We start from the raw sequence: 72,089 nt of genomic DNA, 5'->3' as shown, positions 1-72,089 counted from the left end.
GTACACCTAAAGCAGGTGCTTAAGAAATGCTTGCTTATGACTTCACCACCGAGTTTCCTAATCCAGTGATGATTTATCTATTTATTGAATCAATGTTTGTATTAGTTATTTTGATGTGGCTGAACGTGGTACTCCAGAGCAAGGCACTGAAGGTGCAGCAATACCATGGTCTTTGCTCTCAGAGAACTCATGGTCTAGTTGGGGGATTCTAAGCCATATAAGAGTATAAGGATGTCACATCATATATGAAAATTGATCAATGACCTAAATATAAGAACTTTTTTTTAAACCATAAAACCCTTAGAAGAAAATACAGGGGGTAATGCTATGGGACCTAGTGTTTAACAATGTATTCTTATGTTTTTACCAATGAATATAACACCAAAAGCACATGAAGCAAAAGACAAGATAGATAAATTGGACCTCATCAAAATAAAAAAAAAAAAACATTTTTTAACAAAGGACTTTAACAACAAAGTAAAGAGACAAACTACAGATTGGAAGAAAACATTTAGGAACCATTATCTGATAATATCCCAAATATATGAAGAACTCCTACAATGCAATAATAAAAAGAGAAATAACCCAATTAACAGATGGGCAAAGGACTTGAATAGACATTTTTCCAAAGAACAAATACAAATGGCCAAAAAGTACATGAAAAGACGCTCGATATCATTAGTCATTTGAGAAATGCAAATCAAAACAACAATGAGATATCACTTCACCCCCACTTAGATGGTTATGAAAAAAATAGAAAACAGCAGGAGTTGACAAGGATGTGGAGAAATTGGATCCCTAATCCATTATTGATGAGATTTTAAAATGGCATAGCCGCTGTGGCAAACAACTTGGTGGTTCTTCAAAAGGTTACATATAGAACTACCATATGATCCTAGTATATATTGAAAACAGGTGTCCAATCAAAAACTTGTACATTAATTTTCAGAGCAGCACTATTCACAAAAGCCAAAAGGTGGTAACAACCCAATTGTCCATCAGCAGGTGAATGGATAAACAAATCATGATATACCCATACAATGGAATATTATTCAGCAACCAAAAGGAATGAAGTTCTGATACATGCTACCATGTAGATGATCCTCAAAACGTTATAACAAGTGAAAAGAGCCAAACACAAAAGCCACATATTGTATGATTTTACTTATATGAAATATCCAGAATAGGTAAATCCATATAGATAGAAAGTAGATTAGTGTTTGCCTATGGCTGGGTGAAAGAGGATTTAGAGGGTGACAGCTAAAGCAGCAGTCAAGAAATCAAAAGACGTATTGCATTGGACAAATCTGCTGCAAAAGACCTCTTTAAAGTGCTGAAAAGCAAAGATGCCACTTTAAGGACTAAGGTGAGCCTTACCCAAGCCATGGTGTTTTCAATCGCCTCATATGCATGTGAAAGCTGGAAGAAGAATAAGGAAGACAGAAGAATTGATGCCTTTGAATTGTGGTGTCGGGGAAGAATATTTAATATACAATGGGCTGCAAAAGAACAAACAAATCTGTCTTGGAGGAAGTACAGCCAGAACGCTTCTTAGAAGCAAGGATGGCGAGACTACATCTCACATACTTTGGACATATTATCAGGAGGGATCAGTCCATGCTTGGTAGAGTAGAGGGTCAGGGAAAAAAGGAAGACCCTCAATGAGATGGACCGACACAGTGGCTGCAACAATGGGCTTAAGCATAACAATGGTTATGAGGGTGGCACAGGACCAGGCAGTGTTTCGTTCTGTTGTACATAAGGTCGCTATGAATCAGAACCTACTCAATGGCACCTAACAACAACAACTAGCTAAAGGGTATGGGGTTTCTTTTTGGGCTGAAGAAAACATTTTAAAATATATCATACTGATAGCTGCACAACTGTGAATATACTAAAAACCATTGAATTGTACACTTTAAAAGGATGAATTTTGTGGTACATGTATTATATTTCAAGAAAGCTCCTACTAAAATATTCTTATTTAACTCTTCTTATGAACCAGGAACTTTGCTAAATTATTTATATGCATTGTCTCACTGAAGTGTAACTACTACCTCTTGAAGAAGAGCTGTTCCATTCCATTTTACTGGTAAAGAAGTTGAGGTTTGGAACTGGCCCCAGAACACACAGCTAATCAGCAGTGAAGCAAAGATTGAAACCCAGTTAGTCTGGCAGCAGAGCCCTCTCTCTTGTCCTCTGTGTTGTACTGAATCAACACTTCTAGTTGGAGAGACAACGTGATGGCACAGTCTGAGGGCTGGGTCCAAACACAGATGGATAGCTCTACAAGAATGCATTTGAGAAGGGATGGAAGAGGCCATGGAATCCGAGGTCACACATCTGTGCTTGCCTTCTACTTCTGCCTCCACCCAAGGCCAATCACTGTCAATCACTGATTCTATTTGTCTAGAGAACCACTGATTCTATTTGTCTAGAGACACTCTAGAGAAGTGTCTAAGACAGACACTTTTCCTAAAGGGCAAAGTCCTTACCTAGATGGAGGAGATGCATGGACTCATGTAACAACTTGAGGAACCCCCACCCTGATGGCTACTGGGCTTAAGGCACACTTAATGGCTGTCTCTGACCCCAAAGTGCCTATTTTTAATGGGCCTCTGTTCTTAAGCCATCACTGAGGTGGTACATCCAAGAACTTGCTACTCTTAAGTATTCAAATGATATTTACATATGCCTAGAGAAAACCAAGGAGTCCCTAGATGGCACAAATGGTTAAGCACTCAATTACCAACCAAAAGAGGTGGTTAGAACCAACCTAGAGTTGCCTCAGAAGAAAGGTCTGGTGATCTGCTTCAGAAAAATCACAGCCTAAAAAACCCTATGGATCACAGTTCTACTCTGCAACACATGGGGTCTCCCGGAGTCAGAATTGACTCCACAGCAACTGGTTAAAGGAAACCATGGCTTGGATTCAGAATCCTAAAGGTTTTATGCACTCCTAAGAGACCAGACATCTTCCAAGTTGGTGGCAAGCTGGGGTATGAGTTTACTGCCAGCCCTAGGCTACGGCTCCAGAACAAACAGGCACCAGAGTCCTTTCTGTCCACTAGAAGCTGCTCATGAGAGCCATTTTCAGAGGCCAGCCTTTGACCTCTCCTCCTACTTCTGAAAAAGATTATTGGTTTCTTTTGAGCACTTGGCAAATAATCACTAGTGGTGCTCTTACAGGATTTCCATTTTACCTAATATTGACATCCGCTCAGGAGGATAAAAGATGCCTGAAATGTTTCCCTTTCTTAGTCCTTAACAGAAATTGCTGATGTGGTAAAATCAACTCTGGCCTTGAGTCAGCCTTCAGGGTGAGTCCAGGCTCAATCACATTCCAGGTGTCTGTGGGAAGTTCCTTACCTGCCTGAGCTGCAGCTTCCTTTGGTACTCAGCAGACATGATGCCATACACGGTTGCTAGGAAGCACAAATGACACGTGTGAATGTGCTTTATACTGGAAGGACACTCACTAAAATTTTAGTGAGAGTAATTTCTGCATGGCACAATTATAGGTAATTTTTATTTTCTTCAGTATGCCCTCAGATATGCTGCTCATATTTCTATAGGAAACTAAGGTAAAAGAAAAAAAAAAATAAAGTGTTCTTGTGAATTAAATGTAAATAGCAGAAGTTATTCTTATTTGATGAATTGGGTTCTAGTTTTTGAGGGGGGCTGATTGTGGTCTGGTACACCACAGACAGCAGGCATGGCTAAGACATACTAGTCATATGACCATGAATGAATTACTTAACCTCAATGATCCTCAGTTTTCTCCTCTGTAAAACAGTGCTAATAAATCCTGCCTAAAAATGTCTTGTGATTATGAAATGCATGTGAAAGCATCTAGCACAAGGCCAATTCATAGTAGGTGCTCAATACATCAGTTCCCTATATCCAAAAGGAAGGAAGGGAGGAAAGGAGGAAGGAAGTCATGAAGGGAGAAAGGGAGAGAGAGGAAGAAAGAAACAAAGGAAGGAATGAAAGAAAGGAAGAAAGAAAAGAAAAGAGGGAGGGGAGTTTAGCTTCCATAAACCCACTCCATCTAACTTTATTGTAAGTACTTTTCAATTAATAGAGAGGGCTCTAATTGAGAAAGTGCAAAGCGTTCTAAATCTCTCAGATAAACACATGCATCATCTATTTCATGTTTCTAGGAGAAGTAAAATCAATATTTGAATTAATGTAAGAAGTTAAATGGCTGCAGAAATAGTTTTTCAATTAACAAGTTTCAATGAGAAAGTACTTGGTAAATGATGATACAGACAGCAACATAGCATTTGCCTTTAAAACATTCTTCACCAAAGTTCAGGAAGAAAAATCAATCAATCCATTGCCTGATAGGTACACTGGCAGATTAGCAAAGCTAATAGAATGACTATGCAAAGACATTTGACTGTGTGGATCATCACAAATTACGAATAACATTGTGAAGAACGGGAATTCCGGAACGCTTGATTTTGCTCATGTGGAACCTGTACATAGACCAAGAGGCAGTTGCTCAAACAGAACAAGGAGTTGCTGCATGGTTTAAAATCAGGAAAGGTGTTCATCAAGGTAGTATTCTTTCACCATACTTATTCAGTCTGTATGCTGAGCAAATAATCTGAGAAGCTGTACTATACGAAGCAAATTGCAGCACCAGAATTAGAGGAATATTCATTAACAACCTGTGTTATGCAGATGACACAACCTTGCTTGCTGAAAGTGAAGAGGACTTGAAGCACTTACTGATGAAGACCAAAGACCATAGCCTTCAGTATGGATTACATCTCAATATAAAGAAAACAAAAATCCTCACAAATGGGCCAATAAGCAACATCATGATAAACAGAGAAAAGAATTAAGGTTGTCAAGGATTTCATTTTACTTGGATCCACAATCAACACCCATGGAAGCAGCAGTCAAGAAATCAAAAGACAGGCAGGGCCAAGATGGCAGAGTAGTCAGATGCTTCCGGGGATCCCTCTTACAACAAAGACCTGAAAAAAACAACTGAAACGATTATATTTATGACAAGCTAGGAGCCCTGAACATCAAAGGCAAAGTAAAAAAATGGACTGAGTGGCAGAGGGAGGGAGAGACGGTTCAGAAGCAGAGAGGAGTTGCTGGACCTGAATCACCAGGAACCCTCATGCACCATTCCCAGGAGTGACTGTGGCGGGTTGGCAGTAGCATTCTGGCCGCAGTTTCCTCAGGGAGAGACAGCCAGCTGTACAGCCTACTCACACTTCCAGAACAAGAGAAGAATGGAGCTCTCGGCAAGAGCTAAGTACTTGCATATATTTTACTGCACCCCCAGGACCCAAGCCAGCTTAAGTGGTTATAGATTTCCCTGGGGCTGAGGTATGCCCTGCCAAGGGCTCTGAGCCATTCTCCTGGCCTTGGAGAAGTAATAAATTTGCAACTGGGGGAAAAGACAATTTTCTAGCTCCACTAACCTGGGGAGCTCAGGAAAGAAGCATCTCCTGTCCAGGCATAAATGGTCCATGGACTTTGAATATCTTTCCTCCCTGTGGGCCTATTTCAGAAGAATAGGCCCTTGTTGGCAGACTACAACAGTTTCAGCTGTGCGGTAGGGACGTGGGTGGATGATGTTTGACACCATTTTCCTATTAAACAGGGTCCTCACCTACCCACATCATGGGCCTAAGGACTGGTGGCTCCACTCACGTCACCCAGCCACCCGCAACAGGGTTTGAAGGATAACTGGCACCTCCCAGTCCTTACAACCAAAACCACTGGGTGCCCATGGTCTGTCTGCAGAACCCACTCACCTGTGAGCTCTAGGGAACAGGGACGTGCTTTCCTCACAGACACTCAGGGGATGGTTGTCAGCACCCTGCCTTGTTCAGAGTGTGACCCCTGTTGCAAAAAGACATCTGTACCTACAACAACCACCCCTGCCCCTCTAAGACTATAGGATGGAGCCTGTACCACCCACTTGTTGACCAACTACCATGCAAGAAAAGTGAATGCACTCCTAGGCTCATGTACCTGATACCAGCTCTAGCCATCTGGTGACAGGATGTTAGAGCTTCAAAGGCAAAAATAATCAAGCTAGTTCACTCAAGCAACCCATTTGGGCATATCAAAACAAACAAAGCAAGAACCTAGGATACAGTAAGCGAACATAAAATAAACTAATACAATAACTTATACATGGCTCAGAAACAACAATCGATAAAAAATCACATAAAAAAGCAGACCATGATCACTTCAACAAGCTCTCAAAACAAAGAATCAAGGGATCTTCTGGATAAAGGTGCCTTCCCGGAACTACCAGATGCAGAATACAAAAGATTAAAGTACAGAACTCTTTAAGACATCAGGAACGAGATCAGGACGGAGATCCGGCAATAGGAAAAACAAGCCAAGAAACACAAAGATAAAGCAGTTGAAGAAACTAAAAAGGCCATTCAAGAACATAATGAAAAATTTAATAAGCTGCAAGAGTCCATAGAGAGACAGTAATCACAAATTCAGAAGATTAAAAATAAAATTACAGAATTAGAAAACTCAATAGAAAGTCAGAGGAGCAGAATTGAGCAAGTAGATGGCAGAATTGCTGAACTTGAAGATAAAGCACTTGACACCAATATATTCAAAGAAAAATCGATAAAAGAATTTAAAGAAATGAAGAAACCTTAAGAATCACATGGCACTCTATCAAAAGAAATAACCTACAAGTAATTGGAGTACCAGGACAGGGAGGGATAACAGAAAATACAGAGAGAATTGTTGAAGATTTGTTGGCAGAAAACTTCCCTGATATCATGAAAGATGAGAAGATATATATCCAAGATGTTCATTGAACTCCATATGAGGTAGATTCTAAAAGAAAGTCACCAAGACATATTATAATCAAACTTCCCAAAAACCAAAGATAAAGAGAAAATTTTAAAAGCGGCTATGAATAAAAGAAAAGCCACCTACAAAGGAGAGTCAATATGAATAAGCTTGGACTACTTGGCAGAAACCACGCAGGCAAGAAGGCAATGGGATGACTGATATAAAGCATTGAAGGAAAAAAATTGCCAGCCAAGAATCATACAACGAGCAAAACTGTCTCTCAAATGTGAAGGCAAAATTAGGACATTTCCAGATAAACAGAAGTTTAGGGAATTCATAAAAACCAAACCAAAACTACAAGAAACATTAAAGGGAGTTCTCTGGTTAGCAAATCAATAATATCAGATATCAACCCAAGAATAGAACACTGGACAGAGCAATCAGATATCAACCCAGATAGGGAAATCACAAAAATAAATCAAGATAAAAAACGCTCAAAACAGGGAAACAGCAAAGTCATTATGTAAAAGAAGACAACATTAAAATAATAAAGAGGGACTAAGAAATGTAGTCATAGATCTTTCATATGGAGAGGAAGACAAGGCGATACAAAGAAATAAAAGTTAAGTTTAAACTTAGAAAAATAGAGGTAAATAATAAGGTAACCACAAAGGAAACTAACAATTCTACTCATCAAAATAAAAAATATATATATAGGGAGAGAAACTCAGCAAAAAGAAAATTAGCAACAACGAATAAGAAGAAAAGACAATATATAAAGATAAACTACTCAGCAAAAAAAATTAAGTGGAAAAAAGAAACTCAACAACACACAAAAAAGACATCAAAATGACAGCACTGAACTCATACCAAAAAAAACCAAACCCAGTGCCTTCGAGTCGATTCTGACTCATAGCGACCCTATAGGACAGAGTAGAACTGCCCGATAGAGTTTCCATGAGTGCCTGGTGAATTGAACTGCCGACCCTTTGGTTAGCAGCTGTAACACTTAACCACTATGCTACCAGGGCCTATCCATAATTACACCAAATGCAAATGGACTAAATGTGCCAATAAAGACACAGAGAGTGGGAGAATGGATAAAAAACATGATCCATCTATATGCTGCCTAAAAGAGACACACCTTAGACTTAGAGACACAAACGAAAACTCAAAGGATGGAAAAAAATATATCAAGCAAACAACAATCAAAAAAGAGCAGAAGTGGCAGTATTAATTTCTGACAAAATACACTTTAAAGTTAAATCCACCACAAAGGACAAGGAAGGACACAGTATAATGATTAAAGGGACAATCTTCCAGGAGGATATAACCATATTAAATATTTATGCACCCAATGACAGGGCTGTAAGATACATAAAACAAACTCTAATGGCAGTGAAAAGTGAGATAGACAGCTCCACAATAATAGGAGACTTCAACACACCACTTTTGGTGAAGGACAAAATATCCAGAGAGAAACTCAATAAAGACACCCAAAAAACCAACCAAACCCAGTGCCGTCGAGTTGATTCCGGCTCATAGCAACCCTATAGGACAGAGTAGAACTGCCCCATAGAGCTTCCGAGGAGCACCTTGAGGATTCAAACTGCCGAACCTTTGGTTAGTAGCTGTAGCACTTAGCCACTACGCCACCAGGGTTTCCAATAAAGACACAGAAGATCTAAATGCCACAATCAACCAACTTGACCTCATAAACATACAGAACACTCCACCCAACAGCAGCCAAGCATACTTTCTTTTCCAGCACACATGGAACATTCTCCAGAACAGACCACATATTAGGCCATAAAGCAAGCATTAACGGAATCCAGTGCATCGAAATATTATTATGCATCTTTTCTGACCATAAAGCGGTAAAAGTAGAAATCAATAACAGAAAAAGCAAGGAAAAAAAAATCAAACACATGGAAACTGCACAGCACCTTCCTCAAAAACTATTGGGTTATAGAAGAAATTTAAAAGGAATAAAGAAATTCACAGAATCAAATGAGAATGAAAACACTTTCTATCAGAACCTTTGGGACACAGCAAAAGCAGTGCTCAGGGGTCAATTTATATCAATAAATGCACACATACAAAAAGAAGAAAGGGCCAAAATCAAAGAATTATCCCTACAACTTGAAAAAATAGAGAGCAACAAAGGAAACCCTCAGGCAAAGGTGGGTCAAGATGACAGAATAGCCAGGTGCTCCCTGCGATCCCTCTTACAACAAAGACCCGGAAAAAAAAAGTGAATCAAGTATATTTATGACAAGCTAGGAGCCCTAAACATCAAAGGCAAAGTTAGAAAACGGACTGAGCAGCAGGGGGAGGGGTGATGGTTCGAAAACAGAGAGGAGTTCCTGGACCTGAATCACCGGGATCCCTCGGGCACCATTCCCAGGAGCAGCTGTGGTGGGTTTGTGGTAGCATTTGGCCGCAGTTTCCTCAGGGAGAAGCAGCCAGCTGCACAGTCTACTCACACCTCCAGAACCAGAGAAGAATGGTGCTCTCAGCAAAAGCTAAGTACTTGTGTATATTTTACCAAGCCTCCAGCCCCCAAGCCGGCTTCGATGGCTGTTGATTTCCCTGGGCCAGAGATAGGCCATGTTGAGTGCCCGGAGCCATCCTCTCAGCCTTGGAGTAGTAATAAATGCACAACTGGAGGAAAACATAATTTGCCAGCTCCAATAACCAGGGGAGCTGAGGACAGAAGTGGCCCCTGTCCAGGCATAAATGGTCTCTGGACTTTGACTACCTTTCCCCTCTGCACGGAACTGTGTGGGCCTATTTCAGGAGAATAGGCCCTTGTTGGTAGACTGCAACCATTTCAGCTGTGCGGTGAAGAGGTGGGTGTTTGATATTTGACACCGCTTTGCCTATTAAATAGGGCCCTCACCTACCCACATCAAGGGCCTAAGGACTGGTAGCTCCACTCACATCACCCAGCCACACACGACAGGGGTTCAAGGATAACTGGCACCTCCCAATCCTTACAAACAAAAGCACTGGGTGCCCATGGTGTCTGTAGAACCCACCCACATGTGCACTCTAGGGAACAGGGACGTGCTTTCGTCACAGACATTTGGGGGACAGTTCTCAGCACCCTACCTTGTTCAGAGCATGACCCCCTGCTGCAACCAAATACTGGTACCTACACCAATCACCCCTGCCTCTCTAAGACTGTAGGACAGAGCCTGTACCATGCACTTAATGATCAGCTACCTGGACACCTGAGCTGAATTCATGCAAGAACACTGAATGGACTCCTAGACTGATATACCTGATAACAGTTCTAGCCATCTGGTGACAGGATGTCAGAGCTTCTAAGGCAAAAAATAATCAAGCTATCTCACTCAAGCATCCCATTTGGACATAGTAAAACAAAACAAAGCAGGAAGCTAGGATACAGTAAGCAAACAAAATAAACTAATCCAATAACTTATAAATGGCTTGGAGACAACAGTCAATATCAAGTCACATAAAGAAACAGATCATGATTGCCTCAACAAGCTCTCAAAACAAAAAATCAATGGATCTCCTGGATGAAGGTCCCCTCCTGGAATTACAGGACACAGAATTCAAAAGATTAATATACAGAACTTTTCAAGACATCAGGAACAAAATTAGGAAGGAGATCAGGCAATACGCAGAACAAGCCAAGGAACACACAGATAAAGTAGTTGAAGAAATTAAAAAGGTTGTTATTCAAGAACATAATGAAAAATTTAATAAGCTGCAAGAGTCCATAGAGAGACAGCAATCAGAAATTCAGACGATTAACAATAAAATAACAGAATTAGACAACTCAATAGAAAGTCAGAGGAGCAGAATTAAGCAAGTGGAAGGCAGAATTGCTGAGCTTGAAGATAAAGCACTTGGCACCAGTATATCTGCAGAAAAATCAGACAAAAGAATTTTTTAAAAATGAAGGAACCTTAAGAATAATGTGGGACTCTATCAAGAAAAATAACCCACGAGTGATAGGAGTACCAGAACAGGGAGGGATAACAGAAAATACAGAGAGAATTGTTGAAGATTTGTTGGCAGAAGACTTCCCTGATATTGTGAAAGATGAGAAGATGTCTATCCAAGATGCTCATCCAACTCCACATAAGGTAGATTCTAAAAGAAAGTCACCAAGACATATTATAACCAAACTTGCCAAAACCAAAGACAGAGAATTTTAAGAACAGCTAGGGATAAAGGAAAAGTCACCTACAAAGGAGAGCCAATAAGAATAAACTCGGACTACTTTTTTTGTTTTTACTCATCAGAAGCCATGCAGGCAAGAAGGCAATGGGAAAACTTTTATAAAGCATTGAAGGAAAAAAATTCCAACCAAGAGTCATATATCCAGCAAAACTGTCTCTCAAATATGAAGGTGAAATTAGGACATTTCCAGATAAACAGAAGTTTAGGGAATTTGTAAAAACCAAACCAAAACTACAAGAAATACTAAAGGGAGTTCTTTGGTTAGAAGAACTATAATATCAGGTATCAACCTAAGACTAGAACACTGGACAGAGCAATCAGATGTCAACCCAGACAGGGAAATCAAAAAAAATAAATCAAGATTAAAAAAACACTCAAAATAGGGAAAGAGCAATGTTATTATATAAAAGAAAACAATAAAGAGGGATAGTCATAGATTTTTCCTATGGAGAGGAAGACAAGGCGATATAAAGAAATAAAAGTTAGGTTTAAACTTAGAAATATAGGGGTAAATATTAAGGTAACCACAAAGGAGACTAACTATCCTACTCATCAAAGTAAAATACAAGAAAAAAATGGAGACTCAGCAGAAACAAAATCAACAACAACGAATAAGAGGAAAAAAAAAAAGACAATACATAAAGATAAACTACTCAGCATGAAAAATTAAGTGGGAAAAAGAAATTGTCAACAGCACACAAAATGACATTGAAATGACAGCACTAAACGAACTTATCTGTAATTACACTGAATATAAATGGACTAAATGGATCAATAAAGAGAGAGTTGCAGAATGGATAAAAAAAAAAAACACAATCCTTCTGTATGCTGCCTACGGGAGACACACCTTAGACTTAGAGACACAAACAAACTAAAAAGATGGAAGCAACTAAGGTACCCATCAAGGAATGAATGGATAAACAAATTGTGGTATATTCGCACAATGGAATACTACACAACGATAAAGAACAATGGTGAATCCATGAAACATCTCATAACATGGAGGAAATCTGGAAGGCATTACGCTGAGTGAAATTAGTCAGTTGCAAAAGGACTAATATTGCATGAGACCACTATTATAAGAACTCAAGAAATAGTTTAAACATAGAAGAAAATATTCTTTGCTGGTGACTAGGGTGGGGAGGGAGGGAGAGAGAGGGGTATTCACTAATTAGGTAGTAGATAAGAACTATTTTAGGTGAAGGGAAAGACAACACACAATACAGGAGAGGTCAGCACAACTGGACTAAACCAAAAGCAAAGACGTTTCCTGAATACAATCAAGAGCTTCAAAGGCCAGAGAAGCAGGGATGGGGGTTTGGGGACCATGGTTTCAGGGGATATCTAGGTCAATTGGCATAAGAAAACATTCTCCATCCCACTTTGGAGAGTGGCATCTGGGGTCTTAAGCACTAGCAAGGGTCCATCTAAGATGCATCGATTGGTCTCAACCCACCTGGAGCAGAGGAGAATGAAGAACACCAAAGACACAAGGTAATTATGAGCCCAAAAGACAGAAAGGGCCACATAAAGTAGAGACTACATCAGCCTGAGGCCAGAAGAACTAGATGGTGTCCGACTACAGCCGATGACTGCCCTGACAGGGAACACAACAGAGAACCCTTGAGGGAGCAGGAGAGCAGTGGGATGCAGATTTCAAATTCTTGTAAAAAGACCAGGTTTAATGGTCTGACTGAGACTAGAAGGACCCTGGAGGTCACGGTCCCCAAACCTTCTGTTAGCCCAAGACAGGAACCATTCCCAAAGCCAACTCTTCAGACAGGGATTGGGCTGGAGTATGGGATAGAAAATGACACTGGTGAAGGGTGAGCTTCTTGCATCAAGTAAACACATGAGACTGTGTTGGTATCTCCTGTCTGGAGAGGAGATGAGAGGGCAGAGGGAGTCAGAAGCTGGCCGAATGGGCACAGAGAGAGTGGAGGGAAAGAGCATGCTGCCTCATTAGGTGGAGAGCAAGTAGGAGTATATAGCAAGGTGTATACAAATTTTTGTATGAGAGACTGACTTGATTTGTAAACTTTCACTTAAAGCACAATAAAAATTAAAAAGAAAAAAAAGAAATCAAATGACACATTGCATTGGGCAAATCTGCTGTAAAAAAAAAAAGATCTCCTTAAATTGTTGAAAAGCAAAGATGTCACTTTGAGAACTAAGGTGTGCCTGAGCCAAGCCATGGTGTTTTCAATTGGCTCATATGCATGTGAAAGCTGGACGATGAATAAGGAAGACCTGAGAAGAACTGACACCTTTGAATTGTGGTGTTGGTGAAGAGTATTGAATATACCAGGGACTGCCAGAAGAACAAACAAATCTGTCTTGGGAGAAGCACAGCCAGAATGTTCTTTAGAACCGAGGATGGTGAGACTTCATCTCATGTACTTTGGACATGTTATCAGGAGGGCCCAGTCCCTGGAGAAAGACATTATGCTCGGTAAAGTAGATGGTCAATGAAAAAGTGGAAGACCCTCAGTAAGGTGGGTTGACACAGTGGCTGCAACAATGGGCTCAAAAATAGCAACAACTGTGAGGATGGCGCAGGACCAGGCAGTGTTTTGTTCAACCATACCTAATAACAACAACTGACCCAGGGTAAACCCAAGTGCCATTACTAACCTAATGGCCAAGCCACCTAAGGAAATGCAATTGAAAAAAACAACAACAGTAACAAACAAATTATCAGTTTAAGCACTGAGGGAAGTGGGATTAGTCTCTGTGGCTGGTTAGCTCATAAAATCCTAGACTGTCATCACAGAAACAACCCAAGAGTCTTCCACCATCTCAGAGATGGGGCAAATGAGACCCAGAGAAAAGGAAATGGCAAGCTGAAAGTCCTTGATCAAGGGATGAGGGTTGAGACTTGAGCTCAGAACTCCAAACTCACAGTCTACTCTTAACTCCTACTATTTGCAGCTTAATGTCCAGTCAACACATAAGGATAGAGAGAATGTGTGCCTGCAATTATTCTCAAGGTCGTTAGAAGGAAGATGACTTCACTACTGCTCCCCTCCCCACACCCCCTCCATTTATCCCTTGGAAGTTTCTTGCTGCTATGAGTCCCACCCAGGACTTTGTGCCCCATGGCTGAACCCTGGCTCCAAGCATGCTCCCCAACACTCATTCATTCAACACATATTTCCCGATTCCCTATTCTCCTTAAGTGCATGCTTTGAAGGGTGTTTCAACCCACAAGTCCAAGGGCAAAGCAAGGGCAGAAATGGGAGCGCAAAGAACAAGGTCAATAGCCAGGAAGATCAGAGCCTGGATAAAATTTGGCAGGTTGAGAAAATGGTTCCAAACTAAATCCGGAAGGGTGATTGTGGTCTGAAACTGCCCTCATATACAGTGCTTAGTTTGAGTCCTGGAGCAGATGGTGGAGCTCAAAGAAGGCAGCCGGGTCAGCCATAACGCCTTGTTCACGAGATGCTGTAGACTTGTGGAGTGCACAGGTGTGTGGAGATAACGGTAATGGGGAAAAATTTAGCGCAGCTTGTTTATAGTTTCATTCTCATTTCAGTGATCCTACACAAAACACTTCTTAGAATTATATTTGTGATTATTTCACCCTGATAATGGGGAAAATAAGTCATACCAAATGTGTCTTGTTTTAAAATATCTTGGTGGGAGAGGTCTGGCCACCAAAGCTTGGCTTCTTCATAATATTAACTCAGTCTCCCCATGCAATATAAAGTGGCTGAGCCAACAATAAGTAAATGCCCACTTCTCTGAGCAGATCTTTGGCATAAACAGGCCAATAAGAAAGAGGTCTCTATCTCTTGCTTTACTATCTCAGGTGAGATGGACCAGTGAGGAGTACAAGGGATGTGAACCCTGTTAGAGGTCTGAATCACAATCATAAAGTGAGGGGTAGCTTCCCCCCAAAAAGGAGGGTGCTAAGAAGGCTGAATAATTGATATCCTCTACACCCTTACTACTCCAAGTGTGGTCCTGAGACCAGCAACTTCAGCATCACTTGGGAGATTGTTAGAAATTCAAAATTCTTCTCAGACCTACTGAAAAAGAATTTTCACCTTATTAAGATTCCCTGTTTATTCTATCGTACATTAAAGTCTGAGAAGCCCTGGTCTACAGCATTAATATAGTAATAGTAACACCAACTAATATTGACCCAGAGCTTATTAGTGCCAGGCACATTGCTAAGTTTTACATGCTTTGAAATGGGCTCACCTAAATGTCAGAGAGCTAGAAGCAGAGAAAGTGCTCAGGGAACCCTGGCAGCTGATTTTGTGTTTAAACCAAGTGTGACAATATGTTATGCCATTCTGTCCTGAGGATCAGAAAAGTCCAGATGTCTCTAAGACTTCTATTTAAATGAGCAAGTTTAGGTGTAGGCTATTTGAGTCAGTTCTTTGAGAATGGTGACATAAACTCCAAATATAAAAGAACTGTGATTCAACATAATGTTGAAAGTTCTGTCCAATGCGATAAGACAAGAAAAGAAAAGGAATACAGATCAGAAAGGAAGAAATAAAACTTAAAGCTGTCCCAATTTGCAGATGGCATGATAGTCTATGTAGATAATCCCAAGCAACCTAGGGGGAAAAAAAAAACTCCTAGAACTAATAAGTGAGTTCAGCAAGGTTGCAGGATACAAGATCAACACACAAAAATAAAAATACTATGGAGCAGAACAAAATAAAGCTTCTGAAATCTAACTGGACTCCACCTTAAATGGGACTCTAGAGTTCTTGGAAAGGAATACTCGCTCCTTCCCTTCCCTGTGTGCTTACTGCACTTCCTCTAAGATTTCATATGCTTTAGGAAATAAATCACGAACTTCATCTAATCTTACATTGAACATAGGTAGGAGTGTGGTCTTTTCCCACACTCCACAGCCCTCCTAAGAATGCTGCAATCTTGTTTGATTCTTACAACACCTTGAGATATAGGTAGTGTTATCATCCCAAGTTTTCAGCTAAGTAAGCTGAGATTCATGAAAACCAAGTGGGCTCTGCAAGGTTACACAGCTACTAGGAGTCATAGTCAGGATTCTAACCCACCTCTACTCCAGAGACTGTGCTCTTAACCACCTGGCAAAGTTTTAGTCAACCTCTGTTTTTCACAAAGACATTAAAAAAAAAAAGTTTTAATTAAACTATATTTCCCAGTTCCCTGGGGTTTTTGAAACTTTAATGGAAAAGAGAGCTACAACAAGATCTGTCTCATAAAGGCTACTCTTTAAAAATAAAAATGGTGAAATATCAGAGCCCCTCCACACCCCCTGCCAAAAAAAAAAAAAAAGGGCAATATACCACTATGTCTCGCCCAGAAAATTGAATCTTGGAATTTTAGAGCTGGAAGACCCTCTGGGGTCATTCACTCCAACTATTTCAATTTACAAACAGGGAACAGGCCCAGAAAAGGGCAGATCAGCCTATAGCTAATAACCTCCCACTCCCAGTACAGTGCTTTTTCTGTACATAATTCCCATATACACGCCAGAAGGTAAGTCACCACTAGATTTGCAATCTGTGTGCTCAAGCATCAATTCCTGGAATAGTGTGTCATAATAGCCTAAAAGCTCTTCCATATGTTCAGCTGAAATTCTGCTTTCCTCTAACTTTCCCCCATCAGTCCTGGTTTGACTCTCTGGAGACATATTCAGACATTCTTCAGACATTCCAATTTTAAAGCCAGGAAAATATCTGAGTTTGGGATATAAATTCAGCTGTCTTATGTTTCCCATGTGATCATTTCTTTGTAACTTCTGCAACTTTAATTTATGCTGCATATGGCAGTTTATGCTGTCTGCTTTTCTATGGTCCACCTGATGCTTTCTTGGCCTCAAGTGATCAGTATAATGCAATCTGACCCAGTTGGCCTTTGAGCAAGACAATCAGCCATTCCCAGGAGGTACAATATACTCGCAGTGCCCCCAAACAACACTTTTCCAAAATTACAAAGTGAACAAAGCTCTAGATCCCTGAAATGCAGTATTTACTTGCAAAAGAGAGGGATGTTTGTAAGGACTGGCCCTGCTTTTTCACTTTCCATTGCCTTCTGGACTTGATCTGAAGACCAAAGCCACATGAGGCATGTCTTAGTTATCTAGTGCTGCTTTAACAGAAACACCACTAGTGGTATGGCTTTAACAAACAAATGTATTCTCTCACAGTTTAGGAGGCTAGAAGTCCGAATTTAGGGTGCCAGCTCTAGGGGAAGGCTTGCTCTCTATGTCAGTGCTGTCGACTCTGGAGGAAAGTCCTTGTCTCCTTTCAACATCTGTGGACCCGGTGTTCCTTGGAGATCTCCATGTGTCTTGGCGTCAGTCTTCCCCTGGATCTAGGAGGTTCTCAAGGCAGGGACCCTGGGTCCGAAGGATAAATTTCGCTCCGGACTCTTCTTTCTTGGTGGTAGGAGATCCCTCTCTATGTATCCGCTTCTCTGTCCTTTTATCTCTTGTAAGATTTTTTTTTTTTTAAGATAAAAGATGGTGCAGGCCACACCCCAGGGAAACTCCCCTTACATCCAATCAGGGCTGTGACCTGAGTAAGGGTGTTGCATCCCACTCTAATGGTCTTTAACATAACCTAATCCTGTTTCATTAATATAACGGACAGCTCACTCCCAAATGTGACCATAACCACAGGCATAGAGGCTAGGATTTTCAACACATCACAAAATGAAGGATAATCAAATCACAAAATGGAGGACGACACAAGACTGGAAATCATGGCCTAGTCAAGTTAGCACATATTTTTTGGGGACACAATTCAATCCATGAAAAGGTACCTTCACAAGTTGAAGTTCTGCCTCAATGGGTGCATGTATGGAACTTTAGCAGTCTACAATCATGCTAGAAATTTGCCTCGTTGCCATTCAAAGCAACCTTACTACCTCAGTTGGACAGATAATTCAGAATCACGGAGTAGAAAGGAACAAGGAAGGTATCATCCAATGGAACCTCCCATCAAATGTAGGATTTTTACCTACAGTATCTCCAGTAAGCCCTCTTACCCACCCTCTCTTCAGCTTCACGGCCTCTCTTCTCTCCACATACAAGGACTTGACTGTGTAATGGAATCAAGAGAAGGCTATAGGGAGGTGAGATCTTTTACCTTCTCAAACTGCTGCTAATTCTTCCCCTTCCTTTCTAACCAAACTTCCCAAAAGAGCAGTCCATCATTTCTTAAATTCTAGAAGCCTGGTTTCTTCCACTGCCTTTTGACTGAAATTGTTCTCTCGAAGACTACCGATGAATTCCTGAATGTGAAAGCCAAAGTTATTCTCCTATTTCTATTCCTACTCCTATTCACCTTCCCAGACACTTCTGCAGCTTCCCACACTGCTGGCAATACCTTCTTTCATGAATCTCTTCCTTTGGTTTCTGGAACACTCCATTCTTATGCTTTTCCTTCCACCTCCTGGCCACTTTCATATATTCTCATTGTTTCCTTTTCCTCTGCAGCTGTAAATGTGGCTATTCTGTAACATTCTCTTCTCAGTATCTCCCTTTCTCCTTGGCTTCAAGAATCACTTCCATGTAGTCTCTAGTCCAGATCTTTTTCGACTGCTTACCAAAGATCAGCAGTTTGAATCCACCAGCTGCTCCTTGGAAACCCTATGGGGCAGTTCTACTCCGTCTTATAGGGTCGCTATGAGTCATAATCAACTCAGTGCAATGGGTTTGTTTTCGGTTTTGGTTTAAACTCATATGGTAGCCTATTGGATATTCCTACCTGGATATCACACTAACATCTCACACTCAATATGTCCAAAGCCATCTCATTTAACACTTTCCTCCGAAATCTGTTAGTCTCATCCTATTACCAATCTTAGTTAATAATACCACCATCCAGCTAGTGACTTGGGATGAAAAGCTCAATCATCTGACTCTTCTTCCTTCATCTCCTACATTGCAACTGCTGCCAAGTTGTGTACACCATGTGCTCTCACCGGGAAATATTGCTATGTGTCTTGGGCAGGCTTTGGCCATCATCGAGTGGAACTGACTTACAGAGCCAATAGTATTACTTTCACTTCAGCCTCTTCAATGTTGATTTTACCTGTTCAATGTATTTCCCATTGGTCTCCTCCTTTTTATTGTTACTGCTACCACTTTAGTTTTTAAAATCTAGATTACATGCCAATAGCCTCCTAACACATCATTCAGTCTCAAATCTCCTACCACAATTTTTTTAATAATTGTCATGGGTTTCCAATTTGATTTTGTCACTCCTCTGCTGAAAAATTTTCAACTACCAAGTTTTCTAGCCCAAGTGTCAGCAAAATTTTTCTGTAAAGAGATAGATAGTAAATATTTTCAGCTTTGTGGGCCTCATGGCCCCTGTTGCAACTACTCAACTCTGCTGTCGTAGCATGAAAGCAACCATAGACAATATGTAAATGAATGAGCATGGCTGTGTTCTAATAAACTTTCATTTACAAAAACAAATGGCTAGCTGGATTTGGCCAGAGGGCCATGGCTTTCAAATCCCTGGTCTAGCCAGAATAAATTCACTTCCCAGGAGCTGGCATTAAAAGGTCACCATAAATTTACAACCCACTACTTCCCAATATAACACTACTTTCTAAACAAACTGTGGCTATATTGTAATTCTCTGAATACACTTTCCCAATCCCATGCCTTTTTCCATGCTGTTCTCCCTACCTGCAATGCTCTGTCTTGCAGTCAATCTCTATCTTAAGAGGCCCTGGAATGTGGGACATAAGATGTGCTGTCTGCTCTGGAGGGCCAGAAATCAAAGCACACTAACAGAGAGACATACATCATTTGTGAAGTTCATAAGCCAGGACTCTATAGGGTGTTCACATTAAAACACAAATTCGGCATTGTTGATGAACATAAAATACTGACCCTAATGATACATACATCATAGAAATAAAACGTGGTGTGTCGTGCTCAGCACTAAGTTCCACAATGTTGTCTTGAGCGTGTGGGTCATGATGAGTGAAGAGGAGACACTTCGCCTTCAGGTAAAATGTACTGACTGTACAACCCTTTCTATGTTGTGAATTCCTTCTTTTCCACCTGCCGTATATCTCCAATGTGCTTTTCTTTATATAGAGTATATTGTTACTTACCTTAGTAATACCAGAAATGCATAGAAAATATGCAAAGATGATTTCGAATTATAAAAATGGAAGGCATTGTTCTTTATGCACTTCCATGTGTAATTTCACCTGATGCCTTTTCATAAACATTATTTATAAATGACAGCAAAGTTACCTCCACAGGACTACCAGAAGCTAACAAATTCAGTGTGAAACTCTAGGATTACTCATTGAAAAGAAGATCCACAGGACAGGGCAGCGTTTCGTTCTGTTGTGCGTAGGGTCGCTATGAGTCGGGCCCAGCTGGACGGCACCTAACAACAACAACAATCAAAAATATTTACAATTCAGTTTAATCTATTTATTTGGAAAGCAAATAACCATTGCATCCACATTTGGCACACACTAGGAGTCTTCAAATGGTCAAACTTACCATCAGGCAGCTTTGGATTCTCTGTTTATCTCTTTATTAAACTAAGAAGAACCACCGTAGCCCTTATTATCTAATTCTCTGTTGAAACCTAATTATCAATCCCAATTGTCAGTTTGATTCTAATAATCAGTTGTGCCCCAAAGAAAGATATATCCCTCAGGAAAATCCCACAGAACACAAAATAGATTTTTATCTTAAGCAGTGTGGTGACTGTTTTTAAGTAAGTCTATAAAACAGATGCTAATACTCCTAAATTATACTAATTTCAGTGGCACAACAAGGAAAATATGGTATCTGTTAAATTGATTTAAATTATATAAAACCCAGGAGAACATCAGCAAGACTGTCTTCAGGTTAAATGAAAAACGTGGGAAGAATTTGGTAACTTAGATATGGGGCCTAGAGCCAAAACTATGATGAACAAACTTTGGGAGAGAATGCAGGACTGTCTGGCAGCAAAACTGCACTGCTACCTGGAGGTTTTTGCTGATCCAATTTTCCCAATTAGTACTCTAAGCAGAACCTTTTGGGAGGAAGAATAGAATAGCCCAGCATAGAAATTAGGACAAGAAATCCATGAGACTTTTATCAAGCAGCCACACATTAAAAGAAGTTGAATTTCATAGGCTATTTGGCAAAAAGCATCCCCAAAGCCTGCTGCTGTATCTTAAAAACTCCAGTGGATATGACCCACCATCACTACTCCTGGAAATGACTTCCTTTTGGCCTGCTGCTGACTTAGTCTTCCATTCAAGTGTTAACTTTACAACACGCTACAGTGATTAGGAAATTTTGTGCAGAGCAACTTGCTTCTCATTGTCCAACATTGCTATGTGTCTTGGGCAGGCTTTGGCCATCAGTGAGTGGAACTGATTTACAGAGCCAAGAGTGTTAGTTTTGCCCCAACCTCTTCAAGGCAGCTGATTGTGTTTATATAAATTTTTTATTTTTCTGAATTAAGACAGTTCCTCAACTAGATATTTCCATTTTTATCTCTGGAGTGTTCATCTTTATTTAATGCTTTAAGTAGCACCCTCTGTTTTTTAATGGTTAACAGAATTATGGCAAACAATTAAAAGATGACAGTTTTCGAAGAACTTATTTCACTCTCTTTGAGAAAGGTGTTCGGGGAAGCTACTCTTCATTTCCAAGAGCTAGGATAAGAATCAATTCTCACATTAAAATTCCCAGACTCAGTAATCTCCTCTCCATTTTGGAAATTCAGAAACTCTGTCCAGAGATTGGTAAAACAAGAATGACAAAGTAATGATTTGGAGAACCCCTGGTAAATCCCATTCCAGCTTCTTTTGGGAGCGGGTACCATGGTAGTCATCAAGGATATACAACTAGGGAACCATAAGGCTTGGGAGGAGGTAGGAGTTGCCCCACCCTGTCATGGAAGGGGGCTGTCATGGAGAGCTGTCATGCTTTTACCTCCTCCCTCCCAGAGGAGGGCACCACAGTGCTGAATGATTGGAAGGCATCTTTCCTGGGGAGACTAAATACTCAGGAATTATTAAAAACTAAAACAGATGATGTGGAAGGCCCTTTTGCTCTTCCATTCCTGTGGTTTGTTTGGGGTTTTGAAGATGTGGACACCTTCCTGAGTGTACCATTGACCCTGGAGAGCTATGAGGGGTCAGAGGGAGGCCCAGAGAGGAGATGGTAGGGAACTAGATAGCCAGGACTGGCTATAAGCTGTAAAGAAGACAGAGAGAGAAGATAAGCATGCAGTTTCCTTCTAGGTTCTCATCTCAGCTCATCAGGGAAGAGAAGAAAAAGGGATTTCAGTGCAAAAACACAGCTTAGGAATGAAAGCACGCTGTTATGGATTGAATTGTGTCTCCACAAAAGATGTGTTGAAGTCCTAGTTCCCGGTGCCTGTGAATGTGACCTCATTTGGAAATACGGTCTTCGAAGATGTTACCAGTGAAGTTAACATGAGGTCATATTGGAGTAGGGTGGGTCCTATATCATCTAAGTGGTATTCTTAAAAAAGAGAACAGACACAGAGACACACACAGAGGAAAAATGGCCATGTAAAGATGGAGTTATGCTGCTGCTTCAAGCAAAGAACAGCAGGGGATACCAGAACTGGAAGAATCTTCCTCTGTAGCCTTCAAAGAGAGCACGGCCCTGCTGACACCTTGACTTCTGACTTCTAACCTCCAGAATGATAAAACTTTGTTTTGGCAGTCCTAGAAAACTAATGCAAAGATTATATAGGGTAGGCATCTAGTTTCCATGATCAGGATGTCGGCTGTGTTGATTCCTTCTGAGACTTTGAGGGAGAACCTGTTCCATGCCTTTCTCATAGCTTGTGGTAGCTCCAGGTGTTCCTTGGTTTGCAGCTGCAGTGTCACATGTCTATCTCTTTGTGTCTCTTCTCTTCTTTTATAAGGATACCACTTATGTGGGATTAGGACCTATCCTACTCCACTATGACTGTTCACTTGACTGATAACATCTTCAGAGACCCTATTTCCAAACAAGGTCACATTCACATGCTTAGCCAGAATGCCTTCTGCATATGCTCAGTCTCATAGGAACCTGACATCTTCAAGTGCTAGATGGGGAACACCACCAACAGGAATAGGGAGCCTCTCCCCAGTAGTCCACATCCACACTTCAAAACCTTTACCCTCAACTGTACCCTTGTGGCCTGAAAGAGTCAGGTCTTCAATCAGGGCTCTAATCAAGAAAGGCATCAGTGTCTAGGAAAAAACAGAGTACAATTCTTTGGCTGCAACAATGTAGTCTCAAGGCTAATTCAGTAACTCCTATACATAGCTATTACAGGTTTTGAAAAAGACACAGGATGGGATTTTTGAAAATAACATTTTACTGACTTTCAAAATAGCTGCTACTGCTACTAAACTGGTACTACTCCCACAATCCCTGGAATTTGCACACAGATTTTTTCTGTCAAAAGTTTACATTGCACCTGGCATGTCTAAAGCAAAGGGTTATTCTGAGATTACATAGAAAATTGTTTATGATTGTTCACCAGCTCCATCTGAGGCCTTGACCAAGTTGCTGAATTTGTCCTTCAACTTCATGTGTTTAAGAAATGTTAAAAGATGCCCTTCAGACTGAAGAGAAGCTCACAAAATGTTGAGGTAGGTAAATATTAGAGTTCAAATCTGTTATAGCACTCCCTATAATTTTTATCTATTTTTATTGCCTGGTGCTTTTATCTGAATAGTCATGGATGCAAAGTTACTACATATCATGTTTTCAGTTGCCATAGCGCTTTCTATTTTAAAGGAGTAAAGGCAACTCTCTCTTTACTAAAAAATTTTCCTCTTTTTTTTTTTTAAGGGACTGGTAAATACATAACATACCTCAAATCCCTGTGGGATCTGCTTGATGGAGGAATTCTGGATGGACCATGGAGAAGGGAGCTTCAAAATCTCATTGTCTTCTTTTTACTCCATCAGTCGCCATTGTCATATCACTCTCTTAGGAACTATGATCAATATTTCTATAATTTGTTGGTTACGTTTAGGTAGTATGAAAGACGTTTGTCTGTAATTAAAAAAAATACATGTGCACAAACAGGGAGAGGTCAGAAACAGAGTTTGGGTGCCGGTCCTTGACCTAGATTCTTCTCCTTAGTCACCTTGCCTCGACAAGGCATGGTAAACTTCCAGTCTGCATCTCCTTGTCCAGTTTGGTGACAGGGCTTACACAGCTCCTCTGCTTTGAACATCCCTCTGAGATCTACTAGTTGACTAAGGAAAAGGTGTCAGGGCAGCGGAGACCCCAGAGGCCACAGGTTAGTTGTCCGCTCAGTCTGCTGCGTGCAGTCTGCCCTGGATCCCCCAGTCCTCCGATCCAATGTCACGCTTCTGTGGCAGTGATTTTGGGAGCGCTCATCATCTGACTATGACTGAATTGGTAACTAAAGGACTTAAACACCACCCCCTTTTTTTTTTTCTTTCTGGCACCAAGAATGAGGAAGGCCCATTTCCCACATTCAGACACAGGGCAGTCAAGGAAGGTTTCAATAACTCTGTGGTCCGGTTACTGTTTATGAGTGATATGTAAGGAAGTTGGTCTCTGTAGCTGAGCACCAGAAAGTCCTCGGTCCACATCAGGCCATCAGTGGTGTCCCAGAGACTCTCACTCCACTTCAACTTCCCTAACCATCCTGCTTACATGCATAGTTCCTCAACAACAATGTGAAGAGGCAGAGAGATCCGAGGGGAAATTAAAGCTTTCAATCATATCCAAACCCTCTATCTCACACACAGATATTCAGAGAATGAAAAGGTTAAGATATCATTTGATAGAACTAGACCAGTGCTGGAGCCTTGGTGGTACAGTGGTTAAGAGCTCGCTGCTAACCAAAAGGTCAGCAGTTTGAGTCTACCAACCACTCCTTGGAAACCCTATGGGGCGGCTCTACTCTGTCCCATAGCGTTGCTATGAGTTGAAATCGACTCAACCACAACAGGTTTGGTTTGGTTTAGACCAGTGCTGGAGATAAATTTGCTCTGGGTTCCCTTTGAAGGCTGTGGCCACATCAAAGGCATGGTTTCTAAGGGAGGGACCTGCTGCCTGTCCTGGCTCCTCTGGCTATAGAGAAGCTCTAGGAACTGTGTAAGAAGAACAAGCTAGGACATACATCTACAGAGGTAGCACGGCAGAGTGGAGGGGATATTGAGAGAGAACAGAAATGGTTGGCAGGAATGTTTCCATCACCTACTCTGGTATATATTAGCTTCCAGCGGCTGCCATAACAAATTACCACAAACCGGGTGGCTTAAAACAAAAGAAATTTATTCTCTCAGACTTCTGGGAGTCCAAAATCAGGGTGTTGGCAGGGCCATGCTCCCTCTGGAGGCTCTAGAGGAGAATCCTTCCTTGCCTTTTCCAGCTTCTGGCGACTCCTAGCATTCCTTGTCTTGTGGCTGCAAAACTCTAATCTTTGCCGTCCATTTTCACATGGACTTCTCTGTGTGTCTCAAATCTCCCTTTTCTTTCTCTTAAAGGACACTTGTCATTGAATTTAGGGACCACCCAGATACTCCAGGATGATCTCATCTTGAGATCCTTAAATTAATTTTATCTGCACAGGCCCTTTTTCCAAATAAGGTCACATTCACAGGTTGCAGGACTTGGACATATCTTTTGAGAGGCCGCTATTCAACCTAGTACTTGTGGGGTTTATGATATGAATCCCCTCTTCGATATTTGCTCTGACGTCTTCAGTAAAGTGCTGATCACTGATTACCATGTTTGGAAGTAGATTCTTTGGGGGAAAAAGATGAGTCCTGCATCCAGGTTTATTCAGGGCAAAGCAAGAGATGTGAAAGTCAGGGACACAATGAAAGTTCACATTTTGGTGGCACAGACAGACATTTGGCTCTCATGGCAATATGGGTGAAAGAGCTCTTTTCATTATACATAAGAAGACCAGGTCCAAATTGAGGTGTGCATCTGAGTTGTCCCTCTGCACCTTGACTCTAACAATGGACATTACAGCAAACTTCCTCTCCTTTGGCAGAGAGCTCAAGCCCAACCAGGGTGCAGAGGCCTGAGTTTGTATTGTACATCCCCCAGAAAACTCAGTGATCACCTTTCTGTGTGAGCCATCTGCTGGGTCTCATCTGCTAACTCTTACTGCTCTGCCCTTTGGTTTCCCTGGAAGGTGATTTTGTAGACTGCCAGGGGTCAGACTGTGAAAATCTTTCTTTAAAAACCAAACATCTGAGTATTTCTAGATGTTCAGCAACTGTTCTTGAAATTCCCCTGTGTTTTCAAAAGTATTTTGAAACAAAATATGAGTGGAAACACACCATCCCAGTCCTCTTCCCAGCACTCTGCCCCTGAGACTTATTGGTCCTGGTCCAGCTTCCCCTGCTATGAGTTCATTCTTCTCAAAGACGTAGGGGAAAACATGCCTTTGGTTTAGGTTGAGGGGCTGTCTCTCCCTAGCCCCTAGTGTGGATCTGAAATGCAGATCTCATCAAACCTATACCTTTTCTAAAGCATTTGTGGTCAACAGGATAATGGCCCCTCAAAGATGTTCACACCTTAAGCTCCAAAAACTGTGAATATGTTAGTACAAATAGTAAGAAGGATTTTTGCAGCTGTGATTGAATTAAGGCTCCTGAGATAGAGAGATTATCCTGGGTTATCTGGGTGGGCCCTAAGTGCAATCACAAGGGCCCTTGTAAGTGAAAGAGGGAGGGAGGCAGGAAGATCAAAGTAAATAGTAGGGATGTGAAGATGGAAGCAATGGATTGTAGTAATGTGAGTAAGGGGCCAGGAGCAAAGAATGCAGTTTCCAGAAGTATGCAAATGGAGTGGAAAAGAATAAAAGTGATGTCAGATCAAATTACTTTTCCCCAGAGACCAATGAAGTGACCCAAGCCAGAGTGAGTTCCTCAGTGATACAACTCAAGCTGCCACCAGCCAATGTTGACAGTGAACTCCTCTGCACGAAAGTGAAGACCTAGCCACCTGGTTGCCAATTGACAAAGGTCCTCACAAGAACAAATGTATGCCCCTATAGAAAACCAGTGAATGGTTAGACCAAAGAATGAATGTAACTAGCAGTGTGAGATGCTATAGAAAGCTTGAGCTTCAGAGACAGGAAGACCTGAGCTCCAGTCACTATTCAGCCACTAACTAGTGTTGTTGCTGTTGATAGGCCACTAACTACTGTTGTTGATAGGTGCCGTCAAGTTGGTTCCGACTCATAGCGACCCCACATGCAACAGAACGAAATACTGCCCGGTCCTTTGCCATGCTCACAATTGTTGTTATGCTTGAATCCATTGTTGCAGTCACTGTGTCAATCCATCTCGTTGAGGGTCTTCCTTTTTTTTCACTGACGCTGTGCTTTACCAAGCATGATATCCTCCTCCAGGGACTGGTCCCTCCTGACAACATGTCCAAAGTACACGAGATGAAGTCTAGCCATCCTCACTTCTAAGGAGCATTCTTGCTGTACTTCTTCCAAGACAGATTTGTTCATTCTTCTGGCAGTCCATGATATGAATATTCTTTGCCAGCACCATAATTCAAATGCACCAATTCTTCTTCAGTCTTCCTTACTCATTGTCCAGCCTTCGCATGCATGTGAGGTGATTGAAAATACCATCTAACTAGTACATAACCTTAAAGGTGAGATGGAGCTAGCTGTACTTTCTGTCACTCCATTGGTCACCAGGGTAAAGTAGTAAGATCTGGTTGGCCAGACATCCCCCCTTCTTCTTTTTCTACCCCATTTTCATCTTGCTAAAAGCTCTACCAATAGGCCAAATAAGACAATTCTCCAAGAAGAGGACCATTCTTCAGTCAACAGTGGAAAACAGTCTTAGATGGCTACTTAACCTCCCTGAACCTTGGTTTTCTATTTATAAAATGAGAAAAATATTTTATCCTGCAGGCCTTTTCTGAGGCTAAAATGAGAGGGTATATAAAAACTTTGAATCTAAATGGTACTATTTATAGTCAGATCTTACATTTATTCGTATTTCCAGCACAGCAAGTGGATTCCCTGAGCTATTTTCCATCTCAAACACATGGAACCACCCTGACAAAAGGTGTTCTCCTGAATTCAGTAAATAAAGGGAACCTGTTGGGTAGCTATTGCCAGTAGGTAGCTACAATTTTATGAACAGGAAGCCACAGGAGGACAAGGTCCTATCCTCTGAGGTTGAAGCTAGTACAAATCAGCATGCAATATAGGAGCTAAAACACAAGGGTAAGAAACATCTTGCTTACAGCTTTGGGGATTCCTAAAGCATCCATCAAAAGCCCAGGCTATCTCCTGGAAGCGAGAATGTAACTAACATGAAACTGTAACTTACTCAATTGTCTGGTGACTGTACTATCTGAAGCAACCATGTGGCAACAGAGGGGTGGTTTGCTTGGAGTCAGACCAAAAAAGCCAGAGTTGGACTGATTCTTAATCTACAGCCTTGCCCCAAGCCCAGAGGCTCTGGCTGTCCAAAAAATAATAAATCTCACCTCAGCTGTGACAACTGATGACATTGGCCATAGAGGTCATAGGGTTTCCTTTGCTCTGAGTCCATGTCACTGACAGAAGTTTTGCTTCCTTGTGTATAGTTTCCTAAAGGGCAAAGGATGGGGTTGTATTTATCCATTTAAATCACATCTTTGCTTCGTATTCTATACTGTTAGGGTCTCTTCAGCAAGAATTAGGTTTCTATTTTGGGCTTCACACTTAATCCTTGAGGATTATGACTCAAAGTCAGCCTAGTTACTATTTCTTCCCCATTGTTCTCTTGAACTCCTGCATTTCCTTGTCTAATAAACAGTGCCATTTGGCAATTATGTGTGGTTCATTTCTCCCAAATAGTATCCTCCCCCCCCACCAGTTGATATGCAGGAGTTCTGAAATTTTGGGAATCTGTCTGATTTACTGGGTCCATGTTAATAATCAAGGTGATTGATAAAGCCCTATTCTTTAGGTCCTTATCAACGGAGCATCACAAGGTGCCAAGAGCACTCTGAACAAACATCTTTGAATTATTAAATGTGAGTGTCATTTTGGAGTTAAGTGGGAAACAACGCCCCAACTCCCATGCTGCTAGAGGTACCATGACATCAACAGAGCCTCCAAAGAGGCTGGGAAAACAGGTACGTCTTTGTTTTCCTTTAAGCTTCCTATAGACCCCCAAGAAAGACCCAATCACTGGAAAAGGATATCATAGTTGGTACAGGGTCAGTGAAAATGAGGGAAACCCTCAATGACATGGATTGACACAATAGCCAAAGCAATGGACTCAAACATACCAATGATCAAGAAGATGGCACAGGACTGGGCAATGTTCCATTCTGCTATGTATAAGGTCACCATGAGTCAGAGCTATTCAATGGCACCTAACAAAAACAACAACAGACTCCAAAAAGGGACGTACTGGTGGTTCAGTGGTAGAATTCTTGCCTTCCACATAAGAGCCCTGGGTTTGGTTACAGGCCAATCCACCTCATGCACAGCTACCCCCCATCTGTCAGTGGAAGCTTGCATGTTGCTATGATTCTGAACAGGTTTCAGCAGAGCTTCCAGACTGAGAGGGACTAGGAATAAAGGACTGGTGATCTACTTCTGAAAATCAGCCAATGAAACCTCTGTGGTGTATATTCTCAACAACAACAAAAAATAAGATAAATTGTATATTAAAAAAAAACTTATGGATCAAAACAGTCCAATCTGCAACCAATCATGTGGATGTTGCAGGGCTGGGAAGTGTTTTGTTCTGTTGTGAATGGAGTCGCCAGGAGTTAAAGGGGCCAACTCGGTGGCAGCTAACAACAACAGACCCCAAGAGCCAGGACAGCTGATAAGACTAAAAACTCCATCAGTCTCCTGTGAATTTGATTAATTGAATCAGCCCCCACTGCTAGATTCCCTATACCTTCGTTCACTGACCCAGTTGAAGTCCTCAACTGGCAAGGCTGGGAACCAGACCTGAGACTGTTATAACTGTGCCATGAAATGCCACCTGCTGAGGCTGACTCTCTGTCCAATTTTTCCCTTAACTGCCAGAAAAGGAACTTGGAAGTGGATCCTGGACTCCACCAGAGGAAATGTTGAGATTTCTATAACATTAAACACAAATGTTAGAAGGGAATTCACAAGACTCCTTATTCTGATTTCATAGATACAGAATCTGTAGCCCAGAAAAGTGATGTGACTTGTCCAGGGTCTCTGAGACCTAACTGCAGAGCCAATACTTAAACTCAGCTCACCTGGCTTCCTAAAGCTCCTTCCACCTCATCACACTGCCTTCTGTGTCCATTTAACCCTGAATGACCTAACCCTGAACATATTCAAGAAAAAGCAAAGGAAGAAGAAAGGGGGGGTGGGGGGAAGCCAAGATGGCCGAATAGACAGATGCTTCTTGCAAGCCCTCTTCACAACAAAGACCCCAAAAAACAAGTGAAACGAGCATATTTATGACAAGCCAGGAGCCCTGAGCATCAAAGGCAAGCTTAGAAAATGAACTGAGGGGCCGGGGGAGGAAGAGATGGTTCAGAAGGGGAGAGGAGTTACAGGACCTGATTCGCGGGGAGCCCCCAGGCACCATTCCCTGAGTGGACGTGGTGGGCTGGTACTACCATTTGGCCGCAGTTTCCTCAGGAAGAAGCAGCCAGCCACACAGCCTACTCACACCTCCGGAACCTGAAGAGAACTGCGCTTTCGGCAAAAGGTAAGTACTTGTGTATATTTTACCGTGGGCCCCCGCCCCCAAGCCGGTTTCAGTGGCTGAATTCCCTGGGCCTGAGATAGGCACTGTTGAGTGCCTAGAGCCACTTCGGGCCTTAGAGAAGGAAAAAATTTGCAATTGGGGGAAAAGATAATTTGCCAGCTCCACTAACTGGGGGAGCACAGAAGGGGCTCCCGTCCAGGCATAGACAGTCCATGGACTTTGAGTACCTTTCCCCTCTGCATGGACCTGTGTGGGCCTATTTCAGAAGAATAGGCCCTTGTTGGCAGGCTCCAACCAATTCAGCTGTGTGGCGGAGAGTTGGGTGTTTGATGTCTGACATTGCTTTGCCTACTAAACAGGGTCCTCACCTACCCACATCAGGGGCCTAAGGACTGGTGGCTCCACTCAAGTAATGCAGCCACCTGTTACAGGGGTCCAAGGATAACTGGCACCTCCCAGTCCTTACAACCAAAAACATTGGGTGTCCATGGTGCATCTGCAGAACCCACTCACTTGTATGCTTTAGCGATCAGGGACATGCTTTCCTCAGGGACACGTAAGGGAAGATTCTCAGCCCCTTGCTTTGTTCAGAGTGCTGCAACCAGATACTGGTACACCAATCACCCCTGCCCCTCTAAGACTGTAGGACAGAGCCTGTACCACACACTTGATGATCAGATACCTGGAAACCTGAGCTGAATTCATACAAGAAAAGTGAATTGACTCCTAGACTGATATACCTGATAACAGCTCTAGCCATCTGGGGACAGGACGTCAGAGCTCCAAAGGCAAAAATAATCAAGCCAGTTCACTCAAGCAACCCATTTGGGCATATCAAAATAAAACAAAGCAAGAAGCTATGACACAGTAAGCAAGCATAAACTAATACAATAACTTATAGATGGCTCAGAGACAACAGTCAATATCAAGTCACATAAAGAAACAGACCATGATCACCTCAACAAGCTCTCAAAACAATAAATCCAGGGATCTTAGAGATGAAAGTGCATTCCTGGAATTACCAGAAGCAGAATACACAAGATTAATATACAGAACCCTTCAAGACATTAGGAAAGAAATGAAGCAATATGCAGAACAAGCCAAGGAAAACACAGATAAAACAATTGAAGAAATTAAAAAGATTATTCAGGAACGTAATGAAAAATTTAATAAGCTGAAAAAATCCACAGACAGACAAAAAACATAACCCAGTGCCGTCGTCGACAGCAATCAGAAATTCAGAAGATTAACAATAAAATTACAGAAGTAGACAACACAATAGAAAAGTCAGAGAAGCAGAATTAAGCAAGTGGAAGGCAGAATTTCTGAACTCAAAGATTAAGCACTTGCCACTAATATATTTGAAGAAAAGTCAGATAAAACAATTTTTAAAAAATGAAGAAAACTTAAAAATCATGTGGGACTCTATCAAGAGAAGTAACCTACGAGTAACAGCAGTACCAGAACAGGGAGGGAAAACAGAAAATACAGAGAGAATTGTTGAAGATTTGTTGGCAGAAAACTACCCTGATATCGTGAAAGATGAGAAGATATCTATCCAAGATGCTCATTGAACCCCACATCAGGTAGATGTTAAAAGTCACCAAGACATACTATAATCAAACTTGCCAAAGCCAAAGATAAAGAGAGAATTTTAAGAGCAGCTAGGGATAAATGAAAAGTCACCTACAAAGGAGAGCCAATAAGAATAAACTCGGACTACTCAGCAGAAACCATGCAGGCAAGAAAGCAATGGGATGACTTATTTTAAAAAATGGAGAAAAAAAATTGCCAGCCAAGAATCATATATACAGCAAAACTGTCTCTTAAATATGAAGGTGAAATTAGGACATTTCCAGATAAACAGAAGTTTAGAGAATTCATAAAAACCAAACCAAAACTATAAGAAATACTAAGGGGAGTTCTTTGGTTAGAAAATCAATATTAGCAGGTATCAACCCAAGACTAGAACACTGGGCAGAGCAAAGAGAAGTCAACCCAGGCAAGGAAATGAAAAAAAAAAAAAAAACAAGATTAAAAAAAAATGCTTAAAACAGGGTAACAATGATGTTATTATGTAAAAGAAGACAACATTAAAACAATAAAGAGGGACTAAGAAATGTAATCATAGACCTTCCATATGGAGAGGAAGATACCGCCATACAAAGAAATAAAAGTTAGGTTTAAATTTAGAAAAATAGGGGTAAATAATAAGGTAACCACAAAGGATACAAACTATCCTACTCATCAAATTAAAATACAAGAAAAAAATAGAGACTCAGCAGAAACAAAATCAACAACAACGAATATGAGGAAAGGACAATATATAAAAATGATCTACTCAGCATATAAAATTAAGTGGGAAAAAGAAACTGTCAACAAGACACAAAAAAAGACATCAAAATGATAGAACTAAATTCATACCTATCCATAACTGGTGGGGCAGTTCTACTCTGTCCTATAGGGTCACTATTAGTCGGAATCGACTAGACGGCACTGGGTTTTTTTTTTTATCCATAATTACACTGAATGTAAATGGAATAAATGCACCAATAAAGAGACAGAGAGTGGCAGAATGGATTAAAAAATAAGATCCGTCTATACGTTGCCTACAAGAGACACACCTTAGACTTAGAGACACAAACTAAAACTCAAAGGATGGAAAAAATATATCAAGCAAACAACAATCAAAAAAGAGCAGGAGTGGCAATATTAATTTCTGACAAAATAGACTTTAAATTTAAATCCATCATAAAGGATGAGGAAGGACACTATATAATGATTAAAGGGACAATATACCAAGAAGATATAACCATATTAAATATTTATGAACCCAATGACGGCTGCAAGATACATAAAACAAACTCTATCAGCATTGAAAAGTGAGATAGACAGCACCTCAATTATAGTAGAAGACTTCAACATAGCACTTTCAGTGAAGGACAGGACATCCAGAAAGAAGCTCAGTAAAGACACGGAAGATCTAAATGCCACAATCAACCAACTTGACCTCGTAGACATATACAGAACACTCCACCCAACAGCAACCAACTATACTTCCTTTCCTGGTGCATATGGAACATTCTCTGGAATAGACCACATATTAGGTCATAAAGCAAGCCTTAGAAGAATCCAAAACATTGAAATATTATAAAGCATCTTTTCTGACCATAAGGCCATAAAAGTGGCAATCAGTAACAGGAAAAGCAGGGAAAAGAAATCAAACACTTGGAAACTGAACAATACCCTGCTCAAAAAAGACTGGATTATAGAAGACATTAAGGATGGAATAAAGAAATTCACAGAATCCAATGAGAAAGAAAACACTTCCTATCAGAACCTTTGGGACACAGCGAAAGCAGTGCTCAGAGGTCAATTTATATCAATAAATGCACACATCCAAAAAGAAGAAAGGGCCAAAATCAAAGAACTATCCCTACAACTTGAACAAATAGAAAGAGAGCAATAAAATAGATAAAATAGACTTTATCTATTTTGTCATAACATAGATAAATAATAAAAATTAGAGCAGAACTAAATGAAATAGAAAGCAGAAAAACAATTGAAAGAATTAACAAGACCAAAAGATGGTTCTATAAAAAAACCAACAAAATTGATAAACCATTGGCCAAAGTGACAAAAGAAAAACAGGAGAGGAAGCAAATAACTCAAATAAGAAATGAGATGGGTGATATTACAACAGACCCAACTGAAGCTAAAAGAATCATATCAGAGTACTATGAAAAATTGCAGGCTTAACAAATTTGAAAACCTGGAAGAAATGGATGAATTCATAAAAACACACTACCTATCTAAACTAACACAAACAGAGGTAGAACAACAAAATAGACACATAACAAAAGAAGAGATTGAAAAGGTAATCAAAAAACTGCCAACAATAAAAAGCCCTGGCCCAGACAGCTTCACTGCAGAGTTCTACCAAACTTTCAGAGAAGAGTTAATGCCACTACTACTAAAGGTATTTCAGAGCATAGAAAAGGACAGAATACTCCCAAACTCATTCCATGAAGCCAGCGTATCCCTGATACCAACACAAGGTAAAGACCACAAAAAAGAAAATTATAGACCTATATCCCTCATGAACTTAGACACAAAAGTCCTCAACAAAATTCTAGCCAATAGAGTTCAACAACATATCAAAAAAATAATTCACCATGACCAAGTGGGATTCATAGCAGGTATGCAGGGATGGTTCAACATTAGAAAAACAATTAATGTAATCCATCATGTAAATAAAACAAAGGACAAGAACCACATGATCTTATCAATTGATGCAGAAAAGGCATTTGAGAAATTTCAGCACCCATTCATGATACAAACTCTCAGCAAAATAGGAATAGAAGGAAAATTCCTCAACATAATAAAGGGCATTTATACAAAGCCAATAGCCAACATCATCCTAAATGGAGAGAACCTGAAAGCATTTCCCTTGAGGTCGGGAACAAGACAAGGATGCCCTTTATCACTGCTATTATTCAACATAGTGCTGGAGTTCCTAGCCAGAGCAATTAGGCTAGACAAAGAAATAAAGGGCATCCAGATTGGCAAGGAAGAAATAAAATTATCTCTATTTGCAGATGACATGATCTTATACACAAAAAACCCTAAGGAATCCTCAAGAAAACTATTGAAACTAATAGAAGAGTTCAGCAGAGTATCGGGATACAAGATAAACATACAAAAATCAGTTGGATTCCTCTACACCAACAAAAGGAACATTGAAGAGGAAATCACCAAATCAATACCATTTACAGTAGTCCCCAAAAAGATTAAAAACTTAGGAATAAATCTTACCAGAGAAGGAAAAGACGTATACAAAGAAAACTACAAAACACTCCTGCAAGAAACAAAAAGAGACCTACATAAGTGGAAAAACATACCTTGCTCATGGATAGGAACACTTAACATCATAAAAATATCTATTCTACCAAAAGCGATCTATACATTTAATGCAATTCTGATCCAAATTCCAATGACATTCTTTAATGAGATGTAGAAACAAATCACCAACTTCATCTGGAAGGGAAAGAGGCCACGGATAAATAAGGCATTACTGAAAAAGAAGAATAAAGCTGGAGGCCTTACTTTACCTGATTTTAGAACCTATTATACCACCACAGTAGTCAAAACAGCCTGGTACTGGTACAACAACAGATACATGGATCAATGGAACAGAATTGAGAATCCAGACATAAATCCATCCACATATGACCAGTTGATATTTGACAAAGGCCCCAAAACAGTTAAATGGGGAAAAGACAGTCTTTTTAACAAATAGTGCTGGCATAACTGGTTATCCATCTGCAAAAAAAATGAAACAAGACCCATACCTCACTCCATGCACAAAAACGAGCTCATAATGGATCAAAGACCTAAATATGAAATCTTAAACGATAAAGATCATGGAAGAAAAAATAGGGACAACGTTAGGAGCCCTAATTCATGGCATAAACAGTATACAAAAATTACTAACAATGCAGAAGAAAAACTAGATAACTGGGAGCTCCTAGAAATCAAACACCTATGCTCATCCAAAGACTTCACCAAAAGAGTAAAGAGATTACCTACAGACTGGGAAAAAATTTTTAGCTATGACATTTCCAATCAGTGCCTGATCTCTAAAATCTACATGATAGTACAAAAACTCAACTACAAAAAGACAAATAACCCAATTAAAAAATGGGCAAAAGATATGAATAGACACTTCACTAAAGAAGAAATTCGGATACCTAACAGATAACATGAGGAAATGCTCTCCATCATTAGCCATTAGAGAAATGCAAATCAAAACTACAATGAGACTTCACCTCACTTCAAAGAAGTTGGCATTGAATCCAAAAAACACAAAACAATAAATGTTGGAGAGGTTGTGGAGAGATTGAAACGCTTATACACTGCTGGTGGGAAAGTAAAATGGTACAACCACTATGGAAATTGATTTCGTGCTTCTTTAAAAAGCTAGAAATACAACTACCATACGAGCCAGCAATCCCACTCCTTGGAATATCTCCTAGAGAGGTAAGAGCCTTTACACGAACAGATATATGCACACTTATGTTCACTGCAGCACTGTTTACAATAGCAAAAAGATGGAAGCAACAAAAGTGCCCATCAACGGTTGAATGGATAAATTATGGTATATTCACACAATGGAATACTATGCATCCATGAAGAACAGTGAGGAATCTGTGAAACATTTCATAACATGGAGGAATCTGGAAGGCAATATGCTGAGTGAAATTAGTCAGTTGCAAAAGGACAAATATTGCATAAGACCACTCTTATAAGAACTTGAGAAATAGTTTAAACTGAGAAGAAAACATTCTCTTGTGGTTATGAGTGGGCGGAAGGAGGGAGGGTGGGAAAGGGGCATTCACTAATTAGATAGTAGGTAGAAACTACTTTAGGTGAAGGGAAAGATAGCACATAATACAGGGGAGGTCAGCACAACTGGACTAAACCAAAAGCAAAGAAGTTTCCTGAATAAACTGAATGCATCGAAGGCCAGTGGAGCAGGGGCAGGGGTCTGGGGACCATGGTTTCAGGGGACATCTAAGTCAATTGGCATAATAAAATTTATTAAGATAACATTCTGCATCCCACTTGGGAGAGTGGCGTCTGGAGTCTTAAACACTAGCAAGCGGCCATCTACGATGCATCAATTGGTGTTAACCCACTTGGATCAAAGAAGAATGAAGAATACCAAGGATACAAGGTAATTATGAGCCCAAGAGACAGAAAGGGGCACATAAACCAGAGACTGCATCAGCCTGAGACCAGAAGAACTACATGGTGCCCAGCTACAAACGATGACTGCCCTGACAGGGAACACAACAGAGAACACCTGAGGGAGCAGGAGAGCAGTGGGATGCAGACCCCAAATTCTCATAAGACCAGACTTAATGGTCTGACTGAGACTAGAAGGACCCCAGTGGTCATGGCCCCCAGACCTTCTGTTGGCCCAGGACAGGAACCATTCCCGAAGCCAACTCTTCAGACATGGATTGGACTGGACAATGGATTGGAGAGCCTGGTGAGGAGTGAGCTTCTTGGATCAGGCGGACACTTGAGACTATGTTGGCATCTCCTGCCTGGAGGGGAGATGAGAGGGTGGAGGGCATTAGAAGCTGGCGAAATGGACATGAAAAGAGAGATTGGAGGGAGAGAGCGGGCTGTCTCATTAGGGGGAGAGTAATTGGGAGTGTGTAGCAAGGTTTATATAAGTTTTTGTGTGAAAGACTGACTTGATTTGTAAACTTTCACTTAAAGCACAATAAAAATTAAAAAAAAAAAAGAAGCAATGGGGGCCTGCAAGCCCTGGGGCTTTTTTCAATCCCCCAAATAGGGCTGGTTTAAGCAGTCTTTTTGGATGACAGTCTCTTAGGGGAAAATACTCAGTCTTTCATATTGCTTCCTCATCCCTTTGATAGTCTTCCTGTTGAGAAGTGGCAGCTGACTTCATCTCATGGTGGAAGGAGAGAAGAGGGACCTCAGATCTCACTGGGGTCTTGTAATTCTTTTTTGGTCTCTGCAGTGGAGTGTCTGCACACTGGTCTTGTCCTGGAACTGGTGACCACCAAGAAGTAACTGGTCCGAATCTGACCTTTTGGGTTGATGTGCTCACTCCCAGAGCCCATTTGTCGTAATGTTAAAGGCTTTACCTGCAATCACCTCTCTGGCCTGACCCTAGGCCTCTGGTAACCTTCCCATGTATAGGACAACTGGAATTTTCTGGCTCTGCTGCATACCGCATGCAGGTCACGGAGAATCAAGTTTACCTCTTTAGCCCCCTTCTTCCCTTAGTGCTGGTCTATCATTTCCTCACACCCCCAGGGCTCTGAACAAACCAAAAACCAAACCCAGTGCAGAGTAAGGAAAAATTGTCTTTGCTTTTAACTTTCCCTTGTATAACAGGCCTCTCAGCTCCAGGACTTTCGATCAAGGTTCATGTGACTCACACCTGCTTCCCGTCCGTCAGCCTGCTTTTTCTTCCCAGAATCCCCTTGGGCAGAAGGGGTAGACATTCTTTCCTTCCTTTTTCCTTTCTGGTAGGGACTTCCCTTATGTCATAGCCAACATTTTTTTTTCTGGGGCACTATAGCTAATGAATGGGCTAGGCGGCAAAGTGGGTAAGAGTTCAATTGGTAACTGAAAGGTCGTCGGTGGTTCATATGCACCAGCTGCTCTGCAGGAGAAAGATGTGGCAGCCTGCTTCTATAAAGATTACAGTCTTGGAAATGCTATAGGGCAGTTCTACTCTGTCCTATAGAGTTACTATGAGTCAGAATTGAGTCAACGCAATCGTTTTTTTTGTTGTTGGTTTGTTTTATTTGTAGCTAATGAGTCAACCTTAATGATGGAAGGAATAACCTACACGTATTATGGAAGCAACCCTGCAATTGGTGTCGGCCAGGCATGGCTGTTCAGTCAGAAGCCTTAGTATGACTAGGAACTAGAGATTAAGCATGAAGGATGTACATTGGCTTCATATTCCTAGCATAAAATTTTTTATCACACAGATAAAAGCAGAGACGCTGTGGTTGAAGCAGGAGAACGGGCCCAGGGGGTGGCCGATAAAACTCCTCCCTCACTGGTGGCCCTAAGGTGTGCCCCGGGCCCAAGAGGACTCCATGGAATACAGGTGGAAAAGAGCCACAGTGCGGTAATCTTGGGACTTCAGTTTCCTCAATTGCAAAATGAGAAGCATGGACTAGAAAATCTGCAATCTTGGAAAATGTTCTGATGGATCAATTTTTTTAAAAAAAATATGCACCCAGAAAAAAAAATCTGCTTAGCACAAAAGCTCTGCTAGATGTAACGGTTTCTTTTGTGATGATTCAGGAGACACTTGAGATCTTTAGTGCCTGTAGGTCATCAACAGAAGCATCAATCCTCACCATAATTGAGCTGCACAAATCTCCAACTGATTGAGTGCCAGATAAATCAGCTTCTGCCACAATAAGGCACTTTAAATTATCTTTTATTTACTCTTTCCTGGAACTTTATTACAAAAGAAATTGATGAGATTTATGTTTGTAGGTTAATTTGCAAGTTATGCCCACAAGACTCAGTTTCACTTTCCTATCCTGGATATTTGTTTTTAAGATTTACCTACCAGGTAGAGTTATAGTAACAAAATTGATACATTAGAAAATTTCTCTGAGGATGCTACCTGTTAAACCCCTCTGTGGGAGAAAAAGTACTTGAAATTGTCTTTAATTTGAATATTCAACAAGTAAAATCTTTTCACAATGAACATCTTATTTTTCACTTTGAGATTTTCTTTTGCTAAGGCAAAATGGAGCTACAAACTTGATTAGCAAGTGGCTTTCTTTTTTTTTTTTTTTGGCTCTTTTGGGAAACGAAATAAGGACACCTGCAGGAAAATAACAACTGAGAACCTTTTTCTCTGTAGCCAAAGTCACGCTTCATTCCCATCTGTAAAGGTCAGTCCTTTGGAAACAACAGCGCACTCTTATCTACAGTGAGGTAGCAGCTCCCCCATGAGGCCTCATCTAGAAATGTGATTTAAAAAAAAAGAAAAGAATACAGATACAAGCAGAATTGTTGGTCTATGATATCCCAGTGAATTTATCCCTTGATTCCCAGGATGGGGGTGAGTGTGGAGTGGGTGAAGGGATGAGGGCAGCAGGCTTCAACTGAATGCTTCTCTGGAATATGCGAACTTCTCTGAAAAGAGAAGTTGGATTCTGATGAAATATCCATAAATTACTGCTCGTTTTTACTATAGATTTGAAAATTTTCCATCTTCTGAACTTGAACTTAGAGCATCCATTGACTTCAGCAATGATTTCTGAAGGGGGATAAAGAGAAAAAGAGGATGAAAGGGAAAGGCTGGGGGAGGAGACAGGGATAGAAAGTGAGTGAGGGGTAAGGGAGAGAGGAAAGCAAGAAAAAGTGGGAAGGGAGAAAGGAGAATGAAAGCGAAAATGGGGAAAGAAAAGAGACTTAGAGAAGGGTACAAAGAGAGAAAGAATAAGGAGAGAGAAGAGTGAGGGTAAGAGAAGGGAGAAAGAGGAAAAAGAGGAGAAAGGAAAAAGCAGAGGCTGGACTTCCCGAGTCAGCGCCTCGGCTTTTTTCACTGGGGAACTCCATTTTCTCAGTCAGCCATCCTCGGAGGACCTGACTCTGGTCAGCGGAGTTAATTGATAAACCAGAAACCAAAGGACTCACGTTCTGCAAAGGAAATAGCTCTCTGCTGTGTGCCTGGGGTGTGCTGTCTCACTAGTCATGCAGTAACTGGAAAACCAAAGATTTGGGAAGGTGACGTTTCCAGTATGGAATTGGAGCACAGGGACTGGCCTAGGCTAGTGGGATCAGCACTGAAGAATTGATCACCCCCATCCCACTCCCCAAGGACACCTTGGAAGCGGCGTGCTTGTCTGCAAGACATGGTGCCTGTGTCCCTTGGCCAGGGCTGGCTGGAGTCACCCTGACAAATTTTTTACTTTGGCCCTGTCTCCTTTTTCCAGCTGCATCCAGGACCCACCCTTCTGTTATGACAACACAACACTGCTGTGAGGAGTTCTAAGGGTCCCTCTGGCTGAGCCAGGGACTATTCTAGTCACATACAAAGAGACCCTAGAGACAACCTGGGCTCTTCTTGTGATCCACCGAGGCCCCAGTAGCAGTGAGTGCCCAGGGCAGGCATCTTAGGGTGCCTTACTGCTGGCTGACCCTTTCAGGACTCATCTGTTCTTGGTTGGTTTCTTTTAGTATCCTCATTAGTAGGTGACACAAATATCCCTGGTCCCTATCTAGGTTGGGAATGGCATACCGCTTGAGAGGACTATCCTTAAACCAGAACAAGGCGGCGGGGAGTGGTCTTTGGAGAGCCAGAGAGGGAAAGGGAGTTACTTAGAGCCTTACAGTTGATCAGGAGCACAGCTGGGGCCTGTTTTCCCAGTGCCTTGCCATTACATAACCAATTTTGCTCAGGCACTCCTCTGGATATGCCCCTTCCACCCAAGGGATGAAGAGCCCACAGACCCAAGAGAATGTGCCCACCTGGAGCCCATACCCAGCCATTTTTGTCCCTAGTCTGGGCACACAGGACCCAAAGTTCCCTTCACAAATGACCTCAGCCTGCTTCCAAGGCCTGCTCAGGCCTCTTTTTGAGGTCTATCCTCTGAGAGCACTAAGATGTATGCACCCCTAGACCTAAGGGGTTGCCAGGGCATAGCCATTTGCCTGGGGAATGTGGAAGGGACTTAAATACATGAACTGGGGTGTCCACATGCTTTTGCATGAGGTCCACCTCCTGAAGTGGTTAGGAGGAGAAAGGCACCACCATCTTCTGGCACAGAACTCTCAATAGTTGGAGAATTCTAAATTGGACCCTGGCCATCAGGATTATTATAAAGGTAGATTTGTCAAGGAAGCAGGAGAGGCCATATTTCCTGTAATAGAATGTTTTTACTGCCTGACCGTTGCCATCATGGGTTGCATGCCTATTCCCGGAAAGGGCCCGTCCCAGTTGGCTCTGCCCTATCGTCACAGTGTCCCTACCTGGCTGAAGTTGATGTCTGATGACGTGAGGAGCAGATCTACCAACTGGCCAAGAAGGGCCTGACTCCTTCACAAATTGGTGTGATCCTAAGAGATTCACATGGCATGGCACAAGTACATTTTGTGACAGGCAATAAAATTCCTGAGAATCTGTAAGTCCAAAGGACTTGCTCCAGTTCTTCCTGAGGATGTCTACCATTTAACTAAGAAAGCTGTTGCTGTTCGAAAGCATCTTGAGAGGAGCAGTTAAGGATGAAGACACTAAATTCCATTGATTCTGATTGAGAGCCGCATTCACCGATTGGCTAAATATTATTAAAAAAAAAAAAAAAGAGAGAGTCCTCCTCCACAACTGGAAATACGAATCACCCACAGCCTCTGCCCTATAAGGTTTCCAAGGCTGTAAATCTTCACAGAAGCAAACTGCCTGCCACATCTTTCTCTTGTGGAGCAGCTGATGGGTTCAAACTGCCAACATTTCAGTTAACAGCCAAGTGCTTAACCACTGCAACACCAGGGCATCGAATTACTTACCTGCAAGGACTCCAGTGGTGTAAGGTTGATCAACTTTTAGGTTCTGCCCTATCAACCTAGTCTAAAATGCTTCCCAGAAGGAAGGCTCGCAGTTCTTCTGGTCAGGAAGCCATTTATGACTGAGGATGTTTTTATAATTTAGGTCAAGGAGAACCATTCAGTCAGCTTTTTCTTATCCTCCCCTATCTTCTGGCATGGTAAAAATTTCAAAACATGTCACTCGACACCAGAGGCAAGCTGCTGGCCTGACTAGAGAGCCCTGTGTCTGTGTTTTCAAGAACAGGATATCCAAGAATATCCATCATTTATTTTGCCAGTTTGTTGGTTTCTTGTTCTGGGGTATATTTAGTGTCAGAGTTTGAACTTCCAGGTGCCATTCTTTGTGCATTATTTGACAGCACGATTCCTAATTAATGTTGGAACCATCACCACTTGCCCCTTCATTAGTTTCCCCGCTAGATGGCCCTCTTTTCTACACACACACACACACACACACACAACCTAAACAAATGTGTTCATAAATAGAAGTGCGGTAGAGAGGGAGGCAGATGCCATTCCCATAGACCATGATATCAATGGTGCACCCAAGAGTTGTGCAGCGTCCAACCTGTACAACCATACAAGGTGGCCCTGGAGGGAAAGGTGTGATGAGGGGAGGAGAAGAAGTTCAGGAACTACAGTTCAAGAGTTCTGAGGTGCTGAGAGCCTGACAACCTAGGACCCAATCAGAGCTCTTCTTGCATTTTTTATTTCAGGAAACCAACCACCCAACATTATTAATGTTAATTATATTTTATCACAAGTTTAACACTCCACCAGTAGTATCTCTTACTGCATTTGTACAAAATATATAGTTTGAAAAACCATCTTTACTGTGGAACTATATCTTTTAATTGTGTGCATGTATCTCTCATATTCAGTAAACAATTATCTAGTCAACTTAACCAATGAAGAAAACCAAAATGTGGTGATTTAAATGTAAAAACAAATTAAACAGATTGTTAGGCCATCATTAATTAACTCATGAACAAATATTGTAATGAAGAGATTGGCTTTGAAGCCAGATAGACCTGGATTCAAATCTTGACTCTTCCGCTTATATCTACGTGGCCTTGGACAAGTCACTTAACCTGAGCATCAGTTTACTCATCTGCAAAATGACCACACTGATACAAGCTTTGCATGGTTATTATGAAAATCTTATAGAGTGAGCGCCGTATATAGGCACTCAACAAACAGTAGCTATCCTACATTATTGTATGCTGGAGAGAGATTCACAATATCCCAGAACTCTGGAGAGGAAAAGATGTTAGGAGTTTAAGTCATTAAACATTCTGGACTTATCCAAGCAGCCTTGATGGATCCAGGAGGAAGGCAATGCCTATGCTATGGAAGGCGCTGAGATGATGAAGTCCCATCACACTGACTCCATATTTGAGACACAGATCACAAGACCCAGGTTCCCCATCAAGGTTTTCCTCTAGGTTTTATCCAGCATCCAAGATTATGGCTTTTGAAAAGATGGTGCTCTGATCTAGGGCTAGGTGGAGACTGCCAGATTTGGGAGAGGAGGGTGTCAACAAGACAGCCCTTCTCATCATCTTCTCTTGGCCACGTGTGTACTTTCTTTTTTGGCCACACCAGCCTCCTACTGTTCTCATCACTAGACACCTGGCAGCTAGAAGACAACAGGCTTTTCTGGAAAGCCAGTCAGCTTGCATTGGTAAAACTATCCAGTGAAATCAACAAAGCATGCTCCTGAAACAATAAATCTCTCAGGGACCTCAAGAGAACAACCACAGTTTTAAGTTATACTGGAAAAAATATATAGCTTCCTGACAGTAACTCTTTCTCTGTAAAAAAAAAATCCCTAATCAGTCTGGAGTGTCTGGGTATTGATGGAGAGATGGAATCCTAACATGTCATTGGGAAGTAAATGCAGTTCAGTAGTTCATTCTCTCTCTCTCTTTTCCACATTCTTAGACAAAAGTACTTACCTATCATAAGATAAACTCCCTTGCAAGAGACATGGCTGTCAAAGTGTAAAATTTGTTCTCCAATATCAAAAGTTTTAACTCAAACAGCCTAAAATATGAGATGACAACATTGGGAACACAATTGCTTTTAAAATGGGAAGTGACTTTATTTGGCCATGCAGGAGCAGAATCATAGAAGCTCAATGGCAATGAGCTATGATGCCTGGATTCCAACTAACCCAGCCGAGTCTACTTTACCCCAAACAAGGGGTCAGCTAGCTTCTGCAGGAACACGCCTCCAGTGATGAAGAAATTGGTACATTCTGGGGCAACCTTGGCTACTGGTGGCCAATTTGGATTGTTATACAAATTTGGACTGTTATACAAAATTAGGAAATCATGACAGTTTCATAAATAGGAAATGTTGCACAAGTGGAACACAGTTATTAAAATTTAAATAAAACAAATCTAAGCTTTCTCTAAGTGATGGTATTTCTTCTTCCTAACAACAACAAAAAAATCTATGTGATCATGCTATTCAAAGTTTTGAATACTGCGCATGATGGGGTAATAGAAGAGATCAAGTGGTTCTTGGGAAAGACCCTAGGATTAAATGGGATGCTGTCTCTGAACTCACTACAGAGGAAGACATGGAACTTCTCTGGTTACGAACAACCTTAGGATTTGGTCTCTTGCCACGAACCCTTTCTACATCCTCTGGAAATTTCTCTACCATTACTCCCTGTCATTCGTTCATTCAACGCATATTTATTGAATGTCTACATATGTGTCAAGCACTAGTTACTGGTGATATGTCAGTGAATAAACAGATGAAAATATAAAGCTGTCTTTACTGCTTACTTTCTAGGGAATGTTAATCTTATCCTTCTTTACTTGTCAACCTCACATCTCTATCCAGCTTCCACCCTGATCCTCTACTTTTTACCCTATCCAAATGTCTCAGAAGAGTTGCTCACACTTACTGCCTCCACTTCCTCACTTTCCATCCACTCCCAATAGATTGCTGTCTGCATCCACAGCCACCACTCCACTAAAACTGCTTTTTCTATGGTCACTCTATCAACACCAGTTTCAGCTGCATTTGATGCTGCTCATGGCTCCCTGCTTTTAAAATTTTTCATATCTTTTGCTTCCTTGACACATATCTCTCCTGGATCTCTTTTTTCCCCACCTACTTTTTACATGTTGTAAAATTTCAGGGTGTGGTTCTCAGCCAAATGCTCTTCTCACTCTACCCATACTTCCAGGGTGATCTCTTCCCCTCTTTGGTGTTTAACTATAAAGTCAAACCTCTCCCAGCTTCAAACCCATAAACTCAATTGCCTGCTGGACCTGGGTGTCTCACAGGCACTTCAATTATAAATATCCAAAATCTTCCTCCCTAAAAGTTACCCTCTTCATGTTTTTTTCCCAAACCCATGAATATCATCACTACCCACCTGGTTACCCAAGCTAGAGACTTCACCTTTGTCTGGGCCCTTTCCATTCTCTCAACCCCCAAACCTAATCAAGCAAGTACTGCTGATTTTACCTTATAAAGGTATCAGGAGTCTGCCCACTCTTCTCCATTGCTGCTCCTGCTGTTTATTTCACGTCTTCACCTTGACTTACATTATTGCTATAACTGTCTTACTAAGTGTCAGTGCCTTCTAACCAAAGACCACCAGGAATGAACTTGTAGTTGAACAAGTTGAGTGTATTACTCATCACAGTGAGGGAGAACACTCACCATGGGGAACCACGGGCTTTCTCAGTAAAAGAACCTATTATAGCATTTGGTCTTTAGCTGGTCTAAGGAAGTGGGGCTTCACTCTGGATTGGATGCTGTCAGAAAGTGGGAACAATTTTATGATTGGGTAGCTCCATTTTTTTTATAGGGAGGATAGACTAGAGCAGGGATAAAGCTGTAATTGGTAAACAAGTAGCAGTCACTGATTTCAGCAGAGAGAGGAGAATATATGGTATTTTGTGGGTGAGACGGTGACCTTTTTTTGCCTGAGCTTTATGAAGTGACCTTGTTTGGTTTCACTTTATCATGATCTCAGAGTATCCTTGTCTGGTACAGGCATTCTGTGAGATTGTTTATGTCCAAAAGGAGAATAACATGGCCTTGCTGTGAGCACGTGGTCAGCTTCCAGATATCAAGGGCTGCACTTTTTTTTCTCTCTCTCTCATTAGCTGCTTGTTGTAATTCTTATCCTTTTCCAACTCTTTTCCACACTTCAACCAAGAGTTATTGTTAGGTGCCATCAAGTCTTTCCAACTCATGGCGACCCAATGTATAACAGAATAAAATGTTGCCCATTCCTATGCCAAGAGACTCCCATCTAAAACACAATTCTGATTGTGTCACATCTAAACTCCTTCATGAAGTCTTCTCCTAACCTCCACCAGAAGCAACCCCTGCTTCCTTCAAGAAAAGATGTTGCCATTGCCATCATGAAGCACATCTATTTTTCCTTGTTATATTGCACTTATTTATGCGAGACTCAGGGCACCCTTCCTGCCACATTCAAAGTTTTCAATATGGTAAAAGATGTCTATCAGCTATTGTCTCAAAGTCACACCAATTGGTTCAGATCACAAGAACACAGGCTATAGTTGCATTGACTATATATCCCCATAGATTTTAGAGACTGATGTATTCAGATCAAAGACCAGTAGATGGTGTTAAATCATCATCAAAGGCATTTTTGCTTATTAAGTGTATATTTCAAAGGATGCTAACATAAGAATTTTTTTGCAAATTGAGTTAAGCAGACTCATCCCTACCCTCTAGGAATTTATAGAATAAGATAAGCAGAATAAAATAGACCAAAACACATATATTAAGAGTAAACATTAAGCAATGCAAAATTAGAATTAAGTATTTGTTTTGTGTGTTACATTCACACAAAAAGAAATAGGGACTAAAGAATAGTGACCAGGAAAGCAAGCATTATAAGGCTTCTGTATTAGAAGACAAGTAACTATCAACCCATCAATGAATTAAGGAGAAATTCTAGAAGATAGAATCAGAGAAGTTCATCTAGTAATTGAAAATAGATTAAATAAAATAAATAAATATATGAGTCAGAATCGACTTGGCGGCACACAATAACAACAACGTGTATGGTGGTGGAAATGGTTAAGGTGCTTGGCTGTTAATGCAAATGTTAGAGGTTTGAGGTCACCCAGAGCTGCCTCGGAAGAAAGGTCTGGTGATCTGCTTCTGAAAAATCAGCCAATAAAAGCCCAATGGAGCACAGTTCTACTCTGACACACCTGGGATTGCCATGAGTTGTAATCCACTTGACAGCAACTGGAACTAGAACTGGTCTTAGTTACCTAATGCTGCTGTAATACAAATACCACAAGTGACTGGCTTTAGAGAACAGAAGTTTATTTGTTCACAGTTCTGGAGGTGAAAAATCCAAATCAGGGTTTCAGCCATGTCATTTCCTTCCTTGTCAGTAGTCCTGAATGTACCTTGGTTCCTTGGAGTTCCTTGGCATGTAGACATCCTCACATGGCATCTGTCTTCCCCATATGTGTGTCTCTGCATCTATTCTGGTCTATTTATAATACAGAAGTGATTAGGTTTAGGACCCACCCTATACTGGTATGACCTCATCAATATAGCTAAAGAAAAACCTTATTTCCAAACAGGATCACATCCATAGGTACAAGGCCAGGAATTCGACACATATTTTGGGAGGATGCAATTCAATCCATAATATCCACCTAAAGATGACTCCACAAATGCCCTGCATAAGCTATGACATTATTGGTTTCCTGTACCTAGGTGCCACATTCCTAGCTATTCTCTCTAAGATGATCCTCCTGTCTAAGTACACTCCTCTAATTACTTACGTAAAAAAGTTACGTAGAAATGTAGCCACATAGTAGACATGAGATAAATAGTAGCTATTATTACTGTTGTTAGCAGTTAAGTACTGGACAACTAGCTGAAAGTTTGGCAGTTCAAACCAACCCCGAGGCACCTCAAAAGACAGGCTTTGATCTGCTTCTGAAGGGTCACAGGCTTGAAAATCGAATGAAGCAGTTCTACTCTGCACACATGGGATCACCATGTGTCAGAATCAACTTGACAGTAACCAACGCCACAACAATCTTTATTACTGTATTGTCCTGATTGTATCAGTCATACATTGAGAAATATGAGACTCAACATTTCTAGAAGTCTCCTGCTTTCTGAAGTCTAATTCTCTTAACAAAGACATAAGCCTGACAGACTTCACCCTTAAGTTTTTTGTTGTTGCTGGTTTTATTCTTAGGTTGTTTGTAGCTTATAGATTCAAGCTACACTCATCACAGGCTGTCAAACAGTCCCCTCTGTGCCTGTTCTCTTTATAGTAAGATTTTTTTTAAATGTGAGTTGTTAAATATTACACACACTTAACTACGTCTAGAGCAGATGTGATTAAGGCATGGCGAGAGAAACTGAAACCTTGACATTTAACCTCTTGGGTAAAACCTTTACAAATGGAGTTGAAGCCAGTTGGTTGTTTTTCTTTACAACATTGAAGTTAAAAACAAAATAAAAAAAAGCAATCGTGCATTTTTTTTCATTACAATACCTCAGTTTCTTCCAAATTGGTTAAACAGGTTCAGGTGTAGGATAAAAATTATCACAGAAAGACAATAGGCCAAATGATGAGTTCAGAACTCAAAATATATGACTTTGGTTTCCAATTTCCCATTTGTAATACGGGGCCCTAACCGATATCGTTCTTTTGCTCTAACGCTTAGTTTGAGCAGTCAGAGAAACCAATGCATTTCCATCAGTTTCACATTCAGGAAAAGGAGAAAAGGGAGCTAGCATTTATTGTGAGTGATTGCTTCACACTGGGTACTTCTAGGTACATTCTTTCATTTAATCCTCACAAAAACTGTGCAATGTAGGGATCATTATATCAACTCCAGGACTGAAGAAATAAGCTCAGAGATTCTTTTATATTCAAGGTCACACCATATGTAATTGATGGGTTTTACAATCAACTCCAAGTTTCTATAGGTATTGGAAAAATTGTCCAAAATTCGGATGCTTCATTAATTCAAACAGGTCTGTTCAATTAATTCAAGTGAATGATGTTGGACTATAGTTCAAAAGCAATCAAATTTGCAAGTAATTATTTAAGTCTCTAAAGTATCATTCTACCTTTCCCTAAAAGATTTATATATTGTATATACACTTCTGGAAACCCTGGTGGTGTAGTACTTAAGTGCTACAGCTGCTAACCAAAAGGTCGGCAGTTCAAATCCACCAGGCACTCCTTGGAAACTCTACCAGGCAGTTCTACTCTGTTCCACAGGGTCGCTATGAGTCAGAATCGACTTGACAACCAAGGGTTTGGTTTTTTATTTTTTTACGTACAATTATGTCTTGTTTATTTTCCCCTTCCAAGAAAGTTGTGCTCAACTCTCTCACCTGTGCAAGTAGACTGTTAATATTAATTGATAATTGCCCATTAATGATTATATACCAAGTATGAATCTCAGTCCACAATGTCAAATGTGCAAGAAATATCACTTTCCTTGTTTTTCTGCAATGCAAATTAATTTCTCTTTTGAGCTCCATTTCACATGGATGACAAAGAACATAATCTCAGTCAATTTGAGGTCCCTATATTTCCCCAGGGTTGTGTCTACATTTCAGGGGCCTTCTGAAGTGCCAAGACAAAAAAAAATCCTGTTGCCATGGAGTCAATTCCAATTCATGGCAGCCCCATGTGTGACAGAGTAGAACTGCTCCATAGGGTTTTCTTGGCTGTAATCTTTATGGAAGCAGATCGCCAGGCTTTTCTTCTGTGGTGCCACTGGGTGGGTTCAAGCTACCAACCTTTAGGTTAGTAGTCTGGTGTGAACTGTTCCACCCAGGGACTTGCCAAGACAAAAGAAGGGGATGGAATCCAGCCTGGAGCCAAGCACACATCCCTCCCTTGCGATGTCTTTCATTCCTTTAAGATTCCAAAGTTCTCTGCATCGTACAGGAGTCTTTCTGCTACTTCTGTGCTAGAGAGACAAGAAACTCAGTGAGGCTGTGCATGGACCCATCTGTCTAGCTCGCACACACAGCCATTTCCTTGCTGCCTCTCTGGGGCTCTTCCTGGGAAAGGGCAAGGGTGGTGGGGGAGCCGTTTCTCCAGGGCCCACCAACAGTTTTGCTGTAATCAAGTTCCCTCTGCTGTTTCTTCCCTCCAACCTACAGGTATCTCTTTCTTCTCTGGTGAGGGAAAGCCCTCATCTCTTTCTTTTTCCTGCCACTCCCCTGCAGAAATCTTCTGAGTACCCCTAAGGGCTTAGGCTTTTGAAAGACAAACTCCAGAGAGGACTCACATACCTTTTCTGCTCTTTGCCTTGTCATATCTCTCTCCTGATGCAATAAGCATAGAGACAACTGTGTACTTGAAAAGGGACTTGAGAAAGACAGAAAAACCCAGAGGGGAGAAAAACATAAATCTCAAAGCTAGCATCCTGGCACCATGTTAAGACCTCTTTTTAAAGGCACATCATCCATAGGAATAAGTCTGTCTTGGCTAGCCCTCTTTGTCTAGGAGGTACTCAATGAATAGTGCTGAAAAGGCATAAAACAGGTTCATCGTCTACTGGAAAAGAGAGGACTTGTACACTAAAAAAGGCCTAATAGTGCAAAAAGGAGCCTGGGTGGCACAAGTAGTTTGCAATTGGTTGCTAACCCAAAGCTTGGTGGTTTGAACCCACCCAATGGTGCTGTGGAAGAAAGAGCTGGCAATCGGCTCCCTTAAAGATTACAGCCAAGAAAACCCTTTGGAGCAGCTCTACTCTGCAACACATGGGGTTACTATGTTTTTTTTTTGTTTGTTTTATATAATTTTTATTGTGCTTTAAGTGAAAGTTTACAAATCAAGTCAGTCTCTCACACAAAAACGCACATACACCTTGCTACACACTCCCAATTACTCTCCCTCTAATGAGACAGCCCGCTCTCTCCCTCCACTCTCTCTTTTCGTGTCCATTTCGCCAGCTTCTAACCCCCTCCACCCTCTCATCTCCCCTCCAGGCAGGAGATGCCAACATAGTCTCAAGTGTCCACCTGATCCAAGAAGCTCACTCCTCACCAGCATCCTTCTCCAACCCATTGTCCAGTCCAATCCACATGGGGTCACTGTGAATTAGAAGCTGACTCAAAGGCAGCTAACAACAGCAGCAATGCCCATGCAGAGAAGTAATCATATGATAACAACCAAACAAAACACAGAAGGGCTAAAGGAATTCTGAGGGGGAAGTAACTCCTGTAGACCAAGGTAGTTAGGGGTGTTTTTGTGGAGGCTACAGACTGTGTGACAAACCTTGAAGGTCATGTGGTGTTAGAAACCTGACAAGGAGGAGGAAGGATACTACAGACGAGGAAGGATACTACAGATGAGGAAGGATGGAATGATAATAGGCACAGATAACCTGCTTCTCTTTTCTCCCACTTCCCATCTGTCCTGTACATTTTTGCTAGAATAACTCTCCTAAAACACTTTCATCTTGACTTCCCAGTACTTTCACTTAACTCTTCAGCCTGGCTTTCCAGACCATGTTACATAGTGGTTAAGAGCATGGGACTTGAAAAAAATGGTGGTCTGAAGACATGATATGCCTCCACTCCCTTGTGAAACAGCATGAGAAGTAGAGTAAAAGATGGGAACACACACACACAAGGAAGAGACACAAAATGTTAGTAGAATCAAAACGTTAGAACTTAGAAAGCAAAAGGACAGGTGGTAACTGACTTCACACGCTCAAGAAACCTGAATCCTAAGCAGACAATGAGGGGAGACAAGAAATAACTTGCCTTATATACTGAAGAATCTCCCAGTATTGGAAGAATTGACCCTACCAGGTACTTACCTCTGGAAAGAGGAAGTGAAGGAGAGGTTGAAAACAGAAGTGCTTAAAAGTCCATTTATGAAGCAACTAGAGCCCAAGATCCACACCCCCACGCTCCATGGCTATGTGAATGACCTAACCTAATCAGAAGACCAGAACTTGAGTCTGTGTAGAGGACAAAAAAGAGAGTTTCTGGACTATAGAACATCAGTCAGAGATAGGGGGGATAGCATACTGAAAGCCGGGATTAAGTAAGTCTTTGATCCTAAAAAAAAAAAAAAGCCTTTGTTCCTGAATATTGAAACCCACGGCCTTCCTCCCCAACTCTGTTCCCAGAATGCTAGCAGCCAGTTTGTATAGTCCAGGCAGGTGATAGGAAAATTTCTCTCTGCAGAATATAACTAGCACCGGGGGAAGATCTGAAGATACTGGATCTAAAGAATCTGACAGGCAGCGGTTCTCCAATGAAACAGCCTTCCTAGACCACTGTCAGTGAAGCCCACAGCCAACAAGCCCCACCCACGCACTCAGAGCCTCCAACCATTTCTTCAGCTCCACCTCTTGGATGAGTGGACATCCATGGAGCACAGACACCTGAAGAAAGGCTAACGTGAAAGAGAGACCAAACAAGCAAATGTGCAACAGAGGCTGTTGGGGACTTGAAGGAAACAGAGACTAGGCAGGGAGAAGAAAACTTCAAAAAAGTAATTGGAGGCAGGCTAAGGGGAAGAAGCCAAGGGGTAAGGTCAAGGTCACAGCAGGGAAAAGGGTACCAAGCATCAAACTTGGAAAAGGTGAGGCTCCAATGGAAATAAGTATATGAACTATATGGTTAATAGCCAGGAGAGTTGATCTTAGGACAGAAAGAGGAACTTGGAAGAGGTCAAGAAATGTGATTTCAATCTAAGTCTAGGAAGAACGAGTGTGTGCTGGAGCCAGGCTTGGCTGGACCCCTCATACACATAACATAGGTGGTCTTCCTGTCACTGTACAGGAAAAAAAAAATCAAACCCATTGCCATCAAGTCGATTCCAGCTCATACAGGACAGAGTAGAACTGCCCCCATAGAGTTTCCAAGGGGTGCCTGGTGGCTTTGAACTGCACTTAACAACTACACCACCAGGGTTTATACAGATAAAATGTTAAAGCTCAGTAGGCTTAAGGCAGCATTCCTTCTTTATCAAAGCAATGTTCTAAACCTAGGGAGAGGACTAAGAACTACTAGCAGCTAATAACAATTATTAACCTTTACTGAGTGCTTACTATGTGCACTGTGCTAAGCACATTGCACACATTATCTCTTTTAATCCTTAAAAAACCCAACGATGTAGGTACTATTGTTAGCTCTATTTCAGGATGAAGTGAGTTGCCTGAGGTCCCATAGCTAGTGTGGGGCAGAACCAGGACTTGACCCTAGCCTATATGATTTCATACCCTATGCTCTTAACCACTATATTTTTGTTAGTTGCTGTTGAGTCAGCTCTGACTCATGGCAACCCCGTGTGCAACAGAACAAAACATTGCCCCGTCCTGCACCATCTTCACAGTTGTCGGTGTGTTTGAGTCCATTGTTACAGCCGCTGTGTCGTGCCTTCTAACCTACGGGGCTCATCTTCCAGCATTATATTTGACAATGTTCTGTTGTGGTTCATCAGGTTTTCTTTGACTCATTTTTGGAAGTAGATCACCAGGCCTTTCTTCCTAGTCTTTCTTAGCCAGAAGCTCTGCTGAAACCTGTGCACCATGGGTGACCCTGCTGGTATTTGAATACTGGCAGCATAGTTTCCAACATCATAGCAACATGCAAGCCCCCACAGTAGGGCAAACTGACAGATGGCAGTCCATGTGAATAAGCAGCCTTATTCTTTTTTATGAACAGATTTGACAGAGATCTGAGGGAGGATGCATGGAAAGGGCGGAAGCCTTTGGAAGGTAAAAGAATGTGCTTTCATTCATTAAAAAGGTACCACCCATTTTGCTTACAAGGTAAAAGTTATATGTGATCACAGGTTAAAAGGACAGAGCTTTAAAGAAGATTTAAAAAAATCTTTGCTATCATAGCAACCCTATAGAACAGAGTAGAACTGCAGGAGGGATTCCCTTGCAGAGAACAGGATAGAAAAAAAAAATGATTGGCTGATTTTCAGAAGTAGATCACCAGGCCTTTCCTCCTAGTTTGTCTTAGTCTGGAAGCTCCTCTGAAACCAGTCCGACAAGTGTGACCCTGCTGGTGTTTGAAATCCTGGTGGCATGGCGTCTAGCATCACAGCAACACACAAGCCACCGCAGTATGACAAAATGACAGACAAGTGGTATTTACTTTTGATGGCCTCAACTTACATTAACAGCCCCATAAAAAAAAATTTTTTAGCCCCATAAATGTGCTAATTTGAAAAATTAGATTAAAATGAATTATTTTCTAAAATATTTTAATTAAGGCAGATGTGAGAATATTAATACTCACAATGAGATGTTTTCCCAATTACACTTCAGTTTAATAACATAAGCATGGCTGAAATTTGAGCTCAACTTGTCTTTGCAGGTCCTCTTGTGGTGCAACTCAATTATTACTGTTCGGATCTTTTAAGATAGCTTTGGAGAATTTTCCAAAGGTGAACTGTAAAGATACAAAAAGTCAGCATTGAAAGCCTCAAAACTGTAGTCTGAGAAATATATTATTGAGAAGGGCATTTTGTTAAATGAGTTTTTTTTTTTTAATTAATTTGTGTTGTGCTTTAAGTGAAAGTTTACAAATCAGGTCAGTCTCTCATACAAAAACTTATATACACCTTCCTATATACTCCTAATTGTTCTCCCTCTGATGAGATAGCACAGTACTTCCCTCCAATCACTCTCCTGTGTCCATTTGGATAGCTTCTGGCCCCCTCCGCCCTCTTATCTCCCCTCCAGACAGGAGATGCCAGCACAGTCTCATGTGACCACTTGATCCAAGACACTTGTTCTTCACCAGTCTCATTTTCCATTCCCTATTTTTTTTTTATTCCAGTCCAATCCCTGTCCGAAAAGTTGACTTTGGGAATGGTTCCTGCCCTGGGGTAACAGAAGATCTGGGGTCCATGGCCTCCGGGTCCCTCCAGTCCCAGTCTGGCCATTAAGTCTGGTCTTTTTACAAGAATTTGGGGTCTGCACCCCACTGCTCTCCTGTTCCCTCAGAGTTTCTCTGTTGAGTTCCCTGTCAGGGCAGTCATCTGTTGTGGCCAGGTACCATCTAGTTCTTCTGGTCTCAGGCTGATGTAGTCTCTGGTTTATGTGGTCCTTTTTGTATCTAAGGCTCATAATCATTTTGTGTCTTTGGTGTTCTCCATTCTTCCTTGTTCCAGGTGGGTTGAGACCAACTGATGCATCTTAGACAGCCGTTTGCTAGCGTTTAAGACAGCAGACGCCACTCTCTCAAGTGGGGTGCAGAATGTTTTCTTAATAGATTTTATTATGCCAATTGACTTAGATGTCCCCTGAAACCATGGTCCCCAGACCCCTGCCCCTCTTACGCTGGCCTTCGAAAAATTCAGTTTATTCAGGAAACTTCTTTGTTTTTGGTTTAGTCCTTTTGTGTTGGCCTCTCCTGTATTGTGTATCGTCTTTCCCTTCACCTAAAATGAAACTTATCTACTATCTAATTAGTGAATACCCTTCTCCCTCCCTCCCACCCTCCCCCCTCTTGTAACTATCAAAGTGTATTTTCTTCTCTGGTTAAACTCTTTCTCCAGTTCTTATAATAGCGGTCTTATACGGTATTTGTTCTTTTGCAATTGACTGATTTCACTCAGCATAATGTCTTCCAGATTTCTCCATGTTATGAAATGTTTCATGGATTCAACATTGTTCTTTATCAATGCATAGTATTCCATTGTGTGAATATACCATAGTTTATTTATCCACTCATCCATTGATGGGCACCTTGATTGCTTCCAACTTCTTGCTACTGTAAACAGTACCGCAATGAACATGGGTGTGCATGTATCTGTTCATGTAAAGACTCTTATCTCTCTAGGATATATTCCAAGGAGTGGGAATGCTGGATTGTATGGTAGTTCTATTTCTAGCTTTCTAAGGAAGTGCCAAATTGATTTCCAAAGTGGTCGTACCATTTTCCATTCCCACCAGCAATGTATAAATGTTCCAGTCCCTCCATAACCTCTCCAACATTTATTATTTTCTGTTTTTTGGATCAATGCAAGCCTTGTTGGAGTGAGATGGAATCTCATTGTAGTTTTCGTTTGCGTTTCTTTAATGGCTACTGATGGAGAGCATTTCCTCATGTATGTGTTAGTCACCTGAATGTCTTCTTTAATGAAGTGCCTGTTCATATCCTTTGCCCATTTTTTAATTGGGTTCTTTGTCTTTCTGTGGTTGAGTTTTAGTAGAATCATGTAGATTTTAGAGATCAGGCACTGGTCGGAAATGTCGTAGCTGAAAACTTTTTCCCAGTCTGTAGGTACTCTTTTTATTCTTTTGGTGAAGTCTTTGGATGAACACAGGTGTTTAATTCTTAGGAGCTCCCAGTTATCTGGTTTCTCTTTGGCATTTTTAGTAATGCTTTTTTTTTTAATAATTTTTATTCTGCTTTATGTGAAAGTTTACAAGTCAAGCCAGTCTCTCACATATAAACTTATATACACCTTACTATGTACTCCCATTTACTCTCCCCCTAATGAGTCAGCCCACTCCCTCCTTCCAGTCTCTCCTTTCATGACCATTTTGCCAGTTTCTAACCCCCTCTACCCTCCCATCTCCTCTCCAGACAGGAGATGCCAACATAGTCTCAAGTGTCCACCTGATGCAAATAGCTCACTCCTCATCAGCATCTCTCTCCAACCAACTGTCCAGTCTAATCCATGTCTGATGAGTTGGCTTTGGGAATGGTTCCTGTTCTGGGGCAACAGAAGGTTTGGGGACCATGACCGCCGGGATTCTTCTAGTCTCAGTCAGACCATTAAGTCTGGTCTTTTTATGAGAATTTGGGGTCTGCATCCCACTGTTCTCCTGCTCCCTCAGGGGTTCTCTGTTGTGCTCCCTGTCAGGGCAGTCATCGGTTGTGGCCGGGCACCATCTAGTTCTTCTAGTCTCAGGATGATGTAGTCTCTGGTTCATGTAGCCCTTTCTGTGTCTTGGGCTTATAATTACCTGGTGACCTTGGTGTTCTTCATTCTCCTTTGATCCAGGTGGGTTGAGACTCATTGATGCATCTTAGATGGCTGCTTGCTAGCACTTAAGACTCCAGACGCCACACTTCAAAGTGGGATGCAGAATGTTTTCTTAATAGATTTTATTTTGCCAATTGACTTAGATGTCCCATGAAGCCATAGTCCCCAAACCTCTGCCCCTGCTTTGCTGACCTTCGAAGCATTCAGTTTATTCAGGAGACTTCTTTGCTTTTGGTTTAGTCCAGTTGTGCTGACCTCCCCTGTATTGAGTGTTGTCCTTCCCGTCACCTAAAGTAGTTCTTATCTACCGTCTAATCAGTAAATAACCCTCTCCCACCCTCCCTCCCTCCCTCCTCTCGTAACCACAAAAGCATGTGTTCTTCTCAGTTTAAACTATTTCTCAAGATCTTATAATAGTGGTCTTATACAATATTTGCCCTTTTGCAACTGACTAATTTCACTCAGCATAATGCCTTCCAGGTTACCCCATGTTATGAAATGTTTCACAGATTCATCACTCTTCTTTATCAAGGCATAGTATTCCATTGTGTGAATATACCATAATTAATTTATCCATTCATCCATTGATGGACACCTTGTTTGCTTCCATCTTTTTGCTATTGTAAACAGAGCTGCAATAAACATGGGTGTGCATATATCTGTTCATGTAACAGCTCTTATTTCTCTAGGATATATTCAGAGGAGTGGGATTGCTTGGTTGTATGGTAGTTCTATTTCTAGCTTTTTAAGGAAATGCCAAATCGATTTCCAAAGTAGTTGTACCATTTGACATTCCCACCAGCAGTGTATAAGTGTTCCAATCTCTCCACAGCCTCTCCAATATTTATTATTCTGTGTTTTTTGGATTAATGCCAGCCTTTTGGAGTGAGATGGAATCTCGTTGTAGTTTTAATTTGCATTTCTCTAATGGCTAATGATCGAGAGCATTTTCTCATGTATCTGTTAGCTGCCTGAATATCTTCTTTAGCGAAGTGTGTGTTCATATCCTTTGCCCACTTCTTGATTGGGTTGTTTGTCTTTTTGTGGTTGAGTTTTGACAGAATCATGTAGATTTTAGAGATCAGGCGCTGGTCAGAGATGTCATAGCTGAAAATTCTTTCCCAGTCTGTAGGTGGTCTTTTTACTCTTTTGGTGAAGTCTTTAGATGAGCATAGGTGTTTGATTTTTAGAAGCTCCAGTTATCTGGTTTTTCTTCATCATTTTTAGTAATGTTTTGTATTCTGTTTATGCCTTGTATTAGGGCTCCTGGCATTGTCCCTATTTTTTCTTCCATGATCTTTATCGTTTTAGACTTTATGTTTAGGTCTTTGATCCATTTGGAGTTAGTTTTTTTTGTGCATGGTGTGAGGTGTGGGTCCTGTTTCATTTTTTTTTGCAGATGGATATCCAGTTATGCCAGCACCATTTGTTAAAAAGACTATCTTTTCCCCAAATAACTGATACTGGGCCTTTGTCAAATATCGGCTGCTCATATGTGGATGGATTTATATCTGGGTTCTCAATTCTGTTCCATTGTTCTATGTGTCTGTTTTTGTACCAGTACCAGGCTGTTTTGACTACTGCGGCGGTATAAGATGTTCTAAAGTCAGGTAGAGTGAGGCCTCCCACTTTGTTCTTCTTTTTCAGTAATGCTTTACTTATCCGGGGGTTCTTGTCCTTCCGTATGAAGTTGATGATTTGTTTCTCCATCACATTAAAAAATGTCGTTGGAATTTGGATCAGAAGTGCATTGTATATATAGATGGCTTTTTTGGTAGAATAGGCATTTTTACAATGTTAAGTCTTCCTATCCATGAGCAAGGTATGTTTTTCCACTTATGTAGGTCCCTTTTAGTTTCTTGCAGTAGTACCTTGTAGTTTTCTTTGTATAGGTCTTTTACTTCTCTGGTTAGATTTATTCCTAAGTATTTTATCTTCTTCGGGGCTACTGTGAATGGCACTGATTTGGTGATTTCCTCTTCGATGTTCTTTTTGTTGCTGTAGAGGAATCCAACTGATTTTTGTATGTTTATCTTGTAACCTGATACTCTGCTGAACTCTTCTATTAGTTTCAGTAGTTTTTTTGAGGATTCTTTAGGGTTTTCTGTGTATAAGATCATGTCCTCTGCAAATAGAGATACTTTTACTTCTTCCTTACCAATCTGGATGCCCTTTATTTCTTTATCTAGCGTAAGTTAAATGAGTTTTTAAGTGATTACATTAGTAGCAGGAAAATATTTCAGGACATACGCGCCTTATGGCTGACATTGATACCCAATTTTCTGTTATAGGTACCATACCTCTAGCACTGTGCTGTCCACTGGGGTAGCCACTAGCCACATGTGACTCTTGAGCACTTGAAATGTGACAAGTATAGCCACGGAATTGATTTATTTTATTTCACTGTATTTGATTTTAACTAATTTACATTTAAAAACTGAAGCTGTGTGAAATACTTTTCTGTTAAATTTGCATTATTTTGGTAGGACTACGTTCCACTTTAATTGTCGAAAATTAAGCCTCCAAAGTGAGATCTTTCCGTAAGTGTAAAATACACACCAGATTGCAAATACTTAGTGTGAAAAAAAAAGAACGTAAAGTATCTGTTAATAATTTTTATATGGATAAATTTTGGTAAATTGATAACATATTTTAGATATATTGCTTTAAATAAAATATAATATAAAAATTAACTTCACCTGTTTCATTTTATGCGGTGGATGTGGCTAGTAATATAGATAAGTTTAAAATTATTATATGTGGTTTAGAAACCCTGGTGGTGTAGTGGTTAAGAGCTATGGCTGCTAACCAAAAGGTCAGCAGTTCAAATCCACCAGATGCTCCTTTGAAACCCTAAGTGTGGCAGTTCTACTATGTCCTATGGGGTCACTATGAGTCAGAACTGACTCAATGGCAAGGAGCTTGGTTTTTTATATGTGGCTTACAGTATATTTCTATTGCTCTAGAACCTTTAACATTCATGAGTTGCCAGTGGGGACCCTGGTTTGCAGAGATAATCTATACATGGGATATTATACCGGTAGCAGGGGCCACAGTCAGGCATAAGCTTCACTGTAGCCCAAGCAGCATATTGTACAGTCTTCCTTCCCGATTGGGGTGTGGGAAGAAGACACAGGTCTGCAATGAGACAGCTTGCCACCCCCATTCTTGTGCTCAGTGTGCAGGGGCTAGGAGAAGAGCAGTGTCCACGCAGAGGTTTCTGGCTGACACATCTGCAAGCATTGGCTCCTATCTCTGTTCTTGCATATATTGGGCACGTCTGCCCATTTGTGGCTGACATGATCTTTTAGTAGTGTCCAAGCTAGCTGCATGCTGATTGCATAGACATTCTGCACTATTTTGAATGACTTGGTATTAAAAACATTCAATTTGGTACAAAAACATACTACAGAAAAGTTTCAATGCATAGATGCTCTGCATTATTTTTGAATAACTTGATTTGAAAAAATTCAATTGGATACAAAAATACACATATTAGCAAAAATTTCACTATTACATTTGTCAAAGAAATGAAAGCTTTGAATGCTTTAATATAGTTTTAATTGTAGCATGTTCTGAAATGTAAACAATGGTTTTTCATTTTGAACCAAGTTTTTCATCAACAGTGCCTGTCCAGAATTGGAAGAGATGGATAACAGAAAATACAGAGACAGTTGTTGAAGATTTGTTGGCAGAAAACTTCCCTGATATCGTGGAAGATGAGAAGATATCTATCCAAGATGCTCATCGAACTCCACATAAGGTAGATCTTAAAAGAAAGTCACCAAGACATATTATAATCAAACTTGCCAAAACCAAAGACAGAGAATTTTAAGAGTAGCTAGGGATAAAGGAAAAGTCACCTACAAAGGAGAGTCAACAAGAATAAGCTCAGGCTACTCGGCAGAAACCATGCAGGCAAGAAGGCAATGGGATGACATATTTAAAAAATTGAAGGAAAAAAATTGCTGGCCAAGAATCATATATCCGCCAAAACTGTCTCTCAAATATGAAGGTGAAATTAGGACATTTCCAGATAAACAGAAGCTTAGGGAATTCATAAAAACCAAACCAAAATTACAGCAAATACTAAAGAATTGGAAGAGATAGTATTTTTTAAAGTTTTGATCAAGAATTGCAAGAAGCCTTTCAAACATAAAGTCTTTATTCCATCCTTCATTTAACAAATACTTATTGAGTACCTACTATGTGCCCAGAGCTATTCTTGTGCATGGTATATATCAGTCAACAAAACAAACAAAAGCCCTGCCTTCAAAATGCCAGAGGTTGAAGCAGGCATGAGGACTGTTGGCAACCTCTGCTTGGAAATGTATCTGAACAGGAAATTAACTTTCCTATAACACATTGTACTATCTATTCATCTTAGAAACATGGGGGCTGAGCCCTATATATATCATTTGGCAGTGTTAGCTTCTTTCACTGGCCAGAGTTTCGTGATTGATATTTAATACTCCCTGTAATTAGAACGTTTGCTTCAGTGCTCCTAGAACCCCACTCAGGGGTCTGGTTTTCACGCCCCGCCCCCTGATGAATAATTCACATCGTCATTCACAAAGGGACTAGATCTCATTAGACTAGGATTTGCCTACCCTAGATTAGGTTGTTGTTGTTAGTTGTCATTGGGTCAACTCCGACTCATGTTGACTATCATGGATTGAATTGTGTCCCCCTAAAATATGTGTCAACTTGGTTAGGCCATGATTCCCAGTATTGTGTGGGCATCCTCCATTTTGTGATTGTAATTTTCCTATGTATTGTAAATCCTAATCTCTGCCTGTGGTTAAGAAGGCAAGATTAGATTATGTTAAAAAGAATTAGGGTGGGAGTGTAACACCTTTACCCAGGTCACATCCCTGATCCAATGTAAAGGGAGTTTCCCTGGGGTGTGGCCTGCACCACCTTTTATCTCTCAAGAGATAAAAGGAAAGGGAAGCAAGCAGAGAGTTGGGGACCTCACACCACCAAGAAAGCAGCACCGGGAGTACAGCCCGTCCTCTGGACCTTTGGATGCTCCCAGACCAATGAAAGACTGATGACAAGGACCTTCCTCCAGAGCCCACAGAGACAGAAAGCCTTCCCCTAGAGCTGATGCCCTAAATTTGGAGTTGTAACCTACTAGACAATGAGAAAATAAACTTCTCTTTGTTAAAGCCATCCACTTGTGGTATTTCTGTTATAGCAGCACTAGATGACTAAGATAGTAACCTTATGTGTAACACAATGAAACATTGCCCAGTCCTGCACCATCTTCATAATTGTTGGTATGTTTGAGTCCATTGTTCTGGCTATTGTGTCAGTCCACCTCATTGAGGGTTTCCCTCTTTTTTGCACACCCTCTACAATTGGTCTTGATTGGTCTTTCCTCATGATATGTCCAAAGTAAGCAAGACATTCTCTCCATCCTCACTTCTAAGGCGCATTCTGACTGTACTTCCTCCAAGACTGATTTGTTCATTCTTTTGGAAGCCCATGGTATATTCTTCACCACACCACGATTGAAAGGGATTACAAAAGACTGCTAATCTGGTGAAACAATATATTCCTATGGAAAAATGCTGAACTGAGCATATTTACATAAAAACCCTTTTATAATATAAAATCTCAAGACTTTTGAGTCCACCCACAGCCCTGAAGCCCTTATGGTGAGTTTTCTGTCTTCCTGCAACACTCTTTTCCCAAGGTTGTACAGCCTTGGTCTCCCCCATTTGCTTTCAGGGTCAGAATACTTGTAGTCTTGGGAACTGACTGTGGCCTACTCAGTCCCCTTTCCAGTTCTTTCCAAGAAGCCCAAGAACACTTATGCAAACAGACCCCAGGGCTTGCCCTGACCTTCCAAATACTCTACTGTGAGTTATGGTACCCATACATGAACAGCCTCATTCAAGACTCAGTCTTTTTTTTTTCATTCTGCTTTAACTGAAAGTTTACAATTCAAGTTAGTTTCTCGTACAAAAATTTATACACTCGTTGTTATGTGACCCTAGTTGCTCTCCCTATAATGTGACAGCATTCTCCTCCTTTCCACCCCGGATTTCCTGTGTCCGTTCAACTAGCTCCTGTCCCCTTCTGCCTTCTCGTCTCACCTCCAAACAGGAGCTGCCCACATAGTCTCATGCGTCTACTTGAGCCAAGAAGATCACTCCTCACCAGTATCATTTTCTGTCTTATACTCCAGTCCAATCCCTGTCTGAAGAGTTGGCTTTAGGAATGGTTCCAGTCTTGGGCTAACAGAGGGTCTGAAGACCATGACCTTCAGGCTTTCTCCAGCTTCAGTCAGACCATTAAGTCTGGTCTTTTTACAAGAATTTGAGGTCTGCATCCCACTGCTTTCCTGCTCCAAAAGGGATTCTATGTTGTGTTCCCTGTCAGGGCTGGTCATTGGTGGTACCCGGCCACCATCTAGCTCTTCCAGGCTCAGGCTGATGGAGTCTCTGGTTTATGTGGCCCTTTCTGTCTCTTGGGCTCATATTTTCTGTGTCTTTGGTATTCTTCATTCTCCTTTGCTCCGGGTTGGTTGGGACCAGTTGATGCATTTTAGATGGCCGCTTGCTAGCTTTTAAGACCCCAGATGCCACTCACAAAAGTGAGATGCAGAATATTTTCTTAATAAACTTTGTTATGCCAATTGACCTAGATGTTCCCTGAAACCATGGTCCCCAGGCCCCTACCCCTACTACTGTCCCTTGAAGTGTTTGGTTGTATTCAGAAAACTTCTTAGCTTTTAGTTTAGTCCAGGTGTGCTGATTTCCCCATATTGTGTGTTGTCCTTCCCTTCACCTAAGATAATTCTTGTCTAAATTTTTTTTTTTATTATCTAGGTACTGAATTCCTCTCTCCTTCCTCCCCACCCTCGTAACCATCAAAGAATGTTTTCGTCTGTGTTTCAACCTTTTCTTGAGTTCTTATAATAGTGGTCTCATACAATATTTGCCCTTTTGTGACTGACTCATTTCACTCAGCATAATGCCTTCCCGATTCCTCCATGTTATGAGATGTTTCATGGATTCATCATTGTTCTTTATCATTACTTAGTATTCCATTATGTGTATATACCATAATTTGTTTATCCATTCATAATTTGATGGACACCTTGTTGCATCCATCTTTTTGCTATTTTAAACAGTGCTGCAATGAACATGGGTGTGCATATATCTGTTTGTGTGAAGGCTCTTATGTCTGTAGGATATATTCCAAGGAGTGGGATTGCTGGATCATATGGTAGTTCTATTTCTAGCTTTTTAAGGAAGCACCAAATGGATTTCTAAAGTGGTTGTAGCATTTTCCATTCCCACCAGCAATGTATAAGTGTTCCAGTCTCTCCACACCCTCTCCAACATTGATTATTTTGTGTCTTTTGGATTAATGCCAGCCTTGTTTGAGTGAGATGGAATCTCATTGTAGTTTTGATTTGCATTTCTCTTGTGGCTAATGATTGTGAGCATCTCCTCATTTATCTATTAGCAGCCTGAATGTCTTCGTTGGTAATGTGCCTGTTCATATTCTTTGCCCATTTTTAAATTGGGTTATTTGTGTTTTTGTAGCTGAATTTTTGCAGTGTCCTGTAGATTTTAGAGATCAGATGCTGATCAGAGATGTCATAGCTAAAAACTTTCTCCCAGTCTGTAGGTAGTCCTTTTATTCTTTTGGTGAAGTCTTTGGATGAGCATAAGTGTTTGATTTTTAGGAGCTCCCAGTTATCTAGTTTTCCTTCTACATTCTTTATAATGTTTTGTGTACTGTTTATGCCATGTATTAGGGCTCCTTACTTTGTCCCTATTTTTTCTTCCAAGATCTTTATCATTTTAGATTTTATATTTAGGTCTTTGATCCATTTTGAACTCGTTTTGTGCATGATATGAGGTATGGGTCTTGTTTCATTTTTTTGCAGATGGGTATCCTGTTATGCTAGCACCATTTGTTAAAAAGACTGTCTTTTCCCCATTTAACAGACTTTGGGCCTTTGTCAAATATCAGCTGCTCATATGTGGATGGATTTATGTCTGGATTCTCAATTCTGTCCCATTGGTCTATGTACTTGTTGTACCAGTACCAGGCTGTTTTGACTACTGTAAGCCTCAGTCTTTAAGAAAGAGCTTCCCACCTTGTTCAGACAGAGGCACACGTCCAAAAAACTAGTTGCTGTGGAGTTGATGCTGTTGAGTCAACTCTACCTTGTGGTGACCCCATGTGTGCAGAGTAGAACTGTGCCCCATAGGGTTTTCAATGACTTACTTTTCAGAAGTAGATCACCAGGCCTTTCTTCCAATGTGCCTCTGGGTGAACTTGAACCACCAATCATTTGGTTAGCAGCTGAGCACTAACTGTGTGCACCACCCAGGGACTCCAGGGCACACAGAGGGAACGATACACTGAACACTGGGGTAGAGTGGACAGCATTGGGGGCATCTAAAAGGGAGTTGTTTTTTTTTTAATGCATTTTTTATGTATATAATTATGAAAAAATATTACGAAAATTAAATACCAAATGTTAAGAAAGAAATTAAATACTGAATTTGATGAGTGAGAATTCTTCTTTTGGTGAATACAACTTTACACCTGCTTTGCAGCAACGCTTCCCAAAACAGTTGCCAATACTCTTTCCAATTCCTCTTCTTCCAATTCTGATTCATGTTTCTTCTGTCTTAAGTTTATTTTTTTAAGTATCCGTGCCTCATCCACCAAGTTAAGTGCTTGGTGCTAATCAAAAGTTTGGTGGTTTGAACCCAGTCGACTGCTTCACAGGAAAAAGACCTGGCCATCTGCTCCCTTAAAGATTTTCAGCCTAGGAAACCCTATGGGGCAGTTCTATTCTGTAACATGGTGTTGCTTTGAGTTGAAAATTGACTTGATGGCAAACCACAATAGCAAGACTCCTCCACCATTTACCCACCATCTCCTCCCACCCTCTATAGGCAGGTATGTGTACTATTTTCTTTCTTCACTTTCCAGTGTTTCTTTATAAAGATAAAAGCATTTATGAGGACTCCAGAGGTAATGTGCAATATTCTGTACCTTGCCTTTTACACTTAGCAGTGTATCCTAGAGATCTTTCTAGATCACTGAGTAGAGACCATTGTCATTATTTTTTCAGCTGCATCCTGTTATATTGTGTGGCTGTATCATAGTTTATTTAAATAGCCTACAACTACAGAACACTTGGGCTCTTTTACTATTACAAACAATGCCACAATTATATATATACATATTTAAAATCTTGTACACGTGGAGGGAAGGTGTAACAGATGAACAGGCTCCCAGAAGCAACCGGAATTTGGTTGGTGTAGCTCTTTGTAGAGCTTATACTATCATGCAGTACACTAGCAATGTACAACACTGTCTGTTTCCCCCTACATCCTTTCCTCCCATTACCTCTTGAACTCTTTCCAGTCAGGACTTTGTGTGAAAGAACAGCATTTATAAAGGCTCAGAGGCAATAGACAGCACAGTACATTTGAATATTTGAAGTCCTTCAAATAGTTCAATAGGGCTAAAATGTAGTATGAGGGTCAAGGGGGCAGATGTAAACACAGCTGCAAAAATGGGGGTAAATGGAAGAAATTAGGCTATGAAAGTATATACACACACACTTCAAATAATTCAATACAACTAGAGTAGTGTGTGTATGTGTGTGGGGGGGAGAGGATGGGGAAACAAATGTAAACACAGGTGTAAAGTTGAGAGTAAAACCTGAGTAATACACAATGCCTTTTTTAAGTGGAAGGGAGAACTGAAGATGAAAAATAAAGCCGTTACCTATGGGTGGAGAGAGGGGACAAGGTACAGGGAACAAAGAGAAGCTATTCCTTGTTTTGTAGATTCGATTTCAGAACTACACGAATGTTTTACATAAATGTAAGACAAAATTAGATTTTTTTAAAACTCCATAAAAATAAAAAGCAAAACAAAGCAAATGTATACTGAGTTGGTAGCATAATGTCACAGAGAAGAATTAAACTCTTCTTTCTATTTTGGTCTACATTTGAAATGTTCCATAATAAGGAGGAAAGAGAGAGAGAGCAGGCAGAGGGGAGGAAAAGAGAAAGGATGTGGAGTCACAGAAACCGTTTTGAAGCAGGAGGGGATAATCAAAACAGTCAAGTGCTCACAATAAAAAAAAAAAACAAACAGTCAAGTGCTGTCCACAGGGTTGATGAAAATAAGGCCTGGGAAGCATCCATTGCAATCAGAGGGAGTCGATTCAAAAACATCACATCCTCAGAAACAACAAGATAGAAGGTGAACTCCAGAATGGCCTGCATAACCCAGGACAAGTGAATGTGCTCTTACCTGTGACTTTCTGCACTTCCAGATTCTGACCCTAAAGTCATTTCTCTTCCAAAGGATAAGCTGGGTTACACCAAAATGAGGCGTGAGCTCCTTTTCCGAGCCTCCTCTGTAAGTCTCCCTGATGGCGCCTGAAGGAATGAAGTAGGTAGGACTGGATCTACTTGAGATGCAACGTGGCTTTTAAAAAAAAAATTATTGTTATTTAACAAATACTAATACCTTGCTTATAGTCCCTAGGTGGCACAAACGGTTTGCACTCAACTACTAACCAAAAGGTCAGCGGTTCTAACCCATCCAATGGTGCTGCGAAAGAATTGCCTGGCAATCTGCTTCCGTAACATTACACCCAAGAAAACCCAACGGAGCATTTCTACCCTATAACACACGGGGTCGCCGAGAGTCGGAATCAACTAGATGGCAATAGGTAATATCTTGCTTACTAAATACCAAGTACTAGCACCTTCTAAATATTCACTCATCTAATCCTCTTAAGAGCTCTATGATATGGGTTCTTTTATTAGGTCCTTTTTTTGCTTTGGATCTATTACTTTTTCACCATGTGACCTAAAACAACTCTTCCCCTTTCTCCCAGCCCCTTGCTTCAGTTTGTTCCTCTGTAAAATAGAGGCTTTGAGCTGGGGATTTTGAAAGTTCTTTCCCACCTGAACATTCTCTGAGCTTTGGTGATGATAAATCAGCCACTGAGCCTACACTGGGGGGTCAGAGGGGAGGACAGTAACGCAAAACTGCTCCTTTCTTCCTGCTTCACCTCCCAGTGTAGAATTCTACTCACCTGTGTTCTGCTCTTCCCTGTATGGAAGGTGGGAAATGTTGAATAACTACAGTTCCTGGCTCTTAGTAGATGTTCAATAAATATTTGTTAAATTAATGAGTAAATGAAAAATTTGATTATTCTAGCCCCAATTTCTTAGAGGGAGGTCCCAGGTACTGCAAATGGTTAAGTACTCAGCTTAGCACTTGGCTGCGAACCAAAGTTTGCGTGTTGAAGTTCACCCAGAGGTGCCTTTGAAGAAAGGTCTGGCAATCTACTTCTGAGAAATCAGCCATTGAAAACCCTGTGGAGTAGAGTTCTACTTTGACACACATAGAGTTGCCATGAGTCAGAGTCAACCTGATGGCAACTGGTTTTGTTGGTTTGTTTTTTCTTGAAGACCTTGTTATGACATTTCTCCATCCAGAGAAGTGCTGAAATTTAGGCAAAGAGTGTGAGGATGTGTATGCGTGCACACATGCATGCATGTGTACCCAAGTGAGTGTTTTAAAAGTCATGCTACGTGCCTGATTCCTATCTAGATTCTTTTTACTCAAGAAAAAAGAATGTTGTGACCTTTTAAAAACTTTCAGTAAAGAATTTTTTCTGTGGCTAAAAAAAAAAAGGGTAAGATACTAAAGGAAAAGATTTTGGGGAGCAGTCAAAAGTGGCTTAAGGCTAAAGAGAAAGGTACATGTCAAGCCCTACTGGTGATGGACTTAACTAGATGGCTGTTCCTTCAGGCTGTACAGGAGTTTGTTAAAGCATTGTTATGGCCGTCTGCTCCTGGATCAATCAACAAATAATTAAAACTTGAATCTTTACTCTTTAAACTTTTTCCTAAATAATTATTGAGGCAAAAGAGAAAAATGTAGAGGCACCATGCCTTAAGAAGAGTGAAACTCACAAAATAGATATATTAGGAAGAGATTATTCATGTTACAAAACAAAGTTCACTGCTCTCAGAGTTCCCTTAAATAGCTTGCTCTCTCAGTGCCCTTAAGATGTGACTGGATTTTCCAAAACTGGATCTACACAAAGCTTTTCAGGAACACACATGTTTTGCAAAGTGAGGCTCGTTTGTAATTTAATAGCTGCCATTATTACATTGCCACCGGTTGCTGAGTGTTCATTAATTTTAACAGTTGTTTGAACTGAAAACTCACTTTGCAGAAGTAAAAAGTAAAATCTTCCCCTTGGAAGCTTTCCATTGAACAGACTACAGAAAGTTCACATTACAGGAGTGGAATCTAAAGTTAGTTTTTTTGAATACTTGGTAGTCTCGTCATAGAATCCTTGCATTTCATTTCTCAATTGCAGATTCTTTTCTGAGTGGTATTTTCCATGAGTGCACAGGTACATTTCAGTATAACTCCTCTTAGTTTAGGGTTATCAGAAACTCTGGGAAAATCCTCTTTGCTCTTCCTTAGTTACCTTTTTTTTTTAATTTCACCCAATACAGCAGTCATGATTATCTTCATATCTCTCAGAAAATGTGTCCTTTGTGGTATCTGTGTAGTACCTAGTTTGTGTTACAGATTGTAGACCAAAAAGGAGAGCTTAATGTAACCTGTATGCAGTGGTGGAGGCAGGGGCAGGGGGGAGGAAGATTTCAAGCAGGAACATTTGAAAATGAGAAGCAGAAAAAGTGCAGCTCCCGAGGGAAGAGCCTTTCTCGTGGCATGCTGCCCAGAAGCTGCAATTCCTTCCTGGCTAAAGCCACAGGAAAGATGAAAAGTGGAGTCCCACCAACAGAGCCGAATTGTGGTGAGAAACAGAACTTCGTGGAAGTCAGCAGTGTGCAGCAAAGCTGGGATGTCTGGGGTGAGAGCAAGATGAGCCAGGAGGCTACGCCGCTCAGGCTGTGACACCATGGCAGGGCAGCCCGGGAGCCAGGGCTGGCAGAGAAGAAATCAGTGTTCCCTGTGAAGGTCTGACCCTGTGGTCATGCAACCAAGGGGGGGATTTCTCAGGAGGATCATGAGACCTATAGCAGCACTGAGAGATGATGCAGACCAAAGACGGGGGGAACACAAGGAGCCTGAACCCCAAAGACAGCAGCACAAGACACAAATGTGCAGAGGCCAAGAGAAAATGGTGCAAATGGCCCCAAGAGCAGCAGTAACAGCTGCAGCAAAGAAGCGACAGATAAAGCATATGGTTTTGCATTGTGATCACAGACACGGGGAAAATGCAGAGGGCATCTGGGAGCCCCAGATGTCCACTAGCAAGTGCCAGTGAGCTATCTGAAAGAGGGATAACATGTGCTAACTAAAAAAAAAAAAAAAATTTTTTTAACTAGAGAAGAAAAAAAGGACTCCTCGAAAAAAGGTAAACAGCGTTGAAAGCCACCCCAGCATTTTAATATTTTATAATCTGGCAAAACATAAAAACCGAAATCCAGTGGACTCAGGTAGGATAGAAAGAACCAGGACTTAGAACAAGATGTGCCTGCTATGGCATGGACTTCTTGAAAAACCAGATTCCCAAATGACCTTCCCAGTGAGAAAGCCCTCCCACCAGATACTGATCTCTCAGACCAGCCCTAACCCAGCTGATTCTTTGGTGGGTCATGATTTCCGCAGTGGGGCCACTTCAGCTACCTCCTGCCTGCAGCTGAACTCACTCCAGGCAAGCTGGTGCCAGCAATTAACCCGACAGGTCACCGGCTTCCCCCAAGGGATGTGACACCTGGTTCTGCAGTTTGCGCAAGACCCCAGGCTGAGTTCCCTCGCATTCCGTTGGCTTGTTTTTGAAGCCCCACATCTACTCAAACTGTCAGAATATTTTCAAACTGGTTTCTCATGACCAAAAACATAATCCTATAATCCTCAAAAAATATTTTGAACAGATAAACAGTTGAGAGTAGTATCTGACACAGCCAGGCACCTGCAAGCCAGTCCATCCCCCACCCAAGCACAAGCCTCCCCACCTCAGGCAGTCTGGTCTAGTTAGTGGGCCCCATCCAGTGCAATTAACCTCTTCATGACCACCAGGATCTCAATCTTCCCCCGGAACAAGAGCAGTGTTTTGAAGTCTTTTCTGCTAAGATGCAGCTTACATGCAAAGAAAGAATAAATAAATAAAGTTGGATGGAATAGGCGTCAGTTTTCAACAAAGGATGCTGTCAGTTCACCCAAGTGCCTAAACAGGGTATTTTGAAGGTAATATTTCTCTTTAATAAGCCAAAATATGGATTTTTCCCTTTGG

The 72,089-nt window shown here is 41.1% G+C and overlaps 1 long non-coding RNA gene and 1 pseudogene across 1 annotated transcript; one reads left to right on the top strand and one right to left on the bottom strand.

Annotated features, from left to right (window-relative positions):
- Positions 1-42,175: 42,175 nt before the first annotated feature.
- Positions 42,176-42,635, top strand: LOC126069049 (40S ribosomal protein S13-like; annotated as a pseudogene).
- Positions 42,636-55,115: 12,480 nt separating this feature from the next.
- LOC126069050 (uncharacterized) lies at positions 55,116-71,885 on the bottom strand. The gene is made up of 3 exons (XR_007515815.1): positions 71,812-71,885; positions 68,108-68,235; positions 55,116-55,251 (listed from the first exon to the last, which is right to left on the bottom strand). It is a non-coding gene; the product is annotated as an uncharacterized LOC126069050 (long non-coding RNA).
- Positions 71,886-72,089: the final 204 nt, after the last annotated feature.

The sequence above is a fragment of the Elephas maximus genome, chromosome X (genome assembly GCF_024166365.1).
Source record: "Elephas maximus indicus isolate mEleMax1 chromosome X, mEleMax1 primary haplotype, whole genome shotgun sequence".
In the NCBI taxonomy this organism is placed as follows: Eukaryota; Metazoa; Chordata; class Mammalia; order Proboscidea; family Elephantidae; genus Elephas; species Elephas maximus.
Note: the sequence above shows the minus strand (reverse complement) of the source record. Positions and strands in the feature narration are given on the sequence as shown.